The sequence below is a fragment of the Globicephala melas genome, chromosome 3, assembly GCF_963455315.2.
Source record: "Globicephala melas chromosome 3, mGloMel1.2, whole genome shotgun sequence".
Classification (NCBI taxonomy): domain Eukaryota; kingdom Metazoa; phylum Chordata; class Mammalia; order Artiodactyla; family Delphinidae; genus Globicephala; species Globicephala melas.
The window spans coordinates 96,149,552-96,221,640 of NC_083316.1; positions in this window are offsets into that span (position 1 = coordinate 96,149,552).

Genomic DNA, 72,089 nt, shown 5'->3' on the forward strand with positions numbered 1-72,089 from the left:
GGCTATTCAAGTATTTTAAAAAATAGAGCCTGAAATTTTTTATCTGTTGGATATAATGTTGTGGGAATGTTAAGACTTAGATGCTAATTTCCATTAATAAGATGTTTCTGATGCTATGATAAAGAGGTTTTTGTTTCGTTGGTGGCACAGTGAACTAACAATCATTATATAAATCCTTCTACTCGTATGCATCTACATTAAAATGAGAAGCCAAGTTCTTGTTGGAAATATACTGACAACATTTTATTCTTCTAATTGGGTTTCCACTTTTTTTTTTTTCTTCTGACAACCACTTGGGAAACATAAAATGTGGTAAATGCCAGGCTTTTAGACCATAAGGGATTTAGTAGCGTCTGAGAAAAATTTCACCTATCTGCTCATTGTTTTATGCCAAGAAGATACAACAAATTATCCAATTAACTTTAAAATCCTGTGGGCTTTCAATGTATGTTGCAAATATCACATTTTGATAGGCTATTCCACCCTCATCAAGGTTTTGCTTTATCATGTTGGCAAGCACTGTCAAGTTTGTGCATGTGTTAGAATGCCTGAACAAACATTTAGGGTGTCCCATGAGGTGGTGGCAGAGAAACCCCAGGGTTGAGGATGAGATATGGGATGCCTCTGAACACAAGGCTGTCAGATTATTCCTGCACCCAGCTACAGTTGGGAAGGGAAAGACCACTACAATTTAACAATGACCTAAAACAATAGTTTCTGTTGAACAGACAAAAGAATTAGGTGGTAGTAGGGAGGTTTATACCCTCTGGCATACAAAAAACAAACAAACAAAAAAACCCTAACAAAATTCATTATAGTATATTTTTGTTGTAATTAGTTTTGTGAAAATAAAATTAAAGGACATATTTAAAATTAGTTGTTAGAGTTAATGACTTTAAAGGGATTAAATGTTGAATTGGATTCTCAGGATTTTTGTTTTTTTTCTCTTCTCTATTCAGTTTTGTAGTTTCTGCTCTCAGAAAATAAAACTTTCCAAATTATATAGTGTCTTGTTTTACGTTTGAATAAACCATTCCTGTTTGATCTCATATTTTCTGACCTAAGGTATGTATTGCTGCATAATAAACTGAGTGTCAGTGTCTTAAAAGTTTAAAAAAAACCATTGAGGTGAGGGAGCATCCAGAGGTTGTGAGGAGGAGGAGGTGTCTGAGTCACAGTTGTGCCTAAAATATAGATTTTGAACAATCCATCAGGAATCTCTGCACGGTCAAAATTTGTCTACTGGCTTGTTTTCTATTTGTTGAACATGCACTTAGTTACTCTTCCTTGTATTGCTTTGCCTATGCTTTTTGCAGATTTGGGTTTATTGGGAAAAGTTTTAAAAATGCAGATTAGAGGACGCATGGGCTTTAACCAAATATGGAAGAAACTGAAGTGCTTATGCTTTCTAGCCAAATAATTGATTGCTTCATATATTCTGAACATGGTCAACTCCAGGAAAATAGGACTATTGTATTGTCCCAGGGTCAGAGGGAGGGAACTCTTCTTAAATTATTCTATGCTACTTGCTCAGAAATACACTAATGAAGTTAAAAACAACAACAAAAAAGTAAAATTTTATTAAACTTAGAGTGCTTAAAAAGGATAATGTAAATTATAAGAAATACAAATTACTGAAGGTACCTATAATAATTAGACATTGCTAGGTACTTGGAAATAAAATATTTCTCTAAAGTGCCTGAAAGTAGCTATTGTGTTAAGTCCTTGTAGATCAGTGCTTCAGATATTGACTATTACTCTAATATTTATTTTTGGAAATAGAATCATCATAAATGAGTGTCTAATTCACACAAAACCACATAAAACAAAGTTCATAAAATGCATTAAGCTACGTTGCTCTGTATTCACTTCATTAAAGTGGAATGTAGAATACTAGAACTGTCTTTTCCCTTAATCATGAAAATAGCTGTTATATAGCAACTTTTCCATAAAAATTCCTAGATTTGCCTAAGATTGTATAGCATGTATAAATACTAGAATTATTCTTGTGCTTAATTACAGAAAAGAAGAGTTTTATTCTATACTTGTGACATGCAGTGCAGCAATTGAACTCAGAATATAGATCAAGCAGCTGGGGGAAAAATCCATTATTCGTTTGATAAATACTTTGAGAAAGGCACAGAATAATTGCCATAAATGTAAGGATTGTGACATATGTAGATATTCTAATTGCTTATGTAATTGTACATTTAAAAAATTCAATGTCTTTTGTTTTGCTCATATAACAACAATTTGAGCCTAAAACTCCCAACTGCATACTCAAATATACGTGCAGTGTAGATGTTACTCATTCAGTTAATCTTTCCAAATGTGACAAAGAAGAGGTTTAGGGTGGAAGTGTAGGAGTTTTTCAAGATAACTGACTGTTGAAAATCCGAGCAGCTAAGCTGGGTTTTGTTTATTTTTCTCTGGGGATAAGAATCACAGGTCAGAGTACAGAGGAATAATGTTGAAATGAAACTAGAATTTGAAAAGAGATAATCTCTCAGAGAGCCAGCAAAACTGAATGAGATAAGAGAGAAGTAATAATTTAAAGAAAAATGTAAAACTGCTGTGATACACAAATTTATTGGGGCAGGCCAATTTCAGAAGGCATAATGTAGCAATGGGAAGATGATAAAAAACAATGATTATGGACCAAATGGACAGGGAACAATCAGAAGTGAAAAAAGTCATCTCTGTGAAGACATTTCGGTAGCTTGTGAGGCTAAGGGTATGGAACATCACCTAGGACAGAGGCTGATAGTCTTCCATGAGTCATTTTTTAAAATTGATGTATAGTTGATTTATAAAGTTCCAGGTGTACAGCAAAGTGATTCAGTTATATACATACACACATATATATGTACATATATACACACACACACACACATATATATATTTTTCAGATTCTTTTCCATTATAGGTTATTACAAGATGCTGAATATGGTTCCCTGTGCTATACAGTAGGTCCTCGTTGTTTATTTTATATATAGTAGTGTGTGTCTGTTAATTTCAAATCCCTAATTTATCCCTACCCTACACCTTTCCCCTTTAGTAACCATAGTTTGTTTTCTATGTCTGTGAGTCTATTTAAGTTTTGTTAATAAGTTTCTTTATATCAGGTTTTTTAGATTCCACATATAAGTGTTATCATACAATATTTGTCTTTCTCTGACTTCATTTAGTATGATAATCTCTAGGTCCATCCATGTTACTGCAAATGGCATTATTTCATTTTTATGGCTGAGTAATATTCCATTGTGTGTGTGTGTGTGTGTGTGTGTGTGTGTGTGTGTGTGTGTGTGTACACACACGCATACACCACATCTTCTTTATCCATTCATCTGTCAATGGACATTTAGGTTGCTTCCATGTCTTGGCTATTGTAAATAGTGCTGCTGTGAACATTGGAGTACATGTATATTTTTTAATTAAATTTTTCCTCTTTTGTGGGTATATGCCCAGGAGTGGGATTGCAGGATCATATGCTAACTCTATTTTTAGTTTTTTAAGGAACCTCCATATTGTTCTCTATTGTGGCTTCACCAATTTACATTCCCACCAACAGTGCAAGAGGGTTCCTTTTCACCACACCCTCTCCAGCATTTATTATTTGTAGGCTTTTTGATGATGGCCATTCTGACTGGTGTGAGGTGATACCTCATTGTAGTTCTGATTTGCATTTCTCTAATAATTAGCAATGTTGAGCATCTTTTCATGTGCCTGTTGGCTATCTGGATGTCTTCTCTGGAAAAATGTCTGTTTAGATCTTCTGCCCATTTTTTGATTGGGTTATTTGTTTTATTGATATTGAACTGTATAACCTGTTTGTATATTTGGGAAATTAATTTCTTGTCGGTCGGTTGCATCATTTGCAAATATTTTCTCCTATTCCATAGGTTGTTGTTTTGTTTATGGTTTCCTTTGCTCTGCAAAAGTGTTTAAGTTTAGTTAGGTTCTCTGTGTTTATTTTTCCTTTTGTTTCCATTACTCTAGGAGACAGATCCAAAAAAATATTGCTGTGATTTATGTCAAAGTGTGTTCTGCCTATGTTTTCCTCTAGGAGTTGTATAGTATTTGGGCTTGCCTTTAGGTCTTTAATTTATTTTGCGTTTCTTTTTGTATACGGTGTTAGAGAATGTTCTAATTTCATTCTTTTACATGTAGCAGTGCAGTTTTCCCAGCACCACTTATTCAAGAGATGTCTTTTTTCCATTGTATATTCTTGCCTCCTTTGTCTTAGGTAAACTGACTAAAAGTGCATGGATTTATTTCTGGGCTTTCTATCCTGTTCCATTGATCCATGTGTCTGTTTTTGTGCCAGTACCATAGCTTTGTAGTATGGTCTGAAGTCAGGGAGCTTGATTCCTCCAGCATATTTCTTCCTTCTCAATATTGTTTTGACTATTTGACTCTTTTGTGTTTCCATATAGATTAAAATTTTTTTTGTTCCACTTCTGTGATTAATGTCATTGGTAGTTTGATAGGGATTTCATTGAATCTGTAGAGTGCCTTGGGTAGTATGGTCATGTTAACAATATTGATTCTTCCAATCCAAGAACATAGTATATAGTTCCATCTGTTTGTATCATCTTCAGTTTTTTTCAACAGCATCTTATAGTTTATGGAGTACAGGTCTTTTGCCTCCTTAGGTAGGTTTATTCCTAGGTATTTTATTCTTTTTGTAGTAGTCTTTGTAGTAGTCTTTTTGCCTGAATTCTTTCCCTTAACATTATATTTTTGAGATTCTTCTGCTATAAACATAACAGTTCTTTGTATTGCTGAGTAATATTCTGTTATTGGGCTGTAACCAAAATGTGTTTATCCTTTCACCAACTGATGGATATTTGGGTTGTTTCCAGATCTGGGCTATTTTGAATAAGCTGCTATGAACACTTGCATACAGATATTTGTGTGAATATATGCTTTTACTTTTCTTGAGTAAATATCCAGAAATTAAATAGCAGGGTCATATGGAAAATGTATATTTAACTTTATAAGAAATAGCTAAACTGGTTTCCAATTGATCATACCATTTTGCATTCCTGCTAGCAATGTATGTGTTCCAGTTCTATGTTTACATTATCATTTGCTAATGTCAAGCTTTTCAGTTTTAGCCATCCTATTAGATGTTTACTGGTATGTTATGGTTCAGTTTACATTTTCTTGATAGCTAATTCATTTGAGCATCAATTTCAGGTGCCTTATAATCCATTTGTTTACTGTCTGTGTTGAAGTGTCCTAACCAATTTTTTGCCCTTTTTGTATTAGGTTGTTTGTATTCTTATGTTCTTTTTATATTGTGCCTATAAGTCCTTTTATAAGATAGGTATTTTGCAAACATTTTCTCCTAGACTGGGGCTTGTATTTTCATTTTCTAGAAGTATATTTGAGAACATGTATTTTTTTATTTCAATATAGTCCAGTTTATCAATTTTTTCTTTATGGTTGGTGCTTTTGGTATCATATCTAGGACATATTTAGTTATCACAAATATTTTTGTTTTCTTCTATATATTTTATATATTGAATACTTAAATTTATGTCTATGATCATTTTTGAGTTAACTTTTGTGTATGGTAAGGATCAAGGTAACTTTTTTGTATATGAAGGCCTAATTTTTCCAGTACCATGTTGCAAATATATTTTCTTCATTGAATTAATTTGGCACCATATATGCGTATATTTGTGTGTGTATTTCTATTTTGTTCCACTGACAGATGTATCTAGCTAATTTCTTATCCTATATGTAAAACCATTTAAATTTGTTGATTGCTCTAGCTTTATAGTAAGTACTAGCATCAAGTAGTATGAGTCCTCCAACTTTATTCTTTTTCAAAATTGTTTTTGTTACTTTATATTCTTTGCTTTGCAGTACACATTTTAGACTCAGCTTCTGAATTAATATAAAAATACTTCCAGAATTATGCTTGAAATTGTATTGAAGTTGTAGATCAATAAGTATAAAACTTCTGATGAGAAAAATGTGTCATTTTCTTCATTTATTTGATTTCTCTCATCAATGTTTTGTAGCTTTTAGTGTATAAGTCTTGCAAATACTTGGTAAATTGACTCCTAGTTATTTTCTTTTTGATGGAATGAACATTTTATATATATGTGTATATATACATTTATATTTGTGTATAAATATACATATATATATACTTTAAATTTGAAGTTAAATATTTTGTTTGCTAGTATGTAGAAATGCAATTGATTTTTGTATCTTGACTTGTATCCTGTGTCCTTGAAAAACTCACTTATTAGTGCAAGTGGGTCTTTCCCAGATTTCTTGGGATTTTTCTATGTGGTAGATATTGTCAAATAAGAACAGAATTGTATTTCTTCTTTCTAATATGTTTGCTCCACACTTATTTTTATTTTCTAATTGAATTTTCTTTCTTTCTTTCTTTCTTTCTTTGTTTCTTTCTTTCTTTCCTTCCTTCCTTCCCTTCCTTCTTTATTTTTTAATAATAGGAAATATTGCTCTAAATTGCTTTTCTTTAGAAATCTAGACAATTTTAACAAACTAAATAAAAAATATATATTTTATAATATAAAAATAAATATATTTTATAATATATAAATAAAATATATATCCATTTAAATCTGTGCTATTGTGTATCAATTATCTATCTAAAATCTGTTAACATATAAAATATATATTATGTTTAATATATAATTATGCCCTTATTAACTTCTGTCACTGCAGATTAGTTGACATTTTTTAGAGTTTTATATAAATGAAATCATGGCATATAGTGTTCCTTTCTTTTTTTTTTCATTCACTCATTCTAATTATTTTGAGATTAATCCCTGCTATTGCATGTATCAATATCCCCTTCCTTTTTACTGCTAACTAGTGTTCCATTATATGGATATACCGTTTTATTCATTCATTTACCTGTTGATGAACATTTGGGTTGTTTCTAGTTTTTAGGAGTTACAAATGAAACTTCTGCAAACGTTTATGTAAAAGTCTTTGAATGGATATATATTTCTTTTTATTTTAGGTAAATACCTAGGAGTGGAATGGCATGATCATCTGCTAGGTGAGTGCTTAACTTTTTAATAAAACACTAAACTTTTCGTAAGTGGTTATACTGTTTAACATGCTGCATATGAGAGATTTAGTTGCTTCACATACATACCAGTACTTGATATTTTCTGCCTTTTTAATTTGTATCTATCCTATTGTGTGTGTAGTGGCATTTCACTGTGTTACTTACTTGCATTTTGCATTTATCAATGGTTGGAAATCTTTTCATGTGCTTATTTGCCACCTGTATATCCTTTTTGGTAAAATGTCTCTTCATTTCTTTTGCCAGTTTTCTAACTGGATTGTTTGGTTTCTTACTGTTGGGTTTCTAGAGTTCTTTTTTTTTTTAATTGAGATATAGTTGACATATAATACTACGTTAGTTTCAAGTTACAACATAATGATTTGGTATATGTTTATATTGTGAAATGATTGCCCACAATGTGTCTAGGTAAGATCCATCATCACATGTAGTTACAATATCTTTTACTCGTGATAAAAGTTTTAAGATCTACTCTCTTAGCTATTTTCAAATACACAGTACAGTAGTATTAGCTATAGTCACCATGCTATACATTACTTCCCCAGGACATTTATTGTATAACTGGAAATTTGTACTTTTTGATCCCCTTCACCATTTCACCCACCGCCTCAAAATTTTGAATATTTTAGAATTTCCACTACAAGTTCAATGAGAAACAGTGAGATTGAATATCCTTTTCTCTCTCTCTGTCTCTCTTTAAATTATAGAGATAACGATTTCCATCTTTCACCAATAAGTAAGATACTCATTATTGGTTTTTCAAAGGTGATCTTTATTAGTTTCAGGTAGCTCCCTGTTTGCTGAAAATTTTTATTATGAATAGAATTTTAATCTTAATTTTCTCAAATGCTGTTTTCTGCATCTATTAAAATTCTTGTGTGATTTTGGAGTTTATGTAATCTGTAGTTGTTGGTTAATCATATTGACTGATTTTCAAGTGTTGACAAATACTTGCATTCCTGGATGAAGCCACTAATATACTATTGTTTTATATATTGTTGGACTTGATTTGATAACATTTTGCTAAAGATTTTGGGCCTGCGTTTGTAAGAGATATTGGTCTGTAGTTTTCTTGTAATGTTGTTTTAGTATCAGGATAATGTCTCATAAAATGTGAGGGAAAGCATTACTTAATCTTCTATTTTATAGAGAACTTAGTATATAATTGGTATTATTTATTCCTCAAATGTTTGATAGAATTTACCATAAAAGCATCTGAGCTTGCAGTTTTATTTATTTTTACATCTTTATTGGAGTATGATTGCTTTACAATGCTGTGTTACTTTCTGCTTTATAACAAAGTGAATCAGTTATACATATGTTCCCATATCTCCTCCCTCTTGTGTCTCCCTCCCACCCTCCCTATGCCACCCCTCTAGGTGGTCACAAAGCACCAAGCTGATCTCCCTGTGCTATGCGGCTGCTTCCTACTAGCTATCTATTTTACGTTTGGTAGTGTATATATGTCCATGCCACTCTCTCGCTTTGTCACAGCTTACCCTTCCACCTCCCCATATCCTCAAGTCCATTCTCTAGTAGGTCTGTGTCTTTATTCCTGTCTTACCCCTAGGTTCTTCATGACATTTTTTTTCTTGAATTCCATATATATGTGTTAGCATACGGTATTTGTCTTTCTCTTTCTGACTTACTTCACTCTGTATGACAGACTCTAGGTCTATCCACCTCATTACAAATAGCTCAATTTCATTTCTTTTTATGGCTGAGTAATATTCCATTGTATATATGTGCCACATTTTCTTTATCCATTCATCCGATGATGAACGCTTAGGTTATTTCCATCTCCAGGCTATTGTAAATAGAGCTGCAATGCACATTTTGGTACATGACTCTTGTTTTTTTTAAATTTCTTACAATAAGTAGTTTATTTACCAACATATTTTACAGCTTTGGCTTTGTATTAGTTTCCTAGGGCTTCCATAACAAGAGTTCCTCAGATTCAGTAGCTTAAACAACAGATTTACTTTCTCACAATTCTGGGAGCCAGAAGTCCAAGGTAAAGGTGTTGGCAGGGTTGGTTTCTTCTGAGGCCTCTCTCCTTGGCTTTTGGACGGCTGCCTTCTCATTGTGTCCTCACAGGGTTTTCCTCTGTGTGCGCACATGTCTGTGGCCAAATCTCCTCTTTATATAAGGACACCAGTCACATTGGATTAGGGCCCACACTCATGACCACATTTTAACTTAATTACCTCCTTAAAATACAGTCACATTCTGAGGTCTTGGGGATTAGGACTCCAACATATGAATTTGGTGGGGAGTTGGGGACAGAACTCAGCCCATAACTGTGTTCTCCTGCATCTGGGTTTAGTTCCCTTCTCTCTAGGAGATTCCTTAGCAAAGATGTGTGGGAAAGAAACTATGATCTCTGTACATCTGAAAATCTCTTCATTTCCTTCAAACTTAAGTAATGTTCCTAAATATAATGTTTTAGATTGATAGTTATTTTCCCTTAGCACCTTGAAGATATTCATACATTCATTTACCATGTATTTATTGAGCCCCTATAGTATGTCAGGTAATATACTATACCAGATGCTGGAACTATAGTAGTCAGCCAGAGAGTATGCTCTCTAGAGGGACAAAATGAAATAGCATTTGTACAGTTGTATGAAGATAAGTTTTCATTTCTCTTGGGTATACAGCTAGGAGTGGTATTGCTGTGTCAAATGGAAGTGTGTGTTTAACTTTATAAGAAACTGCTAAAGGTTTTCCAGAATGGTTGTACCATTTTACATTCTTGCCAGCAGTGTATGAGATTGATTGCTTTTTAAAGGTTTAAAGTTTCTGTAACTTTCTATGTTGTACCTGGGTGAAATAGTCGCTAATTCGCTAGTTTTCTTTTCTATTGACTTTATCCAGTCTAGAATTTTAGTTCATTAAAGCTGGATTTTTTACATGTATATAGTTTTCCCCCATTTTTCCCTTAGAAATCCCTAATTAGTTGATCCAAGTTACTAATTTTATTTTTGTTTACATCTTTATTGGAGTATAATTGCTTTACAATGGTGTGTTAGTTTCTGCTTTATAACAAAGTGAATCAGTAATACATATACATATGTTCCCATATCTCTTCCCTCTTGCATCACCCTCCCTCCCACCCTCCCTATCGCACCCCTCCAGGTGGTCACAAAGCACCGAGCTGATCTCCCTGTGCTATGCGGCTGCTTCCCACTAGCTATCTACCTTATGTTTGGTAGTGTATATATGTCCATGCCGCTCTCTTGCTTTGTCAAAGCTTACCCTTCCACCTCCCCATATCCTCAAGTCCATTCTCTAGTAGGTCTGTGTCTTTATTCCTGTCTTACCCCTAGGTTCTTCATGACATTTTTTTTGCTTAAATTCCATATATATGTGTTAGCATATGGTATCTGTCTTTCTCTTTCTGACTTACTTCACTCTGTATGACAGACTCTAGGTCTAACCACCTCATTACAAATAGCTCAATTTCGTTTCTTTTTACGGCTGAGTAATATTCCATTGTATATATTTGCCACATCTTCTTTATCCAATCATCCGATGATGGACACTTAGGTTGTTTCCATCTCCGGGCTATTGTAAATAGAGCTGCAATGAACATTTTGGTACATGACTCTTTTTGAATTATGGTTTTCTCAGGGTATATGCTCAGTAGTGGAATCACTGGGTCATATGGTAGTTCTATTTGTAGTTTTTTAAGGAACCTCCATACTGTTCTCCATAGTGACTGTATCAATTTACATTCCCACCAACAGTGCAAGAGGGTTCCCTTCTCTCCACAGCCTCTCCAGCATTTATTGTTTGTAGATGTTTTGATGATGGCCATTCTGACTGGTGTGAGGTGATATCACATTGTAGCTTTGATTTGCATTTCTCTAATGATTAATGATGTTGAGCATTCTTTCATGTGTTTGTTGGCAGTCTGTATATCTTCTTTGGAGAAATGTCTATTTAGGTCTTCTGCCCATTTTTGGATTGGGTTGTTTGTTTTTTTGTTATTGAGCTGCATGAGCTGCTTGTAAATTTTGCAGATTAATCCTTTGTCGGTTGCTTCATTTGCAAATACTTTCTCCCATTCTGAGGGTTGTCTTTTGGTCTTGTTTATGGTTTCCTTTGCTGTGCAAAAGCTTTTAAGTTTCATTAGGTCCCATTTGTTTATTTTTGTTTTTATTTCCATTTCCCTAGGAGGTGGGTCAAAAAGGATCTTGCTGTGATTTATGTCATAGAGTGTTCTGCCTAGGTTTTCCTCTAAGAATTTGATAGCTTCTGGCCTTACATTTAGGTCTTTAATCCATTTTGAGCTTATTTTTGTGTATGGTGTTAGGGAGTGATCTAATCTCATACTTTGAAATATACCTGTCCAGTTTTCCCAGCACCACCTATTGAAGAGGCTGTCCTTTCTCCACTGTACGTTCCTGCCTCCTTTACCAAAGATAAGGTGACCATATGTGCGTGGGTTTATCTCTGGGCTTTCTATCCTGTTCCATTGATCTATCTTTCTGTGTTTGTGCCAGTACCATACTGTCTTGATTACTGTAGCTTTGTAGTATAGTCTGAAGTCAGGGAGCCTGATTCCTCCAGCTCCGTTTTTCGTTCTCAAGATTGCTTTGGCTATTTGGGGTCTTTTGTTTCCCTACAAATTGTGAAATTTTTTGTTCTAGTTCTGTGAAAAATGCCAGTGGTAGTTTGATAGGGATTGCATTGAATCTGTAGATTGCTTTGGGTAGTAGAGTCATTTTCACAATGTTGATTCTTCCAATCCAAGAACATGGTATATCTCTCCATCTATTTGTATCATCTTTAATTTCTTTCATCAGTGTCTTATAATTTTCTGCATACAAGTCTTTTGTCTCCTTAGGTAGGTTTATTCCTATTTTATTCTTTTTGTTGCAATGGTAAATGGGAGTGTTTTCTTGATTTCACTTTCAGATTTTTCATCATTAGTATATAGGAATGCCAGAGATTTCTGTGCATTAATTTTGTATCCTGCTACTTTACCAAATTCATTGATTAGCTCTAGTAGTTTTCTGGTAGCATCTTTAGGATTCTCTATGTATACTATTATGTCATCTGCAAACAGTGACAGGTTTATTTCTTTGCTGATTTGGATTCCTTTTATTTCCTTTTCTTCTCTGATTGCTGTGGCTAAAACTGGCAAAACTGTGTTGACTAAGAGTGGTGAGAGTGGGCAACCTCGTTTTGTTCCTGATCTTAGTGGAAATGCTTTCAGTTTTTCACCATTGAGGATGATGTTGCCTGTGGGTTTGTCATATATGGCCTGTATTACATTGAGGAAAGTTCCCTCTATGCCTACTTTCTGCAGGGTTTTTATCATAAATGGTGTTGAATTTTATCGAAAGTTTTCTCTGCATCTATTGAGATGATCATATGGTTTTTCTCCTTCAATTTGTTAATATGGTGTATCACGTTGATTGATTTGCGTATATTGAAGGATCTTTGCATTCCTGGAATAAACACCACTTGGTCATGGTGTATGATCCGTTTAGTGTGCTGTTGGATTCTGTTTGCTAGTATTTTGTTGAGGATTTTTGCGTCTATGTTCATCAGTGATATTGGCCTGTAGTTTTCTTTCTTTGTGACATCCTTGTCTGGTGTTGGTATCAGGGTGATGGTGGCCTCGTAGAATGAGTTTGGGAGTGTTCCTCCCTCTGCTATATTTTGGAAGAGTTTGAGAAGGATAGGTGTTAGCTCTTCTCTAAATGTTTGATAGGATTCGGCTGTGAAGCCATCTCGTACTGGGCTTTTGTTTGTTGGAAGATTTTTAATCACAGTTTCAATTTCAGTGCTTGTGATTGGATTGTTCATATTTTTTTATTTCTTCCTGATTCAGTCTTGGCAGGTTGTGCATTTCTAAGAATTTGTACATTTCTTCCAGATTGTCCATTTTATTGGCATAGAGTTGCTTGTAGTAATCTCTCATGATCTTTTGTATTTCTGCAGTGTCAGTTGTTACTTCTCCTTTTTCATTTCTAATTCTATTGATTTGAGTCTTCTCCCTTTTTTTCTTGATGAGTCTGGCTAATGGTTTTTCAATTTTGTTTAGCTTCTCAAAGAACCAGCTTTTAGTTTTATTGATCTTTGCTATCATTTCCTTCATTTCTTTTTCATTTATTTCTGATCTTATCTTTATGATTTCTTTCCTTCTGCTAACTTTGGGGGTTTTTTGTTCTTCTTTCTGTGATTGCTTTAGGTGCAAGGTTGGGTTTTTTATTCGAGATGTTTCCTGTTTCTTAAGGTAGGATTGTATCGCTATAAACTTCCCTCTTAGAGCTGCTTTTGCTGCATCCCATAGATTTTGGGTCATCGTGTCTCCATTGTCATTTGTTTCTAGGTATTTTTTGATTTCCTCTTTGATTTCTTCAGTGATCACTTCGTTATTAAGTAGTGTATTGTTTAGCCTCCATGTGTTTGTATCTTTTACAGATCTTTTCCTGTTATTGATATTTAGTGTCATAGTGTTGTGGTTGGAAAAGATACTTGATAAAACTTCAATTTTCTTAAATTTACCAAAGCTTGATTTGTGACCAAAGATATGATCTATCCTGGAGAATGTTCCATGAGCACTTGAGAAAAATGTGTGTTCTATTGTTTTCGGATGGAATGTCCTATTACTATCAATTAAGTCCATCTTGTTAAATGTATCATTTAAAGCTTGTGTTTCCTTATTTATTTTCATTTTGGATGATCTGTCCATTGGTGAAAGTGGGGTGTTAAAGTCCCCTATTATGAATGTGTTACTGTCGATTTCCCCTTTTATGGCTGTTAGTATTTGCCTTATGTATTGAGGTGCTCCTATGTTGGGAGCATAAATATTTACAATTGTTATATCTTCTTCTTGGGTCAATCCCTTTATCATTATGTAGTGTCCTTCTTTGTCTCTTCTAATAGTCTTTATTTTAAAGTCTATTTTGTCTGATATGAGAATTGCTACTCCAGCTTTCTTTTGGTTTCCATTTGCATGGAATATCTTTTTTCTATCCCCTCACTTGCAATCTGTATGTGTCTCTAGGTCTGAAGTGGGTCTCTTGTAGACAGCATATATATGGGTCTTGTTTTTGTATCCATTCAGCCAGTCTGTGTCTTTTGGTGGGAGCATTTAGTCCATTTACATTTAAGGTAATTATCGATATGTATGTTCCTATTCCCATTTTCTTAATTGTTTGGGGTTTGTTATTGTAGGTCTTTTCCTTCTCTTGTTTTTCTTGTCTGGAGAAGTTCCTTTAGCATTTGTTGTAGTGCTGGTTTGGTGGTGCTGAATGCTTTTAGCTTTTGCTTTTCTGTAAAGGTTTTAATTTCTCCATCAAATCTGAATGAGATCCTTGCTGGGTAGAGTTATCTTGGTTGCAGGTTTTTCTCCTTCATCACTTTAAATATGTCCTGCCAGTCCCTTCTGGTTTGCAGAGTTTCTGCTGGAGGATCAGCTGTTAACCTTATGGGGATTCCCTTGTGTGTTATTTGTTGTTTTTCCCTTGCTGCTTTTATTATGTTTTCTTTGTATTTATTTTTTGACAGTGTGATTAATATGTGTCTTGGTGTATTTCTCCTTGGATTTATCCTGTATGGGACTCTCTGTGCCTTCTGGACTTGATTAATATTTCCTTTCCCATATTAGGGAACTTTTCAACTATAATCTCTTCAAATATTTTCTCAGTCCCTTTTTTTTCTCTTCTTCTTCTGGAACCCCTATAATTCGAATGTTGGTGTGTCTAATGTTGTCCCAGAGGTCTCTGAGTCTGTCCTCAGTTCTTTTCATTCTTTTTTCTTTATTCTGCTCTGCGGTAGTTATTTCCACTATTTTATCTTCCAGGTCACTTATCCGTTCTTCTGCCTCAATTATTCTGCTATTGATCCCATCTAGAATATTTTTAATTTCATTTATTGTGTTGTTCATCGTTGCTTGTTCCATCTTTAGTTCTTCTAGGTCCTTGTTAAATGTTTCTTGCATTTTGTCTATTCTCTTTCCAAGATTTTGGATCATCTTTACGGTCATTATTCTGAATTCTTTTTCAGGTAGACTGCCTATTTCCTCTTCATTTATTCAGTCTGGTAGGTTTTTATCTTGCTCCTTCATCTGCTGTGTGTTTTTCTGTCTTCTCATTTTGCTTATCTTACTGTGTTTGGGGTCTCCTTTTTGCAGGCTGCAGGTTCGTAGTTCCCATTGTTTTTGGTGTCTGTCCCCAGTGACTAAGGTTGGTTCAGTGAGTTGTGTAGGCTTCCTGGTGGAGGGGACTAGTGCCTGTGTTCTGGTGGACGAGTCTGGATCTTGTCTTTCTGGTGGGCAGGTCCACGTCTGGTGGTGTGTTTTGGAGTATCTGTGGACTTATTATGAATTTAGGCAGCCTCTCTGCTAATCGGTGGGGTTCTGTTCCTGTCTTGCTAGTTGTTTGGCATAGGGTGTCCATCACTGTAGCTTGCTGGTCATTGAATGAAGCTGGGTGCTGGTGTTGAGATGGAGATCTCTGGGAGATTTTCGCCATTTGATATTATGTGGAACTGGGAGGTCTCTTGAGGACCAGTGTCCTGAAGTAGGCTCTCCCACCTTAGAGGCACAGCACTGACTCCTGGCTGCAGCACCTAGAGCCTTTCATCCACACAGCTCAGAATAGAAGGGTGAAAAAGTAGAAAGAAAGAAAGAGAAAAAGAAAGAAGATAAAGTAAAATAAAATAAAGTAAGATAAAATATAATAAAGTTATTACAATTAAAAATAGTTATTAAGAAAAAAGATTTAAACAAAAAAAAGCAAAATAAAAACGGATGGATAGAACCCTAGGACAAATGGTGGAAGCAAAGCTATACGGACAAAATCTCACACAGAAGTCTACACATAGACACTCACAAAAAGAGGAAAAGGGGAAAAAATAATCTTGCTCTCAAAGTCCACCTCCTCATTTTGGGATGATTCGCTGTCTATTCATGTATTCCGCAGATGCAGGGTACATCAAGTTGATTGTGGAACTTTAATCCACTGCTTCTGAGGCTGCTGGGAGAGATTTCCCTTTCTCTTCTTTGTTCTCACAGCTCCCAGGGGCTCAGCTTTGGATTTGGCCCTGCGTCTGCGTGTAGGTCACTGGAGGGCGTCTGTTCTTCACTCAAACAGGATGGGGTTAAAGGAGCCGCTGATTCGGGGGCTCTGGCTCACTCAGGCTGGGGGGAGGGAGGGGCACGGAGTGCAGGGCGAGCCTGTGGCGGCAGAGGCTGGCGTGACGTTGCACCAGCCTGAGGCATGCCATGCGTTTTCCTGGGGGAGTTGTCCCTGGATCCCAGGACCCTGGCAGTGGCGGGCTGCACAGGCTCCCCGGAAGCGGGGTGTGGACAGTGACCTGTGCTCGCACACAGGCTTCTTGGTGGCAGCAGCAGCAACCTTAGCGTCTCATGCCCATCTCTGTGGTTTGCACTTTTAGCCGTGGCTCGCGCCCGTCGCTGGAACTCCTTTAAGCAGCGCTCTTAATCCCCTCTCCTCACGCACCAGGAAACAAAGAAGGAAGAAAAAGTCTCTTGCCTCTTCGGCAGGTCCAGACTCTTCCCCGGACTCTGTCCCGGCTAGCCGTGGTGCACTAACCCCCTGCAGGCTGTGTTCACGCCGCCAACCCCAGTCGTCTCCCTGTGCTCCGACCGAGCCCGTGAATGGGTTTCCTGGTGTGTGGAAACCTTTCCTCCTTCACAGCTCCCTCCCACTGGTGCAGGTCCCGTCCCTATCCTTTTGTCTCTGTTTATTCTTTTTTCTTTTGCCCTATCCAGGTACGTGGGGAGTTTCTTGCCTTTTGGGAGGTCTGAGGTGTTCTGCCAGCGTTCAGTAGGTGTTCTGTAGGAGTTGTTCCACGTGTAGATGTATTTCTGGTGTATCTGTGGGAAGGAAGGTGATCTCTGCGTCTTACTCTTCCACCATCTTCAAATTTTAAAACTTTTGTGTATCAAGACATTTTCAAAAAAAATGAAACGACAACCGTCATCTTTCATCGAAACTGCACTTGGGTTGATGGCTACAAAGTCTTTAGTGTCAGCCACAGCCACACTGGGAAGAGAGAGGAGAGCAGGAGAAGAGAGGCCACCTGAATCCCATGCCGTCACCCCTGGTCCCGGTCACACGACCCGCGGCTGCGCCCACTACCCCTAGCAGTAGCATCTGCGGGCTCGCGGGAGTGGCTCGCTGAGCAGTGATGCAGGACGGACGCCTCTTCCAGTGTGGGGGTGGCAACCAGGTAGGGGGCGGGGTGGGAAGGGCAGCAGGTGAGGGGACTGGTATCGGGTGGCCCGTCGGCTCGTTGCAGCAGTCAGTCTGAGGTCTTTTGACAGCGTTCAGTAGGTGTTTTCTAGGAGTTGTTCCACGTGTAGATGTATTTCTGGTGTATCTGTGCGGAGGAAGGTTATCTCTGCGTCTTAATCTTCCGCCATCTTCCCCCTCGGAGTTTTATTTTTGAGAAATATATATTTAAATTTTTTAGTACTAGACTATTCACGTTACAAATTTTTTCTTGAGTGAGTTTTGGTAATTTTTATATCTTTCAAGAAATTGTCCATTTCATCTTGTTATCAAATATATTATCATAAAGTTGTTTATATTTTTCCTTATTAATCTCTTAATGCCTGTATGTAGTGCTACGTACACTTTCCTTCCTGGTATTGGTAAGCTATATTTTTCTTGATCAGTCTGCCTAGAGTCTCATCAATTTCATTAATCTTTAAAGAATATTTTGGTTTTATTTACTTTTCTCTTTGGTGTTCTTTTCTGTTTCGTTCGTTTTGGTTCTGACCTGTATTATTTCCTTTTTTCTGCTTGCTTTCAGATTAATTTGCTCTTCTCTTTTCAGTTGATTGTATTAGAAACCAATGTCATTTTTTGAGACCCTTCTTATTTTATAATTATAAGCATTGACTTCTACAAATTTGATTTTAAACTTTGCTTTAGCTGTGTTGCACAAATTTTGATGTTATGTTTTCATTTCCACTCAGTGCAGAATATTGTCTCATTTGTGGTTTCTTTCTTTCTTTCTTTTTTTTTTTTTAACATCTATATTGGAGTATAATTGCTTTATAATGTTGTGTTAGTTTCTGCTGTATAACAGAGTGAATCAGCTATACATATACATATATCCCCATATCCCCTCCCTCTTGCGTCTCCCTCCCACCCTCCCTATCCCACCCCTCTAGGTGGTCACAAAGCATGGAGCTAATCTCCCTGTGCTATGCGACTGCTTCCCACTAGCTATCTATTTTACATTTGGTATTGTATATATGTCAATGCTACTCTTTCACTTTGTCCCAGCTTACCTTTTCCCCTCCCCGTGTCCTCAAGTCCATTCTCTACTTCTGTGTCTTTATTCCTGTCCTGCTCCTAGGTTCTTCAGAACTTTTTTTTTTTTTTTTTTTAGATTCCATATATGTGTGTTAACATATGGTATTTGTTTTTCTCTTTCTGACTTACTTCACTCTGTCTGACAGACTCTAGGTCCATCCACCTCACTACCAATAACTCAGTTTCGTTTCTTTTTATGGCTGAGTAATATTCCATTGTATATATGTGCCACATCTTCTTTATTCATTCATCTGTCGATGGACACTTGTGGTTTCTTTTAACCATATTCCACGTAGAAATGTGTTGCTTACTTTGTGATTACCTGAGGATTTTCCATACATATTATTATTTATACGTATAGTTCATTTTTTAATGATCAGTTTATTTTGTATGATTTCAGTTATTTTAAGTTTGTAGAGGTTTGATCTGTGAGATCATGGTCTCTCTTACTGAATGCTTCGTGTCGTCTTGAAAATATTGTGCTCTCTGCTATTGTTGAGTTGAATGTTCTTTAAATGTGAATTAGTTATTTGACTATCTGGTAAAATTCCTTGTTTTGAAGTATATGTTTTTCCTGATATTTATATAGCCAATACAATTTTCATTATTCTTTTCATGATGTGTCATTTTCCATTGTTTTACTTTTACATAGCATAAAATTGGGTATGGCTTTGTTATCCAAATTGACAATCTCTACCTCTTATTAAGAGTGTTTAGACAAATTACATTTAAAGAAATTATTAATATGTTAGGATTGATATGTCATGTTGATATGATAGCAAATATTGATACATTTATGTCTCTCTTCTTACTTTTTGTTTTCAATTTATCCCATCTATTCTTTGTTCTAATTTTCTCTTTTCATGCCTCCTTAGAATTAAATGTTTTTATTTTTTCCATTTTATCTCCACTAATAGCTTAATAATTATACCTCTTTTAACTTTTTTTTAAAATTTCTGTCTCTTGTAGTTATTTTTTTCATTAGATTTTGGACATTTATGCAAAAGAAGAGAAGAGACTAAGATAGATAATATGCGCTCTTAGAAATCTGTGTGCCCTGTTTCTGGCAGGTTTTGTGGGGGATTAAGGCAATAGTGTTTTTAGTTCCTCTGGCCCTGAACCCTACCAAAGGGGCTTATTTTCAGCATTTTTCTTCCTTCTCACACAGCAGCCAAACTACCATTTTTAGATGAGGAGTCTTGCTCAGGGAGTCTTGAACACAAGCAAATTACTTGATTCTCTTCCAGTGGTGATAGCACCCTGCTTTGTATTTGTGTAGGGTGCTTTAAACAAGAGGCTTTCTATCCTTCCACCAACAGCAGCCAACCTTTGCCTGAGATAGGAAAAAGGGCTGTTTTCCTCTTCTTCCCTAAGAAACAGACAGCTTCTGTTTTATCCCATCTCCATTGGACAGCTCAACTATTTCTAGGAAAGTTTCTTGCCCTGTACCTAGAGAAAGAGAGCTTTGGCTTAATATGAGAGAATAGTCTCAGTCACTTCTGGGTTTCACGTCTATTCCACAGCAGCAGCTAGTAAATCATCCCCTGTAGGCTTTCATTGCTAAGGAAGGCTTTCTCAGCTATCGTTTATTGCCTCCACCCTTTCTCCTTATGCCTGGTGAGGGTTTATGCGAAAAATTTGGCAGGTGGCTGGGGACTCCTTTTGTTTCTGGGACTTTCAGAGATATTTAATGTGACATACTAGTTCATATTCTGCTTTTATGTTTTTGTTAACATTTCAGTAATTTATGTTTTCTTACCCATTTTAATGGGTGCTACTTCTCTATCTTGTACTTTGTCAAGACAAAACTGTTTGCATGTCCTATTTTTCCTTGTAGGAGTTTGTCACCCTTCGAAATTCAATTTACCTCACTGCCTTGAGACCTCAGCTTACTGATGGGCTCAAAAAAAAAAAACCCTCTTGTTTTGTGTATTTTTAGCTTTTATTATTGTTGGACAGGAGCAATGGTCTCTTGTGGTTTTCTATATTCTCAGCAGAGGCAAAACTCTGGATGGGTCTTTAAGCATAATTTTTCAATGAAAAAAATGGAAACTATAATGAGATAAATAACATGATGTCATTTAAGTAAATTAAAACATTTGCAAATTATACATCTCATGTTTTGTAAAAGCATATTAAAATAAACAGAAACACATTGAATACATTACAGTTATTGCCTGGGGATGAAGGAAGGAGAAGTGAGATATAGTGATATAAGTGAATGAATTAGAGAATGAATGAATAGAGCAAGAGAGGATAATTTCATTAAACAAGGTTGATTTTGTGAAATAAACTGAGGAGTCTGCTAAACTCAGCCCCCTGTAGCTGAGACCCAGAAGGTATTAATAAACAATCAAACACAAAACAAATCGGATAATCTAGCATTATCTTATTCTATTTATATTGTAATAGGGTGCTACAGTATGTGCATATCATTTTTGTACATGTCAGACTTGTTTTCATTTTAATATTATTAAATATCTTGTTAAATATATAATTTGAATTATTGAAAATATTTGTGACTATATGTATCTCATTGGCAGATGAAGTACAATGTCTGATTAACATAATAGAACACAAGAATTACTGTAATTGGGGGAAAAGAGTAAAACAGAATAATGAAAACATACATCATGGAGGACATATTGTATTTACTGATTTATTGCTAAATTATTTTCTAGAAATAATTATAGTTCTGTTTGTCCATTTGAGATAAAGGTGATAGACAGTGATTTATATAGGCTATGAACCATTTGGAGTACCTTGGGTCAGCTATTTTGCCAATTTTGAGCCTTCGTTTTTTTCATTAGACTCATGAGTTTAGACTTTAAGGTCACTCCCAAATAATATGATAATATAAGGAAGACCCAGAAGGAGAATGCCTGGCTGGACCTCAAGCAGTTTGGTTAAGATACCAGGAGAGTACAACCTAGGGCAGGATACTTTGATAAGGGAAAAAGAAGTTTTTGTAAGCTAAGATTCATTGAGGTAGTTTGTTTATCTATTTATTTATTAATTTAAAACTTTTTTATTGAAGTATAGTTGATTTACAATGTTGTGCTAATTTCTGCTACACAGCAAAGTGACTCAGTTTAAAGAATTCAAACCAAAGAATAATAAAAGAACAAGGAGAACTTTTCACTGATGGATTCTATAGATAAAGCCTTGATAGCATTGAATAAAATCTTAATTCCACTCTCTTGTGCCTGGACATATACCTCTGTATGAGTCTTGATGGTTCTGTAGACTTAGAAAATTGGGACTTTTACCCCAAGATCATGATGAGTATTCTAAATGGATTTAGATTTCCTTCAACTTAGCTTGGTTTTCTACCAAAGACAGAGCCTGAACTAAGGATTTGCATATAGGTGGTTTATTTGGAAAGAGATGGGAGATCAATCTAGGGCACATCATTGAGGTGCCAGTGAGAGTAAAGAGGGAAAGACAGAGTCTACACAAGGGATTGCTCACTGGAAGTGGCCACTGAAATTTGATCTCATGGAGACCTTCTGAGGAGTAAACAGAATATTTCTCAAATTGTCCACAAGAGATTTCCAAGAAAAAGCAACTTGTCACCCCCCCCCCTTTTTTTTTTTTTTTTGAGAGCTTCCCTGAGTGGGTGAGTAAGTAATGTCTGGTATTTCTGAGCTGTGCATGTGTGCACGTCACTCTGTCTCTCACCACTGCCTCATATCATGGCATTGGAAAAGCCCTGAAAGAAAACAAAAATTACATGGAGTATGTTTGAGCTAACGTAACGTCAACAAAACCTAAATCAAATCCTGCAGGAACCTAGTCAAAAAATCAGGCAGCCCTGAGAGGATGCAGGGTAGAGTCCAAGAGGTTCTGATACACTCTCTGGACTTCTGAAGCTTTGGCATAGCAAGTAGCTGGTTGAATTCCCTCCATCCAGGATTTGATAAATAGACAGTTCTCCTGTATGATCCGTAGGGAGATTTACTTCTTATTTTCTCCTGGTTAAACTCAAAACTGAAGTTTAGTGTCGGAAGCATTGGCCTAATCTCTGTCTAATTTTTCAGTAAGTTCAAGGTTCTGTACAGGGGTGTTAGGATGGGACATTTTTCTAATATGCTGTATTTCTATTTCATGGAAAAACTAATACAGTTTTAAGTGTGGTGTTTAGATAGGGCACTAATAATTCTCGGAGGTAAGCATTCTTTGAAATAAGAAACACTAGTTTTATTCATATACTCTTGAAAAATCACTTTCCCCTGCTGTTTTCTTTGCTCTCCTTGCCTTTGAATAGCCTTCCAAGTGCTAGAGTTGCATCACTAAAGCTTCATTTCTCAAAATTCCAATAAACCCAAATCCGTATTATCCTCATAGTAGATACTCAGTGTGCTGGTTTTCGACTGATCATAATAAGGATTTTGAAATTTCAAGTTACGTTGTTTCCACCTCCCAACACAAAAGCAAAGTAAAGCAGTGGAAGCATTTATTTCCTCTGCAATAATGGTATCTCTTGTCAATAGTATTAGTTGTCAAAAATGCTTTCCACCTCCAAGTGAAATACAAATAAGGAAAGAAAAATACTGAAGTTTCCACCAAAGGACTTCTTTAAATTAGTGTTTTACTTATTTTGGTATGTTTAGAAAAGTGAAGCAAGAAAGGTCATTTAGAAAGGATAATAGGATGTAATATTCAACAAAAGAGGTTTAAGCAAAAACTTTTAAGAAAAATGTAATACATTTAGTATCGATAAAAGAGAAGTCAGTGGGTGATTATGAGGAGATTGGAGGTAAAATAGTAGGAGAAAAAGGTGGAGGAAGCCAGCTGAGAGGTTAGACTTGGATCAAAGAACTGCAAAAAATGGACGAATCTTGGTGAAAACCTCAAGAACATTTTGAATAGTAAAAGAAAAACCATCACAATCCCAACTTCTAACTCAGGATTTAAAATATTTGAAACTTCTAATGCACAATATTAAAAATAGTAAATGCAGTGTCCTTTTAGTATAGCTTTATGTTTCACATGGGCCTTTTATTGTTATAAACATCTTTTTCTTTCTTTCATAATTATTTACTCTACCCAGTTTACTCTCAGTATGAAGTCAAATATCATTTCATTACTTTATGTTAGACCTTTATAAAAAGATTATGCAATGAACTAATCAACAAAAGGTAAAGCTGACATTTAAATAGCAATGCACCTTTTGGCATTATCTACTGTGAAATTCAAAGAAATAAAAGATTCACCCAGTGCTTGCCTCCCACTGTCCTTACCCAGGCTCACTGGATACAAAAATCCAACTCAGAAAGTTGACACTGCCAAGGTTGAATTTCACATCCTTTGACGTTTTACACATGTAAGTGTCCAACATACCAGTGATTTTTTTCTAATCCAAACTACTTCTAGGTTGCTCCTTTGAAAATCAGGTATGCATTTTCCTATTTAAACAATATTATAAACTAAAAAGAGTCCCAGATACACCCATCAGAGTGCTTTTGGTGTACATTTAGCATAGCTAGGCTATCAGTTGGGGACCATCTTTCTGCTGAGTTTTGACTGGCTTTGGCAATAGCATGAGAAGAGACATGAAGTCAAACAGAAAACAGAGGAAGAGAGATTCTCCTTGTTAGGGGTTCATGGTTGATCATGGGGACAATGTTGAAATAAGGGACTGGAAATGATGATGAAGCTTCTCTCATGACTTTTCCGTTCCATGTCCATGGCCTGCTTTCACTCCCTGGCATCTCCCAAGGTTCCACAAGGCCCTCAAGTAGGTGTTAAGAAGGAAACCATCTAATTCAGTCTAACTGATTTTGCCTGTCGTATTACCTCTTTAATTTTCTCAAAGGGTTAAAAAGGAATACTTATTAATCAAAAGATCTGTAACTGACTGCATTGACAGACGTGTAACAGAAGTGCAAGTGTTCTGTGGCGTGAGGGCAGACCCTGTCAGGCAGCTATGCGTGTTGCCAGGCGTGACAGGCTATTAGCAGTCCTCAGTTCAAATCCAGTTACTTCTGACCTGCATGAATTTTGCTCCTTGACAAACCTCTCCTTCTCCTTGAGAGTGAAGTTCAAACGTCACCTCATCTAGCACAATATCAACAGCCTCTGAGCTCCTCGAGCACTTAGCTGTAATTTGATTAAACCAGAACTTTTTATATTTAATAAAGGGGGATGAGGAGAAAGGAAGGGGAGGGAGAAGACAAACGGGGGAAGGATGAAGAGAAGGAGAAGAATAGGAAGAGAAAAAAGTTTTCTCCTCTTCTCTCTGTCTTTGCCCCCATGAACTATAATTCATATCTAATAATACTATTAATACTTAATCATTACTTATAATAAGTTTTGCCTTTTCAAAAACTAGTTATATTTAATATTTAGAAAATGCAAAGTTTTAAAATATTAACTTTAACCTGTACATATTTTTTATTAAATAAAGAAACAAAATAATTCCCTAAAACAAAGTCCCCTCTAGGATCCTATTCTGTTTATACTTTGCATCCTATTTACCTCTTTTCTTAGAGTGTCATATACTATCTGTGACCTAATTTGTAGTTTATGGAAGAAGTGGCTAAAACATAGTTTGAGCAGAGGCCTTTCCAGAATTCCCACTCCTTAAATTACCCTGAACAGTCAGATAGTTGATGAGAACAAGTAATTGAAGTTACGTTTAACAGCATAGAATCACATTTTTGACTATTAAAAAAATCATTTCTTCCCTCCCCTCTTCCATTCTACCACATTTCCGCTAATGTCAGTATTATGTCATGAAGCAGGCTAAACAAAGGTCAGATTCAGGAAATGTGGACAGAGGGAGTACACTGATTGTAAATTGTGTCTCATGAATTATATTCTGTGTGCGTGTATACATAATGCATTATCCTAAAGACATCTTATTGTTGGATTTGATTGAGCATTCACTTTACCATGTATGTAGCGTTTACTTATGCCAGAAATGGACATTCTGGCTTACATAATACTGAAATAGCATTTCTGAAAGGAATTCTATCGTACTTGCCACAAATTTAAAAAGTCCTTTGCACAAATTATTGGAATTATTTATTTATCATCTCCCATAGTAGACCATGAACTTCTAGGGGGCAGGAGTAATTCTTATCATCCTTGCACTTTGCAGTACTGATCAAAGTTCTTAACGTAAGACAGGAGTTCAATACATATTGAATGACTGAATGGAAATTTTCCAAATGTTCTGCTTTCTTTAGAATATTTTCATCCCTTACTTTTGACTTCACAGGTCCTCTTCTAATTACGATTAAATTATTAACTCAATTAAACAGAAGCTCCCTTGGGGCTACTGGAAGGAACTGTACTCTAGAACTGTGAGGTCAGCAAGAGCAACGGCTTGTGAAATAATTGTGATGGGAAGTTTCTCTGTGCCTCTGAACCTCATTTTTTTTTTTTTTTTTTTTGCGGTACGCGGGCCTCTCACTGTTGTGGCCTCTCCCGCTGCAGAGCACAGGCTCCGGACTCGCAGGCTCAGCGGCCATGGCTCACGGGCCCAGCAGCTCCACAGCATGTGGGATCTTCCCGGACTGGGGCACGAACCCACGTCCCCTGCATCGGCAGGCGTACTCTCAACCACTGCACCACCAGGGAAGCCCTGAACCTCATTTTTTATTTAGCAGACTTGTTCCTAAATGGATATGTTGTGATTTTTGTGATACTTATCTTAATTGCTTCAAGGGAACTAAAAGAATTCCTAACAGATACTCTTTATACAAAGCAAAGAATCACATCTCCATCCATAGTCTGCTTTTTACAATTTATCTATATTGTGGGGTTCTATTTTTATATCAAAGTGTCTTATCTCTAGATACATTTATTGCTCAATTAGAACTTTGATAAAATATTTCCCTACTATTCTTAAAACTCTAAATTAAAAATACATAAGGATTTAAAATGGAGCTTGGTAAACTTAAAAAAAAATTCACTGTTGATTTACCTTGATCTTTGCATCTTCTCATAAAACATAGCACAATATATAGCTGAACAGAAAAGATAGGTAACCACAAATAGGAATTTTTTGGTTTAGGATTCAAGAGAGAAGTATGCTGGTGTTCTGGAGTCCATTGGATCCTCTGGACTGGCCACAGGCAACTCTCTCCCCTTGCCAAAGATGAACCTCATTGCTCCTGCAGTTTGTACAAAGACCTCAGCTGAGGCTGTTAACTCAGAAAATGGCATTCATTTTCTGAATGAATGCCATTCAGAGCCCTCCCCTACCATCTTCATTGCCTCTAGGTGGATAACCAGAGTCAACTTTCAGCATAACCAGGAACGTATAGTCTGTGGCCTGGTGGAAATAAATCACACACAGAAGGAACTGCAGGAGTCGGTTACTGCACGCTAACAGCACCTAAGGGAACGTGTGTGGGAGGGGTGCAATGGAATGCTGATTTATGCAGTACTTCTCGTGTGTAGTCTGGGACCAGTAGCATCAGAATCACCTACAAAGTTGTTAGAAATGAGAAGTATTTGGCCCACCCCAGACCTATAGAATCAGAAACTATAGGAGTGGCGCCCAGCGATCTGTGTTCTAACAAGCCCTCCTGGTGCTTCTGATGCCTGCAACAATTTGAGAACCCAAACTGGGAACCCAAATCCCACTTCACATCCTCTTAGCTTCACTATGGCTTGTTCCAGCCACTTCTTGTTGCCAGCTGCTCTGCTCTGCATGGGCTGCAACAGTCTTGCCACAGCTATATCCTGACAGTGCCTTGCCTCATGCCTGTGTCCTGCAACTCTTGCCTCCTGTCCTAGGGTTAACTTTTGGATCCCAAAGGCACAAAAGGTACAGGATTCATCTCAATGCCGGGGCATATGCAGTCTGAAAGCCTGGGGAATTCCCAGCTTCCCTAAGGATACATTTTTGACAAATGGGAGATAGAAACTGGGAATATATTCTTCGCACTTCCTCCCTCTGGATAGACCCTTTTGAGATGAAGTTTGTATGGTTTCTTAGAGAGCAGATCTATGAGGTGAAGAAATCAGTAGCAATCAACATGATAACATGTTCTTGGAATTTACCCTACATTGTTACTCTCCCTCACACCCCTGTCCTTCAGGTAAGCTCTCTGGGATCGTATTTCCTCAAACAGTGGTCACACATAAGCCTTTGCCTCAGACTCTAATTTCTGGGGAATTGGGCTAAGAAAAAAGACACCCAGGACCTGAGATTCACTGCAGTATCATTGCTGCAGGTCTGATGCATACTTGCTATAGAAAATGATATACAAAATTAATGTTTCTATAATAGAATATTATTGTGAAATTTTTGTTACATTTAACATAGTAAATCATAAAGCAAATGCCTGATAGCAAACTAAGATATCAGATGTATGCACTTAATTTCCTATTTGTTATTGTTGGACAATTCTAGTAAATACTCAAAGGTTAACATGCTATTTTCTCCTTTTGCTCTGCATCCCCACAAAACTGAACAGAGCTATGAATTCTTCAGTAGAATCATAAGCTTCTGTACACCATTTGGGAATAAGGAGCATATCCCTTCAGCATTGGACTTACGATGCAGCCTGATTTTTATGCTTTTTGTTCGTTTGTTTTGGATTTCCTTTGTTAAGAATTATTCACTTTGCAAACAAGGTAATGAAAGAGAGTATGCATTTTCATTTCTTCTTGGGACTCAGCAAATCTTTACAGAAATTAAGTTCCAGTGTGACCCAGTGCCCCAGAGGACAAAGATGCATGTAGAGAGACATGCTAATAATTGAGGAAATCTACGTGGGGGGCAGGAATGATCAACTACTTATCTGTTGTCTGAAAAAGTCATTGGACTTCCTTAAGTGCCTAAATCACTATAAGAGAATGGCCCCGGCTCTGAGAACATATTTCTGAGACTAGGCCAACTTTTGTGTTAGTATTTGGAAGATGATTTGAAAAATTCCCTGAAGTGACATATCCCCTTAACTTGCTCACCAGGGTATCTTAAAATTCCTGTTAGGGGGTCCTTTTTAAAAAGTTTTTCTTTGAGCTTTACTGAGCTATAATTGACATGTAACATTGTGTAAGTTTAAAGTGTACAATGTGTTGATTTGATATACTTATGTATTGCAGAATGATCACCACCATAGGTAACACTTCCAGCAGGTCATATAACGACCATTTCCCTTTTGTAGGGAGAACATTTAAGATCTACTCCCTTAGCAACTTTCAGGTATATAATACAGTATTAACTATAATCACCACGCTGTACATCACATCTCCCAAGCTTACTCATCTTATAGCCGATAGTTCGTACTCTTTGAGCAATACCTCCCCATTTCCCCCAATTCCTAGGCCCCTGGGAACCAACATTCTAGGCTCCATTTCCATGAGTTTGGCTTTTTTAGACATATAAGCGATATCGTACAGCACTTGTCTTTCTCTTTCTGACTTACTTTACTTAGACGTTGTCCCAAATGGGAGGACTTTTTTCTTTCTCGTGGTTGTATGATATCCCATTGTATATGTATACACTGTAACTTCTTTAGTCGTTTATCCATTGACAGACATTTAGGTAGTTTACACATCTTGGCTGTTGTGAATAATGCTGGAATGAACATGGGAGTACAGTTACCTCTTTGAGATCCTGTTTTCATTTCCATTGCATGTATACCGAGAAGTGTGGTTGCAGGATCATATAATAGTTCTATTTTTAATATCTGAGATGATGTTTTCCATTACTGGCTGTAACCAATTTACATTTTCACCAGTAGAGCACAAGAATAGTTATCCCTTTCTTGAACACAAGCTCTGGTTTCCAGGAATATTAATTTTCATTACACTCAGGAAAAGTAATGCAGCTATTACTACTATATTATGAATTTGCTTACAAATTAAGAGATACAAAAACCCTAAGGTGATAGGTGAGGTTAGATAAATCTGGAAGGAGAAGGAAGATAAGAAAAAAGTTTTAAGTGACTTTCTTTGACTATTCAAAATGGCCCAAGTACTCAGGTAGAAAAAAGTACTGAAGTAGAAAAAAGAAATTCAGTTCTTTCCACCAAAACCATCCCAAAACTATTTAGCTTAGTGCATCTTCTCTAAGGCCTCTATACTCAGCCAATATTGTGTATTAGGACACACATTAAAATGTTCTTCTTGCTTTCTCAGAATATTTCATAATTCAGTATTCATGCCCTCAACCTAAACCTATCTCCTTTTCAGACTTCTGCCTAACTCTGCTATAAGCATTTCTCTGTTGTCAATTCCAACTCCACCCTACAACTTATCTCTGGCTAACCCTCTATCTCTGATATCTCAGATCTTCATGAGATCGCTATACACACTTATGAATAAGACTTATTCAAGTGAATATCCATCAGTAATGATGTCCTCACTAACTCACAGCCACATCCCTAAAGTTCATGAAAACAAAGTGGGTAATTGAGTAAACAATAGAGGTGTATACTAAGAAAGGGCAATGGGTAGAGAAATAAAAGATAAAAATTCATCAGTTGATTATGAAAATGCGACAGACTAAAAACAATACAAATGCCATTTATTTTGTTTTCTTAAAAAATCCTACTATATTATACACATTTCCCTGGGTTTTCATAGACCACTTTTAATGATAATTTTTACTAGTTTTAAAATATCCATCTAACTTACATATACTATACTTGTTTTAAACTGCTCTTTATATTTTCTCCAGTTTCTTAAAGTTAAAAGTTACTGCAATGAAAATCTGGCTCTGCATAAAGTAGTCTTCTTGTGTGGAATTATGGTATTAGGATACATAGTCCCGAAGGTAGAATTGCTGAGTCAAATTGGATTAACATGTTGTCTTGTGCCACATGTTGTTTATTGCAAAGCAAACATCTGTGTTCAGTTATTAGTTTCACCACAATCTAACAAGCTTTGAATGTTCTTACTTAAGCAAAAATTGTTTTCTCCATAGACGGAGAATACAGTGGTGTCCTAGGAAATGTTTATTTTCTACTTCTTTAATAACTGACAAAAGTGTACATTTCCCATGATTATATAATTTTTTATATAAATTATTTGTTCATATATTTGCCTTATTTAAAATAAAGAGCAAGACCTCATTAAGTAATTTTTAACAAACACTTTGAAAATCTTGTTGGATGCAAATATTTTCCAAACATGTTACTTTTATATTAGTTGCTGTCATGTACACAGAATTATCATTATCTTGTATGTATTGATCTATCAATTTTTTTGAATCTCTTTTCTTCCCCAGTTCCAAAAGTTGGCATGCCTATGGTACGAATTCTGTGTTTATTATCTCTTCGACATCTATTCTCATTCATAAGTGGCTTCATTTGTCTCATACTCCTTTGGCTTTAAATAGCATTTATATGTAGGCAATTCCTAAATCTTTTTGCCCTACTTCTGTTTTTCCCCTAAATTTCACATACATGTCCACCTGAGTTTAATCCCGTCCCCCCTGGTTCAACTCTTGACCCCTAAAATATGCAGCCAGATAGCAGACTCAAGCCTTTTCTTTGCATAGGTCAGATCACATGATTCATCTATGAGAAAGAATCCACTGGCTTCTCATCTCACATGGAATGCAATCCAAACTTCTTGCCCTGACCATCAAGGCTCTGGATGGCTATACATTAGAGGTCCACATTTACCTTTTAATTCATACCACTCTAGTCTTTGTTTACTTCTCTGTATTCGCATTGCATATTTTTCTGTCCTCAAACAACCTAAGCTCGTGCCTACCCCAAGCATGATTTTTTCTCTTTCTGGTCTCTGAGTGGAATGTTTGTTCATGTTCCTTTTTTCTTGAGGTATAGATGATTTACAATATTATATTAGTTTCAGATGTACAATATAGTGACTCAATATTTTTACAGATTATAATCCATTTAAATTGACTACAACACAATGGCTATATTTCCACGTACTTTACAATATATCCGTGTTCCTTATCTGTTTTATACATAGTAGTTTGTATCTCTTAATCCCATACTCTTATCTTGAACCTCACCTTTTCCCTTACTTTACTGGTAACTGCTAGTTTGTTCTATCTGTGAGGCTGTTTCAGTTTTGCTATATTCATTCATTTTGAAAAACATTTTAGATTCCACATATATGCAATAACATAGAGTGTTTGCCTTTTTCTCTCTGACATTTCACTAAGCATAATACTCTCTAGGTCCATCTATGTTGTTCCAAATGGCAGAATTTCATTTTTTATGGCTGAGTAATATTCCATTTTGTGTGTGTGTGTGTGTGTGTGTGTGTGTGTGTGTGTGTGTGTACATATATATATATATGGCACATATTCTTTATGCATTCATCTTTTGAGGAACACAGGTTCCTCCCATATCTGGGTTATTGTAAATAGTGCTACTGTGAACATTGGGGTGCATGTATCTTTTCAAATTAGTGTTTTCATTTTCTTTGGATATATACCCATGAGTGAAACTGTTGCATCATATGGTAGTTCTGTTTTTAGTTTATTGAGGAACCTCCATACTGTTTTCCGAAGTGGCTGCACCAATCTATATTCCCGCCACCAATGTACGAGGGTTCTCTTTTCTCCACATTCTCACCAACATTTGTTATTTATAGACTTTTTGATGATAAAAAATTAAATACAAGTTTAAATGCAAGTTAAAACCACAATAAGCTACCACCTCCCACCATTCTGACCCGTGGAAGGTGGTACCTTATTGTGGTTTTAACTTGCGTTCCCCTGATTAGTGATGGTGAGCATCTTTTCATGTGCCTGTTGGCCATCTGTATGTTTTCTTTGTAAAAATGTATATTCAGAACTTCTGACCATTTTTTAATCAGATAATTTTTTTGATATCGCATTGTATGAACTGTTTATAAATTTAGGATATTAACCCCTTATTGGTCCTATAATTTGAAAATATCCTTTCTCATTCCATACGTTGCCTTTTCATTTTGTCAATGGTTTCCTTTATTATGCAAAAGTTTTAAGTTTAATTAGACCCCATTTGTTTATTTTTTGCTTTTGTTTCTTTTGCTATAGGAGACAGATCCAAAAAAGATTGCCACAATTTATGTCAGAGTGTTCTGCCTATGTTCTCTCCTAGTTCAGGTCTTACATTTAGTTTTTTAATCTATTTTGAGTTTATTTTTGTATGTGGTGTAAGGAAATGTTATGATCTCATCTTTTACATGAGGCTGGTGAATTTTCTGAGCACCAGTTTTTGAAGAGACTGTCTTTTCTGCATTACATATTTTTGTCTTCTTCGCCATGAGCTAATTAACTATAGGTGTGTGTGTGGGTTATTTCTTGACTCTATTCTGTTCTGTTAATCTATGTATCTGTTTTTGTGCCGTGTCAAGCTTTTTTGATGATAGTGGCTTTGTAGTATAGTCTGAAGTCAGGCAGTGTGATACCTCCAGCTTTGTTCTTTTTTTCTCAAGATTGCTTTGGCAGTTTGGAGTGTTTTGTGGTTCTACACAAATTTCAAGATTATTTGTTCTAGTTCTGTGAAAACTTTCATGGGTATTTTGATGGGAATTGCACTGAATCTGTAGATTGCTTTGGGAAGTATGAATATTTTAACAATATTAATTCTTCCAGTCTGTGACCATGGGATACATTTCAATTTCTTTGTCTCATGTTCAAGTTCCTTCATCAATGTATTATTATAGTTTTCCGAGTATAGGTCTTTCACATTCGTGGTTAAATTTATTCCTAGGTATTTTATTATTTTTGATATGATTTTAAATATAATTGCTTTCTTGCTTTCTCTTTCTGTTGGTTCATTATTAGTGTGTAGAAACAGAATAGATTCTGTATATTAATTTTGTATCCTGCATCTTCTATAAATTAATTTCTTAGTTCTAATCATTTTTTGGTGGAGACTTTAGGGTTTTCTGTATACAGTATCCTATCATCTTCAGATAGTGACAGTTTTACATCATCCCTTCCAATTCGGTTGTCTTTTATTTTTTGTCTGACTGCTGTGACTAGGACTTCCAATACTATGTTGAAAAGAAGCGGTGAGAGTGGGTATCTTTGTCTTGTTCCTGAATTTAGCAGGAAGTCTTTCAGGTTTTCACCATTGAGTTTTATGCTGGCTATGGGTTTGTCATAAATGGCCTTTATTATGTTGAGGTATGTTCCCTCTATATGAACTTGGATGGGAGTTTTTATCACTAATAGGATGTTGGATTTTGTCAAACGCTTCTTCTCCATCTCTTGAACTGATCTTGTGATTTTTATCATTCCTTATGTTAATGTGGTCTGTCACACTTATTGATTTATGGATATTGAACCATCCTTGTATCCCTGGCATAAATTCCACTTCTTTATGGTGTATGATCCTTTTTATATATTGTTGCATTCAGTTTGCTAATACTTTGTTGAGAATTTTTCATCTATAGTCATCAGAGATATTGGCCTGTAATGTCTTCTTATAGTGTCTTTGTGTGGCTTTGGTATCAAGGTAATGGTGGCCCTATAGAATGAATTTGGGTGTTTTCTGTCTTCTTCCATTTTTCGGACTCATTTGAGAAGGATAGGCATTAGGTCTTTCTTATATGTTTCATAGTGTTCCCCTGTGAAGCCATCCAGTCCTGGACTTCTATTTGCTGAGAGTTTTTATTACAATGCAATTTCACTACTAGTGATTGATCTGTTAAGATTGTCTATTTCTTCCTGATTCAGTCTTGACAGGTTGTATATTTCTAGAATTTTGTCCATTTCTTCTAGGTTGTCCAATTTGTTGGCATATAGCTTTTTGTAGTATTCTCTTATGATTTTTTGTATCTCTGTGGTATTGCTTGTTATTTATTCTCTTTTATTTCTTTTATTTTGTTTGTTTGGGTCCTCTCTCATTTCTTCTTTTTATTTTTGGCGGTACATGGGCCTCTCACTGTTGTGGCCTCTCCCGTTGTGGAGCACAGGCTCCGGACGTGCAGGCTCAGCAGCCATGGCTCACAGGCCTAGCCGCTCCATGGCATGTGGGATCTTCCCAGACTGGGGCACGAACCGGTGTCTCCTGCATTGGCAGGCGGACTCTCAACCACTGCGCCACCAGGGAAGCCCTCTCATTTCTTCTTGATGAGCCTGGCTAATGGTTTGTAAATTTCATTTACTTTTTAAAAAAGATAGCTCTTGGTCTCACTGATCTTTACTTCTGCTATTTGGTCTCTATGTCATTTATTTCCTCTCTGATCTGTATTATTTTCTTCCTTCTGATGACTTTGGGCTTGTTGTTCTTCTTTTTCTGATTCCTTTAGATGGTAGGTTAGGTTGTCTATTTGATATTTTTCTTGTTTCTCAATGTAGGTCTGTATTCCTATAAACATCCCTTTTAGTACTAGCTTTGTTGAATCCCATAGATAATGGAAAGTTCTATTTCTGTTTTCATTTTTCTCAAGGTATTTTCTTATTTCCTTTTTGATTTCTTCATTGACCCACTGGTTTTTAGTAGCATGTTATTTAGTCTCCACTGTTCGTGCTTTTCCTTTTTTTCTTTTTGTAATTGACTTCTAGTTTCATACTATTGAGGTCATGTAAAATGCTTGATACAATTTCTCTCCTCTTAAAATTTGTTGAGGTTTGTTTTGTGGCCTAGCATGTGACCTGTCTTGGAGACTGTTCCATGTGCCCTTGAAAAGAATGGTTATTCTGCTGGTTTTGGATGGAAAGTCCTGTAGATATTTATTAATTCCAACAGGTCTCATTTAAGACCACTGTTTCCTTACTGATTTTCTGTCTGAATGATCTGTTCATTATGTAAGTGGGGTGCCAAAGTCTCTTACTATTAGTGTATTATTGTCAATTCATCCTTTTAAGCCTGTTACTATTTGCTTTATGTATTTAGGTGTTCTTTATTTGGTGTATACACATTAACAAGTGCTTTATGTATTTAGGTGTTCTGTATTCAGTGTATACCCATTAACAAGTGTAGTATTAATTTCTTTATCATTATATAATGACCTATGTTTTCTTTTGTTATGGACTTTGTTTTAAAATCTATTCTGACTCATATTGGTATTGCTACCTCCACTTTCATGTCATTTCCTTTTGCATGAAATATCTTTTTCCATTCCCTCACTTTCAGTCTGTATGTTTTTAGCTTTGGGTTAAGTCTCTATAAGCAGCATATAGGTTTGTCTTGTGTTTTATCCAGTCAGCCACCCTATGTCATTGATTGGAGCATTTAGTCCATTGACATTTAAAGTAATTATTGTTAGATATGTACTTATTGCCATTTTCTTACTTGTTTTCTGGTTTTTACTGTAATTCTTTTCTGTTTATTTTTTCTTCTTTTGTTTCTTCCCTTATGGTTTGATGATTTATTTTAGTGGTATGCTTGGGTTTCTTTCTATCACATGTATTGTATTGTACATGTATTGTAGATTTTTTATTTGGAGTTACTATGTAGATCTACATGTATTGTAGATTTTTTATTTGGAGTTACTATGGATTTTGTATATGTTAACATAACTATGTCTACTCATTTTAAACTGGTAGTCATTTAAGTTGAAACACATTGTAAAAGATTTAAATTTTTTACTCCCCATCCCCACATTTTGTTTTTTGATGTCATATTTATATCTTCCTGTTTATCCCATCACTGTTTACTGTAGTTATAGTTAACTTTACAATTTTTTGTCTTTTAATATTTGTTCTAGCTTACTTAAGTGTTTGATCTTCAGCCTTTACTATATGTTTTCCTTTACTAGGGTGATTTCTCCTTTCCTATAGATTCTTACTTCTTGTTGTAACCTTTTCTTTTCCACTTAGAGAAGACCCTTTTACATTTCTCTTATGGTAGATTTAGTATTGAAGAACTCATAGTTTTTGCTTGTCTGAAAAGTTCTTCATCTCTTTTTCAATTCTGAATAATAGTCTTGCTTGATAGAGTATCCTAGTTTGCAGGGGTTTCCCTTTCATCACTTTGAATATATCATGATGCTCCCTTCTGGCCTTCAAAGTTTCTGCAGGAAAATCAGCTGATAGCCTTATGGGGATTCCCTTATTTATGATTATTTTTTCTCTTGCTGCCTTTAGAATTCTCTCTTTATCATTAACTTTTGTCATTTGAATTATGATATGTCTTGGTGTAAGCCTATTTGGGTTAATTTTGTTTGGTACCTTATATACCTCCTGAATCTGAATATCTGTTTTGTTCTTCTGGTTTGGGAAATTTTCATCCATAATTTCATCAAATATATTTTTGAGCCTCTTCTCTCTCTCTTCTCGTTCTAGAACCCCTATAATGACATGTTGGTAGACTTGATATTATTCCAGAGATCTCTTAAACTACTCTCAGTATTTTTTTTCTTTTTTCTGTTCTGATTGGGTAATTTCCATTATTTTGTCTTCCAGATCACTTATGTGTTCTTTTGTATTTTGTATCACTTTGTGTGCTATTAATTCCTTCTAGTGTGTTTTTCATTTCAGTTTTTGTATACTTCAGTTCTGACTGGTTCTTTTTTGTATTTTTTAGTTCCTTTTTAAAATTCTCACTGTGTTATCTTTTTTCCCCCTGGTTCATTTAGCATTCTTAATACTAATGCTTTGAATTCTTTATCTGATATGTTGTTTATATCTGTTTCATTTTTTAGTTTTTCAGGAGTTTTGCTATTTCCATTGAGATCATTTCCTCTGTTTTCTTTTAACTTTCTCTGTCTCTATGAAATTAGATGAAACGGTTACCTATGGTGGTCTTGAAAAGGTTTCCTTGTGTGGGATTATCCCTCTACATTCTGCATGTGTGCACTGCTTTTGGCGGGAGGGCTGGATTTGACTTGAACATAAGTCATGTCTTTCCTCAGAGTGTTCAGGCAGCTATCACCTTGCTGGTATGTGGAGCTGGAGAAGGAGGGGCTAGTGCTGATGCCAGGTTTGAGCCTGGGCTTCTCTGCTCAGTGGCTGTCACCACCCTATCAGCATCAGGGCAGGTCCCAAGTTGCTGGAGCAGAAGCCCTGAGGTCAAGTCCAAGGTGATTCTTTTCCCTTCAAGTGTGTGCTCTCCTTCCTCCCAGCACCAGCACCTTTGCTCTAGAGGGTAGCAGTGCTGGAACAAGAGGGGCCCCTGTGGACTTTTGGCATGTGTTGAGGCAAGGGTTGTGGAGGTTCTAGGAAGAGGTCAGGGCTGCTTCTGATGTGCTGCCTATACAAAGCACCAGTAACAGCTACCCCACCCTACTCTCGTACCCCTTAGGGTCTGAGTCTCCTTCTTCATTCACATTGATCTCTTCGCTTGGCCTCTGCCACCACTACCTTGGTGTGGGGCTGCCACACAGGGCAGGTGGAGTCTGTGTGGGCTCTAGGCATGTGTAGGGATGGGGCTGTGTTGGTCCAGATACAGACAGAGTTTGGGGATGCTTCTGGTGCACTGCCTGTGCAAGCGCCAGTAATGGCTGCCCCTGCTCTGCTCAGATGCTGCGTTGGGTCTGAGCTACCTCTGTGTCTCACAGCCAAGTTCTTTCTTTGTTTTTAGCAGCCCTTGCTCCAGTGTGGAGCTGCAATGTGAAGTAAGTGGGGCTGGGGTGTTAGCTCAACTTAGGCTGGGTCGCATGCTGGGATGGAGGACGGAAACCTACCTGATTTGGTGTGGGTCTTTCTTGGTTGTACAGGGGTCTTTCTGACAATTTCCACTAGTTTTCATTGAGAATTGTTCCACATGTGAATGTATTTTTGATGTATTCCTGGGGGGAGGTGAGTTCCATGTCCTCCTGTTCTGCTATCTTGATCTTCTCCTGGATGTTTGTCCTTCTCTCTCTCTCTCTCTCTTTTAAGACATTGGTGGGAGAGAGCCTTTGGTGGGTGAGAGCCTTTGGTGGGCAAGGCTGTAGCTGGGATGGGGAGGAGCCCTACTTCCCAAGGTAGGTAGACTCCCCGCTCCAACAAGAAAAGTGACAGACTATGGGAATGTGCAATCATAGCAACCCCTGTGAGGCACTCAGAACCCCAGTGCAGCTCATTTTTTGGTCATTCATGTCGTAGTTCAAATGTAAGTACCTCAATGTCAGTTTTCAAAGAGGTTTTCCGAACCACTCTACCAGAAAATAAAGCTTTCAAGTCACTCTCTATGGAATTTCATGCTATTTTATCTCCATAATAACACTTAATAACATCTAATATCATCCTGGTTTTATTATTTTTAAAATTTTAGTTTATCTGTTGTCTTCCTGTCTTAGTGAAATAGAAATTTTAGGGGAATAGCTATTTTTCCTATTCCTGTTTAGTTCAGCATGGTATCTCTGTCATCTTGAATAGAGGGAGTAACTCAATAAGCATTTGTTGAATGAATAATTGACTTAATGAGTTTCTACTGTTATAAATCTGAGAGTGTTGTTTTGTGAGGAATCAGGACATCGGTACATTCTTTTTACCTGCTAGCTTTTTTCCCCATAATTTATTTCTTAATTTAAATTTAAATTTTTTCGTAGGTAATTCCTTTACACAGTTCCAAGATTTTAAACTATAAAAGCTGCATATTTATCTATCTATATATACATATATATATCTTTCCCACATCTCTTTTATTGTCTCTTTCTTTAGTTCTCATTTCTATCACTCAGATAGGGAACAACTATTTTTAGCTTCTTGTGAGTGCTTCTGTGTGTGTATACAAATAAATATTCTTATTTTCTACATACAAAGTATGTAACTTTTGCACTACTGAATAAGTACCTCACCTTCAGGAAGTGTTTTCTGTTGCCTTCAAAGAACTGCCACTGCAGGGCCTCTTTTCACTCTCTCCTCTGTTCTTCCTCTTGTGCACCTTCTGCCAGATCTCACCTACTTACACAGTCAATACACATGTATTTGTTATATGCATAGTAGATCTCTCTCCTAGTTTCATTGAAATGTTCCTGATAATTTAGTTCATTGAAAGAGCTTTTTTTAGGAACTTGGTCTATCCTGCTATTTACAGACTGTATACACCTGAATGCCAAAGGGATCTCTGTTGTCTGAGGTCCAGAAATCCTAAATTCAGTAAATACAAGCCAGGTATTTCTTGATGATTCATTAGAAAAACGTTTAGTAGAAAACAGCCTAACTAGAATGCTACAGGACATAGCTTTAAGTTTATTTATTTATCTGGAACTTACTCTCATCCTTAAATCTAACAATGAATAATGTCTTTCCAGTCGCATATTCTTTTTCTTAATATTACAGACATTTTACCAAAGGGTGGCATCTTCTGTTCTTCGCAGAAGACTTCTAAGAGGATTTACTAATGACCCAAATTCTTGATCTATATAGCCAAATCAGTGTTTTTCAAAGTAAATTTAGATCAATGGGACACTGACATGCAGATAATGAAATAATATAAAGCATCTTTATAATTCAAATCGGCAAAATTTGATTTTCTGCTGTGCCCTGTGTCTCGCAAACACAGGCTGTAGCGTTTTCAGTGGTATTGCACTCACAAGAAGTAGATTGTCATGTACTGAAGAATGATCAGAGAAGGAAATACATTTTATTTTGTATGATATTATGGAAAATGGTTTTTTCTACACCTGAGAAATATGTATTTGTTTTACACCTAACTTAGAAAATCAACGAATTAAGATAATTACTCAGAACATTCAGAACAACAAACACCCTCACTGAATAAGAATGATAATTTGAAGACAGAACACTTTGTGGCTAGAGTTATAGGTGAGTCATCCATACTTTGAAATCAGAAGAGAGTTAGAAAATAAGTGAGTATAGTGTGTACATGTATTTTAATTGAATGTTCCACATTTATTGTGCCAATGATTACACTAAAAATTAAATGTAAACTATTATTTGTACATATATAAATCTATAATATTAACTTTATAATCAAATATTTTCTTATTATCATTTAAGAAGTGTCCCATTTTTCTATTGTTTCCATATTTTTTCTCCTAATAAACACTAGAATATTTTCTATTATATAATACTTAGAATCAGATAATTCATCAGTGGCTTTGCATTTACACTTACGTATGAATTTATGATATTCTAGGAATTCATGATTCTTTAAGAAACAATAAAACTGCAATGCAAAGGTGGAAAAGTTGAAAGCACCCACTCTAAAATTCGGTTCAGGCATCCTGGACTTTCTGTCAAGGTGTGTTTCCTTTTAGACTAACACAAAGGACCTGCCTAAACTTGTCTCTGCTCCCTCTTTAAGTTTAATGATTTATAAGAGTCAGGTTTGTTTTTTTCAATCCCAGCAAAGGTTTACAAAGTTTTTTTTTTTTTAATTGCACTACTTATATCAATTAGGTATGGCTCCCAAAAATAGTCATTACATTTACTTTATAAGACATATGATTAAATTTTATCCTAGAGGCAAATGTTTTATATTTCTACCCTCAAACATATTCCTATAATTATTTATTCTTAGTCTTTTATTACTTCATGTTCTGCATACAAGTATAGCTAGTTAGTCATCTCCACTCCTGAGGTTCATTGTTTCCCAAATCCATAAAATTGGATTAACTCCTAAAATGTGCAATGTTTAGTTTCTTTTATCACATAAACACTAGAAGATCATTCATATTATCATATTATCTCTAACAATTTTCACATCATTTTTTAAAAGTTAAAACAAGGCACCTAATGATTTTTTGAAAATTAAGAAAAAATGTCTTTGACTTGTTGAAAGCTTCATAATTTCCTCTGAAAAGCTTTGTCACCCAAAGCTAGGTTTAGGCATGGGAGTATTTATCCAGTGGCAACATGACTCTAAACATCTCTCACTGCCCTCCTTGCCAACTCCCTATCCCGTTTATTGGTAAGAGTCACGGTTTTGCTATGAAATATTCATGTGTGGAATGTCAGGCTGCTTCATCCTGTCAAGTAAGTGGATGACAGTTAGCCTGGAAGGCAGCTGTGCATGTAAATTAATCAACCTTACTTTATCTGCCCAAGTACATCTTCTGTTTCTTTGGGACTGAAAAAATCCAGTTATTTCCCAATGCACTGTGCAGTGAATTTAGACCTAGGAGATTTTGTAGATTTGTCTGTTTTCTTCTCCAGTCTAGCAGGACAGTTGACATTATTGTCCTGTTGAACACTTTGTGAAACCATTTATGGATCAAGAAAAGTGATGTAATTGGCTTTTCTTACAAAAATTCTGGAAGGGTTTTGTTAGGTTCTCAGGAACACAAAAACACACAGTGAACCTCATTGGCTCCCCATTGCCTTGTGCTCTAGATTGTCAAACCCTGATCCTTGAAAAGCTGCAGCAGAATCATCTTCCCAATTAGAAGATTGAGGTTGAGGCCAAGCAAGCTATTTTGCACATGAATTTTTATTGAACATTTTAAGTCCAAACACCTTACCTGACCTCTTTACAGTCTGGTTCTAACTGATATTCTGCTGTTCCTGTTTGATTACTTTACCTTCCAGGCACCCTAAACTTTTCACCTTCTTTGGCATGCCATCCTCTCTTTCTCCTCCGTGCTTTTGTGGTTTTCTCTGCCTAGCCTACCCACTGCCTTATGTGTTTGAAAAACTCTTACTCATTCTCTAAAACCCATTTCAAATATTGTGATCCCAAGTAGAGTCTGCAACTCCATCTTCTATGCACCTACAGCTCTTTGTATTTCTAGCATCACATTTTAGTACATTAGGCTAAAATTAAGTATTTCCTAATCCAATTCACTCTTGGATTTTGAATTCTCAAGGACAAGGATCATTTCTCTTTTTTTTAAATCCTTCTATTGTATTTCTTTTCTAACATCATTCATTCAGTTCGCAACAGTCTGCCATACTTAAACTTTGAAAGTACTTTATATATTATACAGAAATGTGAATGCTTTCCATAATATGTAATGTGACATTTGCACACTTCCTTAAATATATCATTTAATTTAGAGTACACTTTTAGAGCTTTCAAAAATTACACATGTAGCAAATCATGAGTTCATAAATTTCAACTTTATTCATTAAAGTATGTTGGACAAAAAATATCCTTTGTAACTCTGAGATACCTGCCAGTCACTTGTTATCACTCCGACTCAGTTTGCAAGTTATTTTGAAGAGGTACATGATCTCTTCAAAAGTTCATTTAAGCTATTGTTTTCTATTCATGAACCTTGACAGGAGCTATCAGAGATCACATTTCATTACCTTTTCTCCAGGTTGAACCAAAACCATTTACTTTTTTATAAGCCTGCAGAGAAGGAGAGTCTATAGCCTGAATCATTTCAGTGATTAATGATGCTCACTACCAAGACAGTTTTATTTATTTTTAATATGGCTCATTCAGTGTAAGTCTATTTTCTTTGGCCTTGTTTTCAGAAAAGATGGAAAACAGAAAATCACCATCCTCTGCTTAACAATCTCCAGACTTAACAGTCTCAGTTTCTTTAGCTTCTGAAATGGCTCCTATATTCCAACTGTTAACCATCTTTGTAGCTCTCCTCTGAACACTGCCCTGACTCCCTTAAATTGTGGACTTCATAATGCTTTTATAGGTGAAGATTCAGTACTTTTTTTGGAATTTCTTGTGAACAAAACTGCATTTGTCTATAGTAGAGCTTTAGAATCACATATTTTCCAGAACATTCTTCACTGGAAACTCTCCGATATACCCCAAAGATGATTAATATAAATAATTAAAGGTACAAGAGGTTGTTTTCTTCATTTCTTTTTAAGATAGTTTCTTGCTAGTGTATAGAAGTGCAACTGATATTTGCATGTTGATTTTGTATCCTGCAATTTTGCTGAGTTTCTTTATGTGTTCTGGATTTTTTTTTTTTTTGGTATGTGGAATCTTTAGGGTTTTGTACATGTAATATCATGTCATCTGAAAACAGAGATAATTTTATTTCTTCCTCTCTGATTTGGATGACTTTTATTTCTTTTCCCATTTGCAATACAATAAAAAAGAATAAAATATTTAGGAATAACTAAGAAGATAAAATACCTATAGACATAAAACTATAAAACCTTGATCAAAAAATTAAGAAGACAAAAATAATTGGAAAGACATCCCATGTTTATGTATTGGAAGACAATATTATTAAAATATCCTTATTATCCAATCTACAGATTCATGGCAATCCTCATTAGCATCCCATTGGCCTTTTTTACAGAAAGAGCAAAAACAATCTAAAATTCATATGAAACAAAAAGGACCTCAAGAACAGTGATATTATGTGTAAAGGTCAAGGATATGTAGCTAGGGGTGATAATTTAGATTTATAAGGAGGTTTGAATTTGTATCTGTTGGCTTTTACTTAGTGTCTGTTCTTTGGTCTTTTTTATTAGTATATTTTCTCTTATCAACTCAGTTGGAATTTCTTCAGCTGGGCTGCTACAACAAACTAAGCCTAGGCCTTTGTATTGTTACAAAGGAAGTGCTTACCATGAACAGAGGAGTTAGGAAACTGGGTGAAGAAGAGAGAAAGAAGCATTTTCTGGACCTCTTAGAAATGCCTTGTCTAATCAAAAAAGTAGTCAGTGTATCGCCATCTATCTGTCGATGGTTAAAGAGGGAGAGAGAGATTACAAGGAGTACATGTTTGGGGGACTAGTGAAGGAAGTCTGCAATCCAGAGGGCAGACAGTCAGGAAGACAAGATCATGAGCAGAGAGAAACCCCCATGGGCACTGGATGAAGCTGTTATCACCAGCACTCAGGAAAGGAAGATCTTGTAAAGGAAAAATAACTTGCAAACCAACAATTGTTGGGGTATGGCCCAGGGGGGTGCCTAAGTCTTCTTTTAAAGGGCTTCCACTGATTAAGTCCGGCCCACCAGTATAGTCTCTCTTACTTAAAGCCAACTGATTAGAACTTTAATCCCTTCTATATAAGCCCCTCAGAGCAGTACCCATATTGGCGTTTGATTGAAAAATCAGAAGATGGCTTCCCTGGTGGCACAGTGGCTAAGAATCCACCTGCCGATGCAGGGGACATGGGTTTGAGCCCTGGTATGGGAAGATCCCACATGCCATGGAGCAACTAAGCCCGCAAGCCACAACTACTGAAGCCCGTGTGCCTAGAGCCCATGCTCTGCAACCAGAGAAGCTACCACAATGAGAAGCTTGCACACCACAACAGTGACCCCTGCTTGCCACAACTAGAGAAAGCCCGCATGCAGGAACGAAGACTCCAGCGCAGCCAGAAATAATAAATAAGTTCAATAAATAAATTAAAAAAAAAAAGAAAAACCAGAAGAAAATATGTGTATGTTACAAAATAGCTGCTATACGCCTTTCCATTGTTGTAGTAATCAGTGTGACACATCAAAAAAACCCTCACAGATAGATTTATGTTTGTCTGGATTTTTCCACTGGGCATTTTCTTCATTCAAAGTCTATCTGAGATTGCTCTGGCTACTGCAGTGGTGAGAACAGAATTCAGAGATATGATCTTGATCACTACAGGCTAGCCTGTAGATCAAACTGTTAAAACTAGACTCTAAATTTAAAAAAAAAAAAGATGGCATAAAATTTAAGTTGTAGGGAATCTTAGACACCACTGAGCTTACTTCCTCATGCATCAATGACCTTAAGTGATTTTTCTATTGTTAAACTGCCAGCTGGTAATAGAGTCATATCTAATGGCCATATCATGTCATGTATCATATTATATCATATCATATCTGAGATTTAAAGATACCAGTCTATGATATTTACATGTGGAAATCAAGCAAAAGAGAAATTAAATAACTTCCTTAAGTTAGTAAGAGGGAAAGAATTCAGCACAGGTGGCCTGATTTCAGGTACCACATTTTTAACCTCTCTGCCTTACTACCTACCTAAGACTAGAATATGCATCTTGTGACTAATCGTAATGTTTATTTCCAGTAGTCTTTTATTTATCATGGAAAAATCCATATAGCAGTTAGGAAAATCAATCATCTAATGCTGTTTCTTTAGTTCCATTTCTTTTTTTTTTTTAAACTCTATTCTTTCTCTCCCAAGAAAAATACTAGAAATGTGTTACTATCTATGATTTGTTCCCATTTATTACTTTCAATTTCTTCTCTCTTCCTTTATGTGACTTCAACAGATAAGTTTTACTGAAAAGTTTTTCAGATACCTTGAGGTCTTCTCCTTACCTTTAGTAGCATTCCTAACTATAAAACTTAGCAGATTTTCAACCTTATAATAGCCACCTTTTCTAAATATCTGAAGCCTATAATCTTAGCTTAACATTCTTTCCTAAATCACACACATTTAAAACTTTAGACATGTCAGATGCAAAAGGTTGGCCACAAATTTAGTATGAATCTGAAAATTTATTATTTCCTAGCATGACATGGAGTCCCCAAACTGATATTCCTTATAAAGTGTTTGAGTTTTTTCTATAGATATGATTCTATTAAGTTTAACTAATACACATGAATTTTCATCCAACAATGGGTTTTAGATGACTTATTTCCATATGAAAATTAAAACTATATTTTAAAAAGTTAGACTAAGCAATAAACAAAAAAATAAAAGTAGTTAAGAAATCTAGGATACAGGTTATACAAAAGCAGAAAGAAAAGGACACAATTTTTAAAATTGTTTTATGAGATAAAATTTACATACCATAAAATTCACCTGCTTAAAGTATATAATTCACTGATTTTCAGTATATTTAGAGTAATGTAACTATCACCATAATCTAATTTTATAACATATTCATCACCCCACAAAGAAACAGTGCACCAAATATCAGGGATGCCTCATTCACCTCTCTACCTAACACTAAGCCGCTACTAATATAATTTCTGTCTCTATAGATTTGCCCATTCTGGATATTTTATGTTAATGGAGTTAAGTAGTACATTGCCATTTGTGAGTGGCCTCTTACATTTAGTGTAGTGCTTTTGAGGTTTATCCATGTTCTAATGTATCTCAGTACTTCATTCCTTTTTATTGATGATAATTTTCCATTATATGGGTATACCATGTATTGTTTATCCATTCATCAATCGATAGCCATGTAGTGTGTTTCCACTTCAAAGCCACTATGAATAATGGTACTATGAATATTCATGTATATGTTTTGGTGTGGATGTATCTTTTCATTTTATTTACTGTGGATATCTAGGAATAGAATTATTGGTCATCTTCTAATTCTGTGGTTAACACTTTGAGAAACTTCAAAACTGTTTCTTTGAAGAAATATGTATTCACACACTTTCCCATTTTTTAAATGTGTGAATTGCCCTTTTTTTTAATTGAGTTGTAATTATTCTTTTTGTGTTCTGAATACAAGTCACTTATCAGGCATATGATTTGCAAATGTTTTCTCTCATTTTGTGGGTAGTCTTTTTTTTTAAATTTTTTTTAACATCTTTATTGGACTATGTTTACAATGGTGTGTTAGTTTCTGCTTTCTAACAAAGTGAATCAGCTATACATATACACATATCCCCATATCTCCTCCCTCTTGCGTCTCCCTCCCTCACACCCTCCCTATCCCACCCCTCCAGGTGGTCACAAAGCATGGAAGTGAGCTCCCTGTGCCATGTGGCTGCATCCCACTAGCTATCCACCCTACACTTGGTAGTGTATATATGTCCATGCCACTCTCACTTTGTCCCTGCTTACCCTTCCTCCTCCACATGTCCTCAGGTCCATTCTCTAGTAGGTATGCTTCTTTACTTTATTCCTGTCTTGTCCCTAGGTTCTTCATGACCTTTTTTTTTTTTTTAGATTCCATGTGGTATTTGTTTTTCTCTTTCTGACTTACTTCACTCTGTATGATAGACTCTAAGTCCATCCACCTCACCACAAATAACTCAATGTTATTCCTTTTATGGCTGAGTAATATTCCATTGTGTATGTGTGCCACATCTTCTTTATCCATTCATCTGTCAATGGACACTTAGGTTGCTTCCAGGTCCTGACTGTTGTAAATAGAGTTGCAATGAACATTGTGGTACATGACTCTTTTTGAATTATGGTTTTCTTAGGGTATATGCCCAATAGTGGGATTGCTGTGTCCTATGGTAGTTCTATTTGTAGTTTTTTAAGGAAACTCCATACTGTTCTCCATAGCGGCTGTATCAATTTACATTCCCACCAACAGTGCAAGAGTGTTCCCTTTTCTCCAAACCCTCTCCAGAATTTATTGTTTGCAGTTTTTTTGATGATGGCCATTCTGACTGGTGTGAGATGATATCTCATGTAGTTTTGATTTGCATTTCTCTAATGATTAATGATGTTAAGCATTCTTTCATGTATTTGTTGGCAATCTGTATATCTTCTTTGGAGAAATATCTATTTATGTCTTCTGCCCATTTTTGGATTGGGTTGTTCGTGTTTTTGATATTGAGCTGCATGAGCTGCTTGTAAATTTTGGAGATTAATCCTTTGTCAGTTGCTTCATTTGAAAATATTTTCTCCCATTCTGAGGGTTGTCTTTTGGTCTTGTTTCTGGTTTCCTTTGCTGTGCAAAAGCTTTTAAGTTTCATTAGGTCCCATTTGTTTATTTTTGTTTTTATTTCCATTTCTCTAGGAGGTGGGTCAAAAAGGATCTTGCTGTGATTTATGCCATAGAGTGTTCTGCCTATGTTTTCCTCTAAGAGTATGATAGTGTCTGGCCTTACATTTAGGTCTCCAATCCATTTTGAGTTTATTTTTGTGTATGGTGTTAGGGAGTGTTCTAATTTCATTCTTTTACATGTAGCTGTCCAGTTTTCCCAGCACCACCTATTGAAGAGGCTGTCTTTTCTCCACTGTATATTCTTGCCTCCTTTATCAAATATAAGGTGAGCATATGTGGTGGGTTTATGTCTGGGCTTTCTATACTCTTCTGTTGATCTATATTTTTGTTTTTGTGCCAGTACCATACTGTCTTGATTACTGTAGCTTTGTAGTATAGTCTGAAGTCAGGGAGCCTGATTCCTCCAGCTCCGTTTTTCATTCTCAAGATTGCTTTGGCTATTCAGGGTCTTTTGTGTTTCCATACGAATTGTGAAATTTTTTGTTCTAGTTCTGTGAAAAATGCCAGTGGTAGTTTGATAGGGATTGCACTGAACCTGTAGATTGCTTTGGGTAGTAGAGTCATTTTCACAATGTTGAGTCTTCCAATCCAAGAACATGGTATACATCTCCGTCTGTTTGTATCATCTTTAATTTCTTTCATCAGTGTCTTATAATTTTCTGCATACAGGTCTTTTGTCTCCTTAGGTAGGTTTATTCCTAGGTATTTTATTCTTTTTGTTGCAATGGTAAATGGGAGTGTTTTCTTAATTTCACTTTCAGATTTTTCATCATTAGTGTATAGGAATGCCCGAGATTTCTGTGCATTAATTTTGTATCCTGCTACTCCACGAAATTCATTGATTAGGTCTAGTAGTTTTCTGGAAGCATCTTTAGGATTCTTTATGTATAATATCATGTCATCTGCAAACAGTGACTGCTTTACTTCTTCTTTTCCAATTTGGATTTCTTTAATTTCTTTTTCTTCTCTGATTGCTGTGCCTAAAACTTCCAAAACTATGTTGAATAATAGAGCTGAGAGTGGGCAACCTTGTCTTGTTCCTGATCCTAGTGAAATTGGTTTCAGTTTTTCACCGTTGAGAACAATGTTGGCTGTGGGTTTGTCATATATGGCCTTTATTTTGTTGAGGTAAGTTCCTTCTGTGCCTGTTTTCTGGAGGGTTTTTTATCATAAATGGGTGTTGAATTTTGTCGAAAGCTTTTCCTGCATCTACTGAGATGATCATATGGTTTTTCTCCTTCAATTTGTTAATATGGTGTATCACATTGATTGATTTGCGTATATTGAAGAATCCTTGCATTCCTGGGATAAACTCCACTTGATCATGGTATATGACCCTTTTAATGTGCTGTTGGATTCTGTTTGTGAGTATTTTGTTGAGGATTTTTGCATCTATGTTCATCACTGATATTGACCTGTAGTTTTCTTTCTGTGTGACATCTTTGTCTGGTTTTGGTATTAGGGTGATGGTGGCCTCGTAGAATGAGTTTGGGAGTGTTACGCCCTCTGCTATATTTTGGAAGAGTTTGAGAAGTGTAGGTTTTAGCTCTTCTCTAAATGTTTGATAGAATTTGCCTGTGAAGCCATCTGGTCCTGGGCTTTTGTTGTTGGAAAATTTTTAATCACAGTTTCAATTTCAGTGCTTGTGATTGGATTGTTCATATTTTCTATTTCTTCCTGTTTCAGTCTTGGCAGGTTGTGCATTTCTAAGAATTTGTCCATTTCTTCCAGATTGTCCATTTTATTGGCATATAGTTGCTTGTAGTAGTCTCTCATGATCCTTTTTATTTCTGCAGTGTCAGTTTTTACTTCTCCTTTTTCATTTCTAAATCTATGTGGGTAGTCTTTTTACTTTTGTGATGATGTCGTTCAAAGCACAAAGGATGCATTTCTGATAAAAATAATTCACTGATTTCTTTAAATACAGACATGATTCAAAATTAATTGTTCAGTTGAAGAAAGAAATATACTGACACCAGTTCTAGGATTATTTAATATAAATAAGAGGCAGGTAGAGAACATAGTATTTGAATGAACCTTGACTGAGCTGTACTTGAGCTATGACTGGCTTGGAATTCTAAAGTATTCTGATTGATTGTTTATATCTGCTTTTATACATCACAATTATTTTTTTCCTTTTCAGTTAATACTCTCAGATAATATATATAAGGTTAAGGTAAGACATTTGAATATTATGCCATCTTAGTTTACAGACGTAATAAGATTCTGCCTACTGAATTTATGTTTTTCTAATGAGATTTGGTTAGCCCATTCACTAGCAAACTAAGACAAATTTCTGTAATTAGTATCATAAATATTTATAAAAGACTATATTCAACACAATTTAGTTTTTTTGAATTTTGTATAAATGCTACCTTATTCACTGTGTCAAGTATTTCCCTTGCAAATGAACTTTTTCCTACTAGTGCCTTTAGAATCAATAAGTCTCAGGAGATTTCTTACATCTATTAAACTAAAGGTGACAAAATACTGTCAAAGTAAAATACAAGTAGATTCCCAATGTCAACATTTGTCTACATTCTATATAGGTTACCAGAAAAAGGGAGTCTCATCACAAAGCTATCATAAATAATAGTGGTGCGATATACTACATTATTTTATCCAGCTCCAGTTGACTTATTCAATTATCTAAAAACACCCACAACTTTAAACTTATATATCTGAAGTCAGTCATCTTAATCTATAATTACTTAAAGGTCATCACTTCATCTGTGCTCTTTGTGTCAAGATGATGAAGGATTGCAACTTTATAAGAAGCCCTTAACAGTCAGTCAATAAGCATTTATTTGAGGACATAGTCAAAATAAATGGACAAAAATTATGGGTTGCCATTCTTCTTCACTTCATGGAAATTGTGTATGTGTTCTCTTATAATTTTAATAGTTAAGATAATGGGCCTCAACTATTAAAATTAAGTATTAAGAAAGAATCAGGGCATTTTTCTACTTGGCAAAACCAAGGCAACATAAATAATATTTAAGTGATTCAGTTGCACACAATTACTAATTGGCCCCTTGAATTATTTTATCCTTTTCTGTTTAACTAGGCTGTCTCCCACATTATTCATTGTAAAATGGGATATAAATTGTGGTTTAAAAAATATTGTGATATACTCATCATGATTTGTTATCCTTGTAACAGCATTAAAGTGATTGATGCCTTCTGAAGAGCTACAAAATAATAAAATAAACTGTGGAAAGTGTAAGTTGTCACAGGTCATAGCAGATACACCCTAGATGAAGTTAGGGATGTCATTGACGAAACGCTTTGTAACAAAGAGTGATAAAGAAATAGACAGCCTCATATAAAGATCATGTCCTTCTCAAGAGAAAGCCTGCTTATTTACATGAAGCCTCTAATTTAACATAATGTGATTTGAATTGTGACCCACGGAGTGCTTTGTGCCTTTCTCTTTTATCATCCTGGGCCTGGCCCCTGCTGGGACAAGTGTGCTGTGGGAGATTGAAATTGCCTCCTTCCCTTCAGATGCAGCTGCCAAGACTCTGCCTCTCAGGCCTGTGTTCACCAAAACAATGATTATCTTGGACACTTGTGAAATCATGGAAACCTCATTTGCACCTAAATACAGTCTATGTACATGAATAATAATTGCTCATCTTTCAGGTAAAATTATATAAACATACAGAGAAGGCACATTCTTGGACATATTTATGGCAGGTTGACTAAGACTTTTCAAAAATTATTACATCAGGCTAATTAATCTCTCAAATTTTGCACAAGGTCTGTCCACATTAACCAATGCCAACATTTTCTTCTCATCTCCAGCTGTTCCACACCTCAAACCAAAATGCCTTGGGCAGCCAAGATCATTGAACATAGTTTTAATGGACAATATTTACTCAGCACTTGACGTGCTTGTGACCCTAGATGGAGGGCTTTACATGCATGAAGAATATGCTGTATAATCGTGGAGAGGTGGTCAAGTCATAATAATGAAAAAGAGCAGGAATATTGTACTAAGATGCACCTAGGTTCAAGTCTTGTTTATGTCTCATGCAAGACTGGACTTATAATTTCTAAGCTTCTGCTTCTTCATCATTGAGGTGATGATGGTAATCATAACTTAGAGATTTTAAGATTTTAAGAAGCTTCTGCTGCTTCATCATTGAGGTGATGATGGTAATCATAACTTAGAGATTTTAAGTGACTTGTCCACTGAAACAGCCAGCAACCTGATGAGTTAGTATTCAAACCCAGGGCTGAAGTCCATGTTCTTAATCAGTAAGTTTTACTGTTGCCATTATTCCTTGTAGCTTTTCTACTTCTCACAAGAGTATTGAAACTCTTCAGTTTATTGAAAAACAATGTTCTATTCATACGGTATCAGGGACAGGGATGAACTGATATTATTTTGTATTTCTAGACAATTTATATCCTATCATACATTTTAAGTTTTGAAAACTATTGTACAGTGTTTCCCACAGCTTGTCCACTCCTAGTTCTCCCATTTTTGTCTCTTACCTCAGGTGTCATAAAGAACTGTGTGCATTGTGCATTGTCATGGATGGGTGGCAGAGTGGGGGATGGTGGCATATGTATAGGGAAAGAAGGGGGGAACTGAATATAAGTAGTGTGTTTGAAGAAATGAAAAACTTGGCTCCTTCTTTCTAACTTCAAGTCTTGTTGTGGGTGCTCTTTGAATATGAGGACAAAGTGTTTGTCAATATTGATGACTGCTTCTAATGAACTGGAGCCTTTTGGTTCTAATTGTGTTTTTTAATACTAGTACAGAATATGGTTAAGTAGAGGTGAATGAGGGGAGTAAAGGAGAGAAAGTAGAGTGATTTTTTTTGGGTTACTGAAATCTAAGTAATAACTGTGAAGGTTTATACAAATGAATATAAATCCGAAGGCCTTCAGAATGAACTTGCCTTTTGTTCTGTTTTATGAAGAACTTGGAGTGAACTCTTGAGCTCTTGTCGTTATAGGTGCTTCCTCCAAAAACATCTGACAGACTAGATTAGAGGAAATACAATAGATTTAAAAAATGTTATTTTAACTCTCTTTCTTGGCCCTTTGTGCACACATAGAAAATGAAAATTTACAGAGCCCCTGCATTGTCCATGAAAACCTAAAGATGCTAAAGAAACAGATCTTTGGATTTCACTAGATTGACACTTATTTTTATCCAGTGGAGTGCAGGTCAAATGCACCCCATAAACTGAATTTGTAACTCTAGGAAGCAGTGTTCTGAACCAGAAAACAGGAAAGAGTATCAATCAAAAGTGAAAACATTCTGCTGAAAGCAAACCAGCCTTGGAAAATGATTTTAAAGATCATTTGTCATGCACACTATTATTTCGTAGTTGCAGTTCATGCCAAGACTTTAAAGAGAACTGATGGAAAATTTCATTATTCAAGTATGCACTATATATACATTGTAATCCCCGTCACTCACCAGGGCAAGGCAAAAGTGACATAAAGACAGAATATTTAAAAAATATAATTGTCCCATACTGTACAAAGTGAGGTATCATTGCAAATATTTATTTCCATTATGAGATCTACAGAGGCATAATATTGTTAAAATGCGAATAGTTTCTGAACCGCATAGACTTTTACAGATATTTTAAAATATGTCTCAAAAGTGATGGATGACTGACACTATTATTCCTCATTTTCATTTTCTCATGTATTTTACCAGCTCAGGAAGGATCTAATTTAATGTAAATTCCCATCACAGTCTGTAACTTCCTCTCCATTTTCATAGTAGTAACCTGAGACCCTGCTTCAAACATGGTTAAGCCAGTTAAAGGTGTTGAAGACACAGTTTTGTCATTTTAAAAGACACAGTCCTTAAAGATGGGGTAAGGTTGATAGATTGAAGATGAAGTCTAAGATACTCTGTCTCATGGAAAAATAAAATCAACCCAAAGAGATTATTTCTTTCTCTCAAATGCCAAATCAGTGAACCAGTTGTTTGCCCCAGAGGTTTCTATATAAGTTCATGAATATACATCCTGAAATATGTGTCAATTCAAAGAAACAACTACGCTTTTATTTAAAAAAATAGTATAATTAAGTGAAAACACTTACTACATTGAATGCATTGTTGTTTTTTTGAAATAACTAGTTAAAGTAAAATATTTCATCAATAGACTTTTTTTCATTCTAACTCCAATCATAGATTTGCTTTAGCTTACCTGGCAAAAGATAGGGCTATTGTGGAGAATTAGGAAATAAAATAGGTGTAAATCTTCAAAATATTATAAAATACACTTTCAAAAATAATCCTGTGGAAGAAAGAGGCAGTGTCTTTTGAGCCTCAACAACAGTTCCAGTATTTTAACTTAGAACTTTGTGTGTTCTAGTTTCATATAACTCAGTGCTTCTGAAGCTTGTTCTCTGAAGTGAAAGTAATTACATTAGTTCTGCAAGGTTTCTTCTTACTCAACCACACTATCTTTCCTTCACTGGAATCTTAGCACACTATGCACTAAATGTAATACACTCTACAATAAAGTCAGTACATACCTCAAATGTATTTTTATCTAAGTGGCATCCATGTTACTTTATTATTCTTCTGAAAAATCATCTTCATTTCTAGAGATCATATGTATAAAGTGCCTTTTATTAAATGCATAGGACATTAATGTGTATCTAATTCACAAAAGTTAGTTGGTTTTAAATCCTCTTGCCCTGAGTAATTGACTTGCTTGGTACTTCTGTTTTCTACAATGTATTCTTTTTTTTAATTGAAATATGGTTGATTACAATATTATATTAGTTCCAGGTGTACAATATAGTGATTCAGTAATTTTATAGATTATACTCCATTTAAGGTTGTTACAAAACGATGGCTATATCTCCCTGTGCTGTGCAATATGTTCTTATTGCTTTTTCTATTTTATATATAGCAGTTTGTATCTCTTAATCCCATAACCCTATTTTACCCCTCTTCCCACTGGTTACCAATAGTTTGTTCTCTATATCTGTGAGTCAGTTTTCTTCTCTTCTAGGAGATTTATGATTTCAGGTCTTATATTTAGGTCTTTAATCCATTTTGAGTTTATTTTTGTATAAGGTGTAAAGAAATGTTCTAATCTCATTCTTTGACATGTAGCTACCCAGTTTTCTCAGCACCACTTATTCAAGAGACTGTCTTTTCTCCATTCTATATTCTTGTCTCCCTTGTCATAGGCTAGTTGACTAGAGGTATGTGGGGTTATTTCTGGGCTCTCTATTCTGTTCTGTTAATCTAAGTGTCTGTTTTGGGGCCAGTACCATGCTGTTTTGATGACAGTAGCTTTGTAGTATAGTATAAAGTCAGGAGTGTGATACCTCCAGCTTTGTTTTTTTTTCTCAAGATTGCTTTGGCAATTTGGAGTCTTTTGTAGTTCCATACAAAGTTTAGAATTATTTGTTCTAATTCTGTGAAAAAGTAATAAATGAATTCAGTAAATTTGCAGGATACAACTTAATACACTGATTAGTTTACAGAAATGTGTTGTTTTTCTGTAATAAAGAACTATCAAAAAAAGGCAAAAAAAAGTTCCATTTAAAACCATATCAAAAATAATAAAATACCTAGGAATAAAATTACCAAGGAGGTGAAAGCCTATACTCTGAAAATTCTAAAATATTGATGAAGGAATTTGAAAATAATATAAAGAAATGGAAAGATACGCTGTGTTCCTTGATTGTAATAATATTATTACAATATTATATATTCTTTATTTTAATATGCTTTTTCATTTGGTGATCAAATATTTATTAATTATCAACTCTAGGTATGTATATAACTATATGTTTTGTTCAACAAGTGCTTCTTGAATGCCTATTGTGTTAAAGGAATTATGTGGTGGGATTTGGGTGTAAAAATACATAGTCTTGATGGTCTTATCCTCCAAAAACTTGTACAGTGCAAAATAATGAGCCAAGTACTGTTCCAAATTAAAAGTCCCTGGGTAATTTTAAGTCCTTCAACGTAGTCACTAAGGATGTATTACCAGAGAAACTCCACTATCTCATTGTAAGCACATTATTTATTTCAGTAATTTGACTGATAGCATTTAAAATATAGTTGTTACACCTTACTTTAAATTGGATAACTTAAAATTTTTTAATGCAAATGTGCTTGATCTTGTGAAATATTTTAGTTTCTAATAACATTACTAATTATTATTTTTAACATCAAGACATTTAAAAATACATTAAAGGAGTATTTATCTAAATGGACCTCTATGATGAATTCTTTGGTAACTGAAGGAATAACTGAAGGATTATTCAGCAAAGGGAAATCTAAGTTATTGAGGTCTTGCATAACTTTTGAAATTCCTATGTTGAGGAAATACCTATTAAAAACTACCATGGATTTAATTAGAACTTTTTTCTTCCTTAAATGAATCAAAGTTTTAGCTGAATTTTTGTCTTATGCATCTTCAGGGTCAAAGTCTTCTTATCACCAGTACTTGAGATCAGGAGCACTAACCCTTTTCTCTAGGTTTATGTCATAAAATGCTGTCCAAGTACATTTGTATGAGTATCTCAGACAGGTGCAAAGATGTGACTAAAGGTGAGGATGGAAGCTACAATTATGTACAATGCCAGGAGAATGCTCTGATCATATATGCAATATCTCTGCCACAAATCATGAGAGCTGAGTGTGAATGTCCTATGGGTAGTTCTAGGTGAAAAACATGCTACAAATAGTATATGATATGTGCTGTTTTAAAAATAATTTATAATATTTAATTCAAACTAAAATAAAGCTCTTAGAAGAAAGCAAAGAGGTAAATCTTTGACCTTGAAAACAAAAGAAAAATAGACAAATTGAACTTTATCAAAATTAAAAGCTTTGGTGTATCAAAGAACATTATCAAAAAAGGGCAACCTACAGAATGGGAGAACATTTTTGCAAATCTTTGCATATATTCAAATCATATGTCTAATAAGGGTTTAATATCCAGATTATACAAAGAACTCATACAACGCAACAACAAAAGGACAAACAACCCAATTAACAAATGGACAGAGGACTTGAATAGATAGTCCTCCAAAAAAAGAGTTATTCAAATGACCAATAAGCACATGAATTGCTCAACATCATATGTCACTATGTAAATATAAATCCAAACTATCATGAGATACAACTTCAAACCTTCTGGCATGGAAATCATCATGATCATCAGAAAATAACAAATTCTGGTGAGGTAGTGGAGAAACTGGAATCCTTATACATTTGTTGGTGGGAAGGAAAATGGTAGACCCACTGGGGAAAACAACATGGCTGTTCCTCAAAAAATTAAATAGAATTATCATATAACCCAGAAATTCTACTAATAGATATATACTTACTAGAACTGAAAAGAGTCTCAAATAGATACTTGTACACCAGTGTTTACTGTAGCATTATTCACAATAGTCAAAAGGTAGAAATAACCAAGTGTCCATCAACAGATGAACAAAATGCAATATATCCATACAATGAATAATATTCAACCATAAAAAAGGAAGTTCTGAAACATACTACAATATGGATAAATCTTGAAGAAATTATGCTAAGTGAAATAAGACATAAAAAGACAAATTTCATTAATATACGATATTTGTTTTTCTCTTTCTGGCTTACTTCGCTCTGTATGACAGACTCTAAGTCCATCTACCTATTTGTAGGGCAGGAATAGAGATGTAGACGTAGAGAACAGACATGTGGACCCAGTGGGGCAAGGGGAGGGTGGGATGAATTGGGAGATTAGGTTTGATATAAATACACTACCATGTGTAAAATAGAAAACTAGTGGGAACCTGCTGTATAGCACAGGGAGCTCAGCTTGGTGCTCTGTGATGACCTAGATGGGGGCAGGGGAGAAGGGGAGGAGGGAAGTCCAAGAGGCAGGGGATATATGTACACATATAGCTGATTCACTTCATTGTACAGCAGAAACTAACACAATATTGTAAAGCAATTTTACTCCAATAAAAAAAGATAAATAAATTTTAAAAAAAGACAAATTTCATATGAGTCCACCTATATGAAATACCTAGGATAGGCAAATTGATGGAAACAGAAAGTACATTTAAGGTTAACAGGGACTGGAAGTGGGAATAGGGAATTATTGCTTAATGGTTACAGAGTTTCTGTTTGAGGTGATGAAAACAGTTTGGAAATAATGGTGATGGTTGACAACATTGTGAATGTAATTAATGCCACTCAATTGTACACTAAATGGTTAAAAAGACCCCACAACTTTTAATGTCATATACATTTTACCACAATAATATATTTTAAAAATGTACTACTTTTAGTTCATTTTAATTTATTTTATCTACTTGCATAAATACGACTCTATAAGAAAAACAAATATATTATTATTCATATTTTCCAGGCAGTAATAATTATGTCAAGACATTTTTTTTTTCTTTTTTGCGGTATGTGGGCCTCTCACTGTTGTGGCCTCTCCCGTTGCGGAGCACAGGCTCCGGACGCGCAGGCTCAATGGCCATGGCTCACGAGCCCAGCTCCTCCGTGGCATGTGGGATCTTCCCGGACCAGGGCACGAACCTGTGTCCCCTGCATCAGCAGGCGGACTCTCAACCACTGTGCCACCAGGGAAGCCCTGTCAAGACATTTTATTGAGTGCTTCAACGTTCCAGGCCCTGATTTAAGAACTTTTCAATTATTAACTCATTTGTACTCATTAAAACCCTATGAAGTAGAAATTATTATGTTAGCTATTTTACAGGTGAGGAAACTGAGCAACAGAATGTTAAGTAACTCATTCAAGGTCCAGTAGACAGTAAGTGGCCAGGCTGAACAACAGCCCCAGGCAGTCTGGTTCCAGAGCTTCTGATCCTAACCACTAGGCTTGACCATTTTGAGCTTTATTTTGCTTTGACATTTTAAACTTAAATTATTCATCTTAAAATGAAGTTCAGTGGTCAGACCCAGGCCAGTGAATGCCTGTGTGCAAGTAAAGTGGATTCTTTTCACTTCTTTCATTTCAAGACAAGTTTAGTATGCCATCTTCCAGTTCTCCCTGGAACTGATTTAATTGCTTCTACTACTAGTTAATATTAAAATGTGGCAAGTGGTTATCAGCACTTTTGCGTTCAGACTACACATGCCATGTCTCATATTCAATCTGCCACTTGAAAATTGCTCTTTAGTCAGTAAGAGCTGTGATGCTGAAAGGACAGTTAGAATATGGGATATGTTACTGAAATAGCCTTTTCTACTTTTTTATGAACTTTCTGTCACAGTGGTCTGTCATCTTCCCAGTGACAGGAGGATAGATTAAATTACTTTCTTGAAAAGAGACCCATACTGCATCTACATCATCTTTGTGTTCCCAGCACCAGACATCATGGTTGGCATATAGTTAATGTTCGAGACACTTTTATTACATGAGTGAAGGAAGGGATGGTACAAACACACCTGAGTAATTTTCTAAAGACTCTTTATAATATCCTCATCTACTGTGTGACATCACAGGAAGACAAGGAACTGAGTCTTGTCCATTACATGTGTGTATGTACCATGATCGAATGTGAGCTCTGCCGTATTTCTGCAGTGCCCGTGGTGCTATGGTTGTATTTTACGTTTTTCTGTCTTTGGAGTTTATACACTTTGGATTTGAATGATTTGATGATACAAAATACATCCCTGGATGTGAAAAGGAGTGAGGAGAAAGATAACCGTTTCTGGCCAGTGTGGAGAAAGTCCTCCTTTTTTTGCACTACTTCTTGACTGAGTCTACATAGGGCTATACTCTGTTTAGGGTGAGGGATGTGAGGCACCTGGGTGCACAGTTTAAGGAGACACTCACTCTCAGGTTTGTGCAAGAGAAGTGCTGGCATTGACGTGAATGAGAAAATGAATGCCTCACACGTTTGTACCTCTCTTGCCTTGAGCCTAAGGTATGAAAATGGTAGTGTTAGCGCTAATAATAAATGAGTCTAGAGCAATCTGTAAATGGAAGTAAAAGACTGATTTTGAGCTGTAAGGAGAGTATGGCTGTGTTTAAAACAGAGGAGAGATGATATCCTTCAACATATTTTTGTCAGGGCTCTGCTAGGCATTGGTGCAAAGGGGCTCTCAATAAATATAATTGCTTGGTTGGTAACTGGTTTGTCTACAGTGTGTTCAGGGATCCCATGGTTGCAGCCCAGGGAAGAACTTTACTCCTGAGGCCGAGGAGATGGGGGCAGAACAATAAAATTAGAGGGGACTAAGCTAACGTTAACTTTTAAGAAGACCTGGATTCTGAAGATAAAGGTTGTATGGTCATCTAAACTTTTCAGCTTGGGTCAACTGCTGACCATTCCTGCTGTGAGTGTGCCAGACATGTTCTGTGGAGTGGAGGACTTACATTGATTTTTAAATAATGTAAAAACGTTGGTAATGTTAGATAACATCTTTTATAAATCATTGCAAAATAACTTTTGCCTGTTAATGTGTATAGCTATAATGACATACACATTTGTGTTTGTGAGTACTGGCACACTGAATAATGGAAGCATTTCATCCCGATACCCTCAGATTCCTTTTTACTGTGATGGTGTAACAATTCCCCACTCCCCAGCCTACTTCCCAGCTTCAGTACGCTTTCTGTGTGCTTTTGTTTCCAGCAGCCAGCCGCTGCCTCTCTTTGAAAAGGGCTGACATTGGCTGTTGGGTTCTGCCATGCCCTCCCACAGAGAAAGCTGAGAGAGCCTGGGAGTTTTTGACCCCTCCTTCCTCAAAACCAGAGGGAGTGAAGACCATGCTCCTTCACATGCCTTACGTGGTCTTCCTGACCTGCTTCTTGCCTCTCTAGTGAGCAACCCTCATTGTACTTCTCCCCACAATCCAAACATTCCAGTGCTCTCTTACAGCCCCTAGCTCTTGCACCTTTGGGTTCTTGTACTAGAAGTAAGCCTTTCCTATTTCTACTCCTCAGCTAATTCTGTTTGTCCTTAAGATCTCAGCTGAAAATTAACTTCCTTATAGGAACTTTCCCTCATCTCCTAAATCTGGGGTTAAGAGTACTTCTGATGTAATTCCAGAACGCTGTATATTTCTCTGACAAATTTACTTATTTATTAATTTTCTATTTGTACTTGTTTACTTCATTTTTCCACAAACTAGCCTATGAGCTTTATGAAGGCAGGGATAAAGCTTTGGCTTCACTGTGATAACCCAGGGTGTAGCACAGTGCCTGACATATACAAAGTACATAATAAACATACACTGAACATATGAATAATTGGATGAATTGATTTGATCAATCAATGTATGGATTATAAATATAAATCACTTGACACTGTGTCTTATTTTGTTTAATCACATGCTTATTTGCTAGGCTTTACACACTAACACTGTTATTGTGAAGGATGTTAATATATGTATTATACATTCCCTTACCTAAAAGAGTGCAAAAAACACTTTAGGAATCAGCATTTAAACGCATAAAAAAGTTAAATATTTCAAGATAAAATTTCCTACTGATTTCCTAAGAGATGGGGGCTCAAAAGGTAACCAAACATTCATGCTTATTCATTACAGAATATATTTCCTGACAAGATCAAATTTCCTACTGATTTCCTAAGGGATGGGGGCTCAAAAGGTAACCAAACATTCATGCTTATTCATTACAGAATATATTTCCTGACTTGGGTCAATACCTGGCCACAAATATGCAAGCTGTCTTTCTACCCTCTCTCTCAGCTTAAACGCATGTATTTAAACACTTAGGGTTGGGTGGGATCCTCTGTCACAATTATTCAATATTTATTCTGTGAACATAAAGTGTCTTTCAGACAAAGTCAGAAAAACCTTCTTAAGATTTTTTCTCAAGCAGAATTTGTGAAATGATAGTGTCTTAGAAGCAGTCTCTCCAGAAAGCAAAGCCTAAGAAGGAGGTTGTGTGCAGGTGGTTTATTCTGGTATTCTATCCCGAGGTACAGGAGCAAGAGACTCAGGAAAATTAAGCACGGAGAGGCGAAGCTAGCATAAGGATGCATTCTCATCCTTTGTCTACCATTGTGGGTTACTGCAGTTGAACTCTCTGAGGAGCCATGCACATGGGTCTTGGAATTGCCCAGCCAAGGGCATGAAACAGGGAGTGATTATCAACTAGCTTGGGTACCACATTGGTCATCTATACCTTCTTGAATTTCTAATTACTCAGACGCAAGTACCGAGTACTAGGTGGTTCCTCCAACTGTAACATTGTGGTGGGGGGGTGGGGGGGGGTCAGAAAAGCCCTGGGGCAGAAAAGTGAAATCTATTCAGTGCTGCTGTAAAAACGTGTATCATGTTCCCCATAGTGAAGCTTTTTACCTCATCAGTGTCTGGAGTAAAAAAGAACCTAGAAGATATGAGTGGGGGAAGAAGAGTAATCCAACATAGGTGGCGTGTGAGATGGATACCTACACAGATGTCCTTTATTTGGTCATCACAAGATGTTTTTTCAATGAATTGCCAATGTTTAAAAAATTAGTAGAATTCACAACATAATCTGCTTCATTTCCAAAAAGTGGGATTAATACCTCTCACAGGTGTGTTTTATTTGATCATCGGGAACTCTACTTTTTTCCCCAATGAACTGCCAATATTTAAAATTAAGGAGATTTCACACAATAATCTGGACTTTCTGCTTCACTTCTAAAAACAGATCTTCTAGCAGTGCTGGGTCTACATTACCCTGAGGCTGAAAGGCAGTGACATGGGTTGTGTCCATGCACCCTTAGATGAGCACACACTCACTAGTCTATTATTGACCCGTTGTTCCCTCTTCGTGTTTGTGTACCTGTGTGTCCCCTGAAGATATTTGCATCTGATGCCACTGTTCTAAAGACGGAACCACTTCTCAAGGTTGATGATTAGATGATTAATGTGTTTGCCCACTCATAAACATTGTTTGCCCACTCATAAACATTGTATGCCCACCTCTGAGCAGCTGATCTGCACACATTGTATCAGCTGGGTTCCCTTTCCAGCGTGGCTTTTGGGTTGTTTCAGTCAATGGGAGGAAAAACAAGTTAGGGAATCTTCTCCTCACTCCCTTCCACCTTCAAAATCACAGTCCTGAAGGTGGCTGCATCCTGCATAATCACAGCTACCCTGAGCTATCACTGATCCCTCACAGCACAATGTTTTCCCCTTGCACCTTTCAGGCTTACTAAACTCAGCGTCTCAACATTACTTTGGGGGTCTCTTAAATCTACCCTCATTATTGTAAGTTAAATTAAATTCTCATTAAATTCTTTTCAATGAACCCATCTAATCTGAGTTCTGTTTAATGCCAGGGTCCTGACTAATACAGTAAAGCGCTTATTGTATTATTATTATTGTCATTATTATTACCGTTATTAATAATGGAGCCACCCCCTCTCAAGGGTACTTTGTCAAATCCTGTCTCTACTTCAGAGAAACTGATGATGATTCTGTGCTGAGCTGCTTCTGCCATCACTGCTGATCACGATGCAGCCCTGTTTTCCTACTTAGCTGACCATGTGCACTACTGGGGCCTAATCTGCTGCCTCGCTCTGGTCTGTGCTGTCTGCTTTGGCACAATCTGGCCAGCAGATTGATTGACTACTGGACCAGGAGGCTCCATGCTGTGGCTCTCAGGTTACCTGCTGTATTTGCCAAGGCTTCAAGTGGCCGTAATGAGTTTCCCATGCACCAGCTGTAGCCCAAATTGTCTTGTTTGCAATAAGCAAGGGCAGTCAAGCCTCTTGTCTTTCCTGCCTCCTCCAGAGCAGAATTTTTGATTTTAGATTGTTTACTTTCTTGGTAACAATCTGTGTGAGGAGGCCTGCGGAGACCAAGTTTTGATCCTGGCCCTGCAGGGCAAAGCTTACTGCAGAAGAAAAGACTCTGGCTGGTTGGTGGAGGCTGTGGCTCTGAATCTTGCACAGCTTGGCATCACGAGGAAGCTTTGGATCACTACTTGGTCTGGCTTGCAAGAGACCAGGGTGCCTAGCTCCCCAGGCGTGTGCAGAGCCTGAAGACCTCTCAGCCTGCCCTGCAGCTCTAAGCAAGCCCCAGCAGTCCAATTTCAGATTCAGTATTTCACCAGCTCTCGCGTTCCTGCTCCTTCCACTGCATCACCAAAAGGAATGGCACAGACTTGGGCTTGAATGCCTGCTTTGCCAAGTTGAACAAGTTACTTAACTCCTCTGAACCTATTTTTTTCTCTCGTTAAGATGGGGATAATAATTTCCTGTAGGAGGATGGAAATTGATAAGTTAAGTCAATTGCCAGTCCAGTATCTATCATATAATGAATATTCAAAAAATGTTAGTTTCTTTCATAAAATGCAATCCAAACATACTTCATCTCTACTAACTGTAGAATGCTCGCCAAGCGTTGGCTTCTTTTATTCAGTTCTCAACCACAGGATAGAATAGTTCTAAAGAGTGTAATCTGTAAAATCAAAAAGACCTGGGTTGAACTGTGGCTCTGCACCTTCTTGACTGTGTGACGATGGAAACGTCACCTGATCTTCTGCATTTTCTGAGATCGTATTGCCTCCGTTCAGTTTCCATCTTTACACCCTTATAAGCTGTGCAGGCTTCCACAGTGTGCTTTACTTCTCTGTGCCTCAGCTTTCTCATCTGTAGTTAAATCTTAATACTGGATATAATCTGTTGTACCTCATTAGGTCATTGCAATAATTAAATGGGTTCATTCTCATCAGGTACCTAAAACAGTACCTTCTCAACAAAAGTTGGGAAAGACTGACTAGTTTCTTTATCTATAAGATTGGTGTGATGATATCGATTCATAGCTATTGTGAATATCAATTGAAATAATAAATTATGCAAAACTAGATGAAATTGCCCAAATCTGTCTATATGGCAATTTTATATATTTAATAACACAGAAAACTGTTGGCATATTGGCTGGTACATAGTAAATGCTCAATAAATGTTGCTTGTCATTATTTCATCATCAGTTTAAGGTAAAAAGCCTCAAATCACACTGACTTGTTTGGATGTAAATGATCCAATTGAGACCCCACATCCTCTTCCCAATAAAGCCCCCCAGTGCTGCCCAGCCTCAGGTATTTTGGTAGGTGTAGAATATCAGATCTGTTTAGTCTAAGCTTCTGTAGACAGAAGGAATATGAGCTTTCTTTTCTTATCCATTGCATTTCTTGAATCCAACTGCTAACTCTAAAAAAAAAAAATAAAAGTTTTCCTTAATGTATCTTGACAGAGGCCCAGCCAAGATCTTGTCTAAAAGACATAGTGGTATTCTCCCCCCACCCCCAGGATTCTGTGAAGCTGTGTACTGGCTGAAAGTTCTTCTGGTTTGGGCCACTTCCAGCTTGTGGTAAGTCAGGATTCCATAGCTAGCTTCAAGGTTGCATTTAAAAAACCTCCTCCATTCACTGTCCCTAGTTGGCTCCTGACCAATTGCCCCCTTGAAGTGATGGTTATTTCAATAAAGAATTTATGGCTTTTGGTGTGGAGCAAGAGAACAGCTGGCAAAAAAAAAAAAAAAAAAACAAAACCCTGTACAGGCTCTTTCATTGAGCTCGACTACGCATGTACCACTTCAGTCTAACATCAGAAAAATGGGATAATACCCTCCCTGGGAAACAAAGCAGCCTCTACCAGAGCCGAAGAGAAGAAGGTGGTGGAGGGCAGAGAGGAGCTTTGGCAACCAGCTCCTCTTGTGGTAGTTCCAAGACCACTGAGAAATGTGCTGAAAGGGCTTTTGATTAGATATTTTATTCAAGAGTATTTATATCGATTCACACAAATGGTTATGTTACAGAACCAATGTTCTGAAGAGAACCCTCTATTTAGGTCTCTTTCCCTGATTCTAAGCAGAACTGAACAAAAATCCCTGCAGAGACTTGGTGAAAACTCATTTGAACAAAAGCAGCTAAATGAGGTAATGGCTAGTTCAGTAAAAATGTGCTGGGAGAAAACAAGGAAAAAATCCTTGCCATAAAAATATTTGTATTTAATAATTGGAAAAATGAAATGAAACACCTGCAGTTTATAAATCAAAGTTACCATGTGGCATATAACATTTGCTAATAAATTCTTATAAGCACAACCCTAGAAGGGAAGCCTTTTAAAAAGTTTTGCTATAGTGCAATATTGTTTTATACTAGTTTACTTCATCTATGGGGTTTTTTCCTCCAAACTTTAAGTTCATAGATTGTAAAATTGTCTTTTAAAGTTTATTTCAAAGTCTTACTAGTAATAAAAATACATAGCAGAGCAAATTACTAGGCATGAATGGCAGCGATAAATTAAGAATTGGGGCCATAGAATAATCTTTGGAAATCTTTTCCTCAACTTCCTCTTGATGCTCAGTTTTTTAATTAAATTATTATTATTTTAAAAAAATTTTATTGGAGTATAGTTGATTTATAGTGTGTTAGTTTCAGGTGCATAGCAAAGTCATTCAGTTATACGTATACATATATTCATTCTTTTTCAGATTCTTTACCCATATAGATTATTGAATAGAGTTCCCTGTGTTATACAGTAGGTCTTTGTTGATCTATTTTATATATAGTAGTGTGTGTATGTTAATCCCAAGCTCCTAATTTATTCCTTCCCCCTACCTCACATTTCTCCTTCGGTAACCATACGTTTGTTTTCAAAATCTGTGAGTCTGTTTCCATTTTGTAAATAAATTCATTAGCATCTTTTTAAAAAATTAGATTCTATATATAAGTGATATCATATGATATTTGTCTTTGTTTGAGTTTACTTAGTATGGTAATCTCTATGTTCATCCATGTTGTTGCAAATGGCATTATTTTGTTGTTTTCTATGGCCGAGTAATATTCCATTGTATACATGTACCACATCTTCTTTATCCACTCATCTGTTGATGGTCATTTAGGTTATTTCCATGTCTTGACTATTGTAAATAGTGCTGCTATGAACATTGGGTGGATGCTCAGTTTTAAGTTGATTCTTTGGGGTTGATGGAAGCACTAGTTTGTCAATAGCAAGTTAGCCACAGCATGTATCTTTTTATTTTCAGACACTACCTTGTAGACAGTTTAAGTATCAAATATTCATCTGGTCAAAAAAATTTTTTCCCAGCCCTTCTTTTTTCTCTTGGGAAAGGAAAGGCGGTAACAAAAATGGCATCATGATCACCTCCTAAGCCCCTATTTAATACTCTTATTTTTGGCAGTTAAAGACCAATTTCTTTTTAAAGACAAATAGGATATCACTGATTCTACATCATAAACACCTTCCTGGACACAGACTGTCATAGACCCAGGTGTCAAATGTCCCAATCCCCATTTACTTCCTGAGTATTTCATGCTGACTAAACTCTGCAGTGTAGAAATGGAGTCATTAAAAAAGTGTTATATGCATACATCTAAGAGAACTGCTTCCAGTAGAGCCTAAATAAAGGCAATTTCTAAGCCGTCTAAATTTGTTTTGAATTGCCATTGGTGTCTTGGCATATGCTTTTGAGTATCCTTAATGATACCAGCTCTTTGCATTTTGATGCTGAATTTAATACTTCCAATTGTCCAAAAGGCTCGGGAAGCCAAGTCCAGTGCAAAAAAGCTTTATTAGGAGTAATTGCACTTATAAAATATTAAGTCCACTTTTTCTTTGTCAGTAAACTCATGGGTCATTTACTGTTAAACAACTGAATGTAATGCCACTGTTGTAGGTTAAAAGAAAACTGCAGAGCTATTTGTGAAGGTTGGTGTGTAAACCGGACTTGGTAAAAAATGAGAAATCTAAGGTTAGTGAAATATATGCTTCCAATCTGCTGGATATCTGGCAGCAATTTTATCTTCTGTAAAAGTCGTATTATAGAAAAAATATTTATAAAAATCCTTGGTAAAAAGTGAAAACTTAATACATAAGGTGTGATTTATATTAAAATAAAAAGATTACCCCTGACGATATTTCAGACAAAACCAGTCACTATGCTACAAAATCTCTCTCATCTCTAAAATCACAATTTGACATCACTTTATTTTTATTTATTTATTTATTTTTAAATAAATTTATTTATTTATTAATTTGTTGGCTGTGTTGGGTCTTCGTTGCTGTGCATGGACTTTCTCTAGTTGTGGCAAGTAGGGGCTTGTGGAGCACGGGCTCTAGGCACACGGGCTTCAGTAGTTGCAGCACGTGGGCTCAGTAGTTGTGACTCACGGGCTCTAGAGCACAGGCTCAGTAGTTGTGGCACACAGGCTTAGTTGCTCCGCGGCATGTAGGATCTTTTCAGGCCAGGGCTCAAACCCGTGTACCCCTGCATTGGCAGGCGGATTCTCAACCATTGCGCCACCGGGGAAGTCCCGACATCATTTTAAATAAAGCCACATGTCAGCCTTGTAGTGAGCTATTACTTTACACACATGCAAATTTGAATATGTTACAGATAATTACTATGTACAAATTTTGGGTGGAATTAAATTTATGTCTTTTACAGAAAACATTTTCAAAATTAAAAATAAGGTTTTACATTTATTTTTATGTAGATTTTCTGTATCTTTTTCTCTGCCTATTCTTTAGTCAGATTGCACAAAGGGTAATTATTGATTCATAATATATCTACTCTTTTAATGAAAATAAATTAGAATCCTTTCTGTACTATTTGATGCAATATATTATAAGGTATCCAATAAAATTAGAATTTTCAAAAATATTCTTTGACCTTTTACATAGTTATGTTGAAGTAAGTATTTTCTTTTTACTCCAAACCAATAACTATTATTTTATGTTCCTTAATTTTCCCCTTATTTTCTGTTTCTCTTCTGAATCTTTTGCTGTGAAGTAGATTAAGTAGAAATTCATAAATTTGCCCTTTTTTAAATGGATACTTATTTTGCATTCAGATAATAGTAATGGAAAAAAATTATTTAATGAATAGTTTCTTTTTTCATATGAAACCTCAGAATACTAGAGGCAGTTATTTTCTAACCACCTTAAAAATATGCATAAACCCCAAATTTAAAGTTAAAATGTTAACTAGAGCTCTGAATGGCCATAGGAAATTATGTTTGGCTTATCCAACTCCAACGAAGTCAATTTCAATAGATCTCAGTCTAATGACACCCTGATTCCAGCAGTGGTAGTTGTCACTTTCAAAGCACCATACAATTTTCTATTTCAAGAAAATGATGTAAAGACTTGAATAAATTCACTTTAATCTAAAACAAACACAAATACTCTAATATCTTTCACCCTTCCTCCTTAAGAAGTGGAAGAACTCTCTATAAATTTAAACCTCAAAAAGGACAAAGTAATAAAATCTTTCTAAATTACCCTGGGCTACTATTTGCTTTCTAACATATTTTAACTTCTTTTATAAAGTTATCATAGAAAGAAATAAAAGATTTGCTTTATTTTATTTTTAATGAGAAAAAGTTTACATAAATCATATAAATGAGCTTAGCAAAGGGAAAGATAAATTTCAAAGTAATTGGGTGAATATTTCTTGCGGTTAAACCAAATATATAACCACAGTAATGACCTTAAATTCTTAAACAAATAAACAAAATGGACTAGGTCAACTTTTTTATCTCAGTAGTGAATATATCATTTGTGTAGAAGTACTTGTCAAATTGAAGAAACAGAACAAATCCATTATTAGACTGACTGCCCGTTGATGAATTTGATAGGAATGGTCTTGGGGGGAGAATAATACTAACCCACTTTTGTCACGGTGAAGTAAAGAGGTTGAAAAATTCTCTAGGCAGAAATTCACTGTAAAGCTGCACAGAACTGTCAAAAACAGCTATTTAAATGCTAGAGAAATAGCTATATACAACAAACCAGAGAGTTTTTATTCACGAAAACTACTGAACATTGAGTAGGAACAGTGGGACTATATGGCATTCTTGGTTAGCAGTACTCCTAAACACACCTCATCTCTTGTGGCAAATAGTTCAGCCAGGATGGGGCAGACCATGAAAATTAGCAGTCTGGCTGTTGCTGTTAGAGGTGGCTCCCTTGAAGTGAAGCACCATCAGTTAGTGGTGAAGTCAGTATCAAGCAAACAAGGAGAGGCCAGAAGATCTGCTAATCTGAGGTTTCAGTCCTTTTAGGGCAAGCAAATAACTGATAGCCAGACAGTTTTCCAGGGAGTGCCAGAAGGTAAACCAGCTGATAAGCTCTCTACATATCCTGGGTTGACCTAAGGCTGGACTCATGCATAGCAGAGACAGGAGGAAGGGGCAAGCCACCCATGATCACTGGCCAAGGAAACCTGTGCATACATGCAGAGGAGATGTGAAAGGGCATGGCACAAAATAAGAGTCAGACAAGACTTGAAAATAGTTTAAACTTTTAATGTATTCCTTGAACCACACAGAGATCCATCAAAAGGGAGTGGAAGACTCACTGGCTGGGTATGTTTGAGCATAACTACTGATCAGTCTTTCACTGAATAACAAGTTGTGTAGACAAAGGAGAAACACTTAGGGATCCATGCTTAAAAATAAAAAATACAACAATAAAAAAGCAAAATAAAAAATTCACATTGATGGAAAAACAGATTTCAGAGATTTAATCCAAAGAAGTTCCTAAGCAAACAAACAAATCAAAACAACTACAACCTTTAGCAAGAAAACATCGAGATATAGAATTGCTAAAGTATATTATGTAAAATGACCAATATGCTACAAAAGTTTTAGAAGACAAGCAAAGAAATTTTAAAAATGCGATTCATACTCAGAAAAAATATCAACTGCTATTCATTATCTCCAGTTATTGGATAAATACTGCAAATTAGAAATTATTCATATTTTCAAAGAACAGAAGGCAATTCTATTTAAAGATTTATATAGAAGCGTGATGACCATGACTCAAATAATAATACCAACAAAGTGACAGGAATTATAAAAACAAGCCAGATGAAAATGCTTATGAAGTGGTTAACAAGCTTAGAATAACCAATGAAATGTTTTGTGTGAGAACTGAGCCATTCTCAAATGCCCTGGATGCTACAACCTAAGCCCACTGTGAAGACTTGTTTTCTCATTATGTGTATTGCTGAGTATATTTAAAATACTTTGGGAAGGATAAAATGGGAGATTGGGATTGACATATACACATTACTATATATAAAATAGATAACTAATGAGAACCTACTGTATAGCACACGGAACTCTACTCAATACTCCGTAATGACCTATATGGGAATAGAATCTGAAAAAGAGTGATATATGTATAACTGATTCACTTTGCTGTACAGTGAAAACTAACACAACATTTTATGTCAACTATACTCCAATCAAAATTAATTAAAAAATAAAATGCTTTATGTTTATCATGGCTGTAATTGGTAATTTTTCCCTTGAAAAATGGATTCTAGGCTTTTCTGGTCTCATTGTTCTCTCTTCTTCCATTCCACAAATACTTACTCAAAAGCAGTAAATAATCCACCTGGAACATTCTACAAGAGAAAAAAAAGTTATAAACCTAACTGTAACAACTATTCATACAATCTATATAAAAATAAAAAGCTAAAATTAGTATCTTATGTATTTTTTCACGGAGGACAAGACTGAAAATCTGTTGATAGATGAAGATATATATCAGTCTGCTACTAAAAGAACAGAATCCAACTGAAAATGGTTATTTGAATTCATCAGTTTCACACGTTGATGTTACCAGCTCTATCTTCTACAAACTTCTGATTTAGTCAATAAACCCGAAACACAGCAAATTAGATTTATTTCTGTTAAGACATTTTATAACAAAAAGCAATGTGAGATCAAGTTAAAGTAAATGTAGTAATATTAGGTGTTAGTAGAGTTCAGAGTTGAACAAGAATATCTATAGACTTTGTCATCAAAAAAGCATCACAGAAAAAAGTGGCATATGTGGCTATGTTGACCAATGGCTGTGTTCCAGATTGTGACTTAGTCACAGCATTTTACAAGGTCAATATAACTGATTTATGTAAGTTTATTTTTGCAGGGAAATGGTGGACCAAATGCTTGAAAAGTAGGTTGACAGTAAAGAGTTGAAGGCTAGACAGAGAAATCAGGACCTTGGATTCTTTTATTCAGCTTCTCAAAGACCACACTGGTTTCTCATTGCTAAATGCAAAAAGACAGGCCTTGAAAAGTTGATGTGGTGGTCGTGTAAAGGTGGATTGAAGAGACAGGATATTGGAGGTAGAAAGATTTCAGAGAAAGGTATTTTCAGAACAGACAGTTGACCTCTTGATCACTTCCAGGCCCCCCAAATCAAACCAAATGTTAAGCTTCATCTTTATGAACATGAACATCCCAAACTCTAACAAGGTTACATGCATAATTGAAAAGCCTGTGACCCCTGACTCAACTCAAACATTCTTCAGTGACTTTGCATTTTTTCCCATATCTTACAAGCTTTATGAAATATGTATTTTCAAGAAATTTAC